The 64,885-nt window shown below is 43.5% G+C and overlaps 1 protein-coding gene across 1 annotated transcript; it reads left to right on the top strand.

The window, feature by feature from the left end:
* Positions 1 to 7,426: 7,426 nt before the first annotated feature.
* On the top strand, positions 7,427 to 9,196 carry ENC1 (ectodermal-neural cortex 1; the record flags this gene model as incomplete). Its single annotated transcript, XM_084278036.1, has 1 exon — positions 7,427 to 9,196. One exon carries the CDS (start codon positions 7,427 to 7,429, stop codon positions 9,194 to 9,196), a length of 1,770 nt encoding a protein of 589 aa, XP_084134162.1.
* Between the last annotated feature and the right edge of the window lie 55,689 nt (positions 9,197 to 64,885).

Here is a 64,885-nt window from a genome sequence, read left to right as displayed (position 1 = left end):
TGTTGTGGTTTGTAAGCGTTTCAGGTGTGGAACTGCAGGCTACAGAGCTACTTCTTCCTCTCTCTCTACTCCCATCAGTAGCATTGCTTTACACAGGACCTATGTGCTGTGTTACACACAGACAGACGGGGCTGTCTGGCTGTGTAGCTGCTTCCCCAACAGATGATGTATAGCTTCATCCAATCATTCTGCCCCGATTAACTTCAACAGGTTCCTTGTTTTATGGAGGACAAGGAAGATAAATACTTCATCTGGTCACCCTTTTACAAGATTACTGCCTCATTCTCTTCATACAGAGTATTGCCCAAATCTGCGTGCTGTGGGCAGCTGTGTAAGTCTTGTACATTGTCCTCTCCTCAGACCTCATTTCTTACTGACCAGTCTCATAGACATGCCCAAAATCAGTTTTACAGTTCAGATGTTGCTGAATGTTAGACTGGGTAACATTATTCTACCACCTCTGGTTTTCTCTCATGATGGTAACAGAAGCCAGTTTAAGTTTAACCTGATATTGTATGAAGTGATACATCCCTGTGTTTTCAGTTGCACAGGATGACATCGTCTGACATTCTGACACCAGACTACAGAAGATTCACCATAATGGAATTAGCTACAAGGGGCCAGGGTTTGGGTAGAATATCTGCAGGTTTCATTGGGGAAAATGGGAGAAGAAAGGATGAAGGCATTTTATGGGAAACGGACTTATAATATGAACAATGTAATGTGCAAGAGAAGTCAAACATTCACACTCCAATCCAAAATCCTCTAGAGCTATGTGACTCAAGTGAACACTGGATTGGACGCATGGTGTCCATGAATACTCCTCGAGTAAGGTCCTTTACAATTTCCAACAGCTCCTCACACCTAAACAGCTTTGAAACACACTTTATTACATACAGATGTCCAGCACTCAGACCTTGCAGTCTGCAATACTTCATGTTGCAATCAAGCAATGTTGTAAAAAGAAATAATCTATGAAACAAATTACTCTTTCACCTGCCCCCTGTTCAGCCGTGCTCTCACAGATTGTATATGCCCCCAGGCTCTCCAGAATTTCGGATGTGTCCTGCTGTAAACTGAGGGTGTGCTTATCTGCAGGCTCTGGAGTCCAGCAAGAGGAATACAAGTAACGCTCTGCAGGTTATTGAATTGCTTGCAGGTTGTTGTTTTGGTTTTGTTTGGGTTGTTCTGGGGTTTTTTTAAGAGGAGAAACTTGGGTGACATTTCTTTGTGAGGAATGAAAGAGTTCTCCTACCCAGCTATGAGTTTCCCGATGGTGGTAATGAAATAATAGTTCTTATCTTCCTTGAAGCCTATTCAGACTAGTATCATCGCTTTTAAATGGTATTAGCCAACGGTAAATTGGGATATGTACAGCATTTAGTACAGTACCCTGTATTGTTCTTGTGGAAAGCTGCAAAGCTCTATTATGTAAACACTTCTATTGCGTCTAAATGTTTGTTTTTGAAACGGGCCTTTTGCACAAGTGCTTTTTTCTCATATTTGGTTAATTGGTAGATAATTAGAGCCAGGCTTAGCTGTGCGCTGCTGCAGCGATCCAGCGTGCAGCCATGAAGCGGCAGCTCTGCGAAGGCCTCGTGGGAGCGCAACCAAAGCGCGGCGCGCCGGAGCTTCCCGCCGCTGCCGGCAGCGCCCCGCGGCCGCGGTGGGGAGCAGCGTGCGGGACAGGTGCTGGGCACCCCGCGATGCCCGGGCCCGGGCTCCCTCGGGCCCTCTCGGCCGCCCGTCGGGCCACCGCGGACGTGCTCCCCAGCGCCTGTTCTGCGCGGATCCTCCCCGAGACGTGCCAAGCGGTCCCCTCCGCGCGGCTCGTCACCCCCGCGCAGTCATGTCGGTGCCCGCCACGCCACGCGCGACCCTTGTTTGGCTGCGGCCGCTGGCAGCCCGGGCGCGGGCAGCCCGGTCCCCCGCAGAACTCGCCCCACGGAGCGCAAGTGCCCTCCCGCCGGCAGCACTCGCCGGCAGGCGCGGGGTGCGTGACGCCGCGGGCGCGCAGCTCGGCAGAGCTCGCAGAGCGGGAAACTGTCCCGCAAACCCCGCGGGGACACCGGGCCCGGCTCGGCTGCGCCCGGCCGGTGCGGGACGCCCGCTGCGCGGCCCGCGGGCAGGGGAGGCCGCCCTGCAGCTGTCAGTGGGGCGGCACGGGGGCACCTTTGCACCTTCCCCACCGCCGGCCGGGACTGCAACCCCTGTGCGAGCGCCGCTCGTGTCCTCCAGCCCCTCCCCCGCCTGTCACTCACCCACTTTGCATAAACGCTCCTCCCGCCCCCCAGAGCATATACCCCCTCTCCGCGCCGCCGCCGGGGCAGAGCTGCGGCCGGCAGTGCCTGCAGCAGTCACCTCCTCTCTTCCATTCCCCGTTCCTACCTCCCGCCCTCCTTTCGCGGCCCGCCTCCCGCCAGCGGCACCACCTCCACCCGGCGCTGCTCTGCTCTCGGCAGTGCAGTCTGCCCGGCCGCCTCTCCGCGGGACCGCTGCGCCGAGCCGGCAGCCGCGCTCCCCTCCCATGCGCGGCGCTGCGCCGCCCGCAGAAGCACACGGACGTCCGCACTCGCCTGGGAGCCGCTGCTGTAAGTCGGTGCCCACCGACCTGTTGCAGCTCCGGTCGCGGTGGGAAGGCGGGCGGGGGGGCCTCCGCTTGCCCTGCGCACGGCGGCGGGGCCGAGCTGGGAAGCTCATGCCGGGCAGAGCTGCCGCATGCTCGGGGCAGGCGAGAGTTCTCTGGGTCTGCGGTGCCTGCAACGCGGCCGACTCCGCGCCCGCGGCGCGCCACGGGGCAGCTCCGGCTGGAGCTGGACTGCCCGGCGCAGCCGGAGCCCGGCCCTCTCCGCGCTGCCCGGAGAGAGCTCCAGGGACCTCCGTGCCTTCTGCGAGCAGCGGGGCGCTGGGCAGCCGGTGGGCAGACATCCGTGGTAGCTATTCAGCGCCTGCGGTGTGCCGCCGTCCTCGGAAGGCGACGGCTTCTGTTGGAAAGGCCCCGCGATGAGCTCTGTCCTCTTCATCGGGGCCTCCGGAGAGCCGGAGCATCCCTCAGCGGGCGTGAGGCAGGTCTGGGGAGAGACCGAACGCCTCGCTGCTCCCGGAGCTGCCGGCGAGGCTGCTCTCCCTGCGCCGGTACAGCAACTTCTGCACGTGGCTGTTCCGCTGTAAAGGAACCCAAATGCGTTTTAACTTCTCGTTATTAGTTTGGGAAGAAAACCGGCAGGTTTATTTTCAGCGACGGAGTTGCCTAGGCGTTATGATGTAGTGAACTGGGAGCGGGGAGGCGGGGGGAGGAATTCAGAGTTCGGTTTCTTTGTCTGCATGTAGTGAGCAGCAGCAGTGCATTCCTAGTAGGAGCAGCGTGTTCTGCTTTCCATCTCGCTGCAGGTCCTGGGAAGCCACCGGGTTTGTGCTGGGGGATTTTAGGTAGCGTCAGGCGTTTGCGCTGCAAAACGGGAGCTGTCGCTCCGGGTTTAGTAGCTAAAAAGTGGTGCTGGTTAAATCGGTGAGATGTTTAGCAGATTTCCTGTCCTTCAGCTGTTTTGCTGATTGTAAACAAAAACGCAGCCACCACCGTGTGACTTCAGAGTTGTGTTACAATGAGCCTGCATCAGGGATGTGCCACTAATTTGAAAATACTTATTGTTTCGTTCGATTTAGGCTGAGACCTGCATGCTGCGGAGCAGTTAAGAAGTAGGGCAGAGAGTCTGTTGCTTAGTCTTAAAGTAGTGTTTATTACTGGGTTGCTGTGACAAGTAGCCTGTTGAAGTGTAATTATAAATCAAAGCCTCGGTTCAACCTCTGTTCCTAGATAAAATCTTTATCTGTAATTTACTGACCACTTCTTGTCTTTTGCATACAAATATTATTTCGAAGGAAAAACTGCCTGAAGCAAGTTGACTATTATTCAAGATGAACATTTGCTCACTGACTGTAAATTACCTCTGCAGAAGTATTTGAGGCTTGCATAATTTCCAGCACCAAGTGGAGAAATCAGAGATGTCATTTATATGTTTTAATATTCTTGTAAGATTCTGGGCTGAGCTAATTGTCAGAAACTGCAGAAGGATGTGTTTACAGAAACACTGCCCGTTGGTGAGTTATGATAATTGCTTGTAAGGGTGTTTGTTTAGCTAGTCCATGTGTGAACTCATCTGAGCAACCACAGTGAAAGAAAAAGATGTACAGATATGTATCTTTGTTCTGTCTGAGGAAATACGTTAGCTTATCTTAAATGTGAATTGGCATACTTTGAATTCTTCGATTCAAATGACATTGAGTTGATAAAGGCAATGCTACTTGAACAGTTAAAGACCAGAACACGTGAAATCTGCAAGTGCTTAGTAAGAAATATCATTGCTCACTGAAAAAACAAGTCTTCCTATTTTAAGTGGGGTGAAATGCAGAGTGCTTTATTCAGTAATTCCTTGAGAGTGGCTCTTACAATGATTTTACATTTTTTTATACAGCGGTGTTGGTTACTATGGCTGTGGGTGGGCTTGGGTAACACACAGTGATCTCTTCCTCCTCTGCATATGGTCCCCTAGCTCACTAGCATCCAACATACGCATAATTGCAGGGTGGGTTTTTTTATGTTTGCTTCTGTTTTGTTGTGGTTATGGGCTCATTCGGAATGATGCTGGGCACGTGGTGCTTGCAGGAGTGCAGAGCCTGCTGTGGATCTCTGTGTTTGCATCCTCTGGTGTGAACTTTACTTACCCTGTTCCTGAACTCTGTGGATGATAAAGGAAAGTTTTCGGTTCAGTGTGAATTCCCCCTATACATGGCGGCAAAGGAGAGGAATTGTCTTAGAGACCCACAGATGCCTAGATTAGGTTGTGGTGTCTATGCATTCACTTGGGATGGAGAGCAAGGGGGGCAAAGAACATCTTCCTATCCTGGTGATTCTGATCAGTGGGTGCTTAGCTCCTGTCTGGCTCCCTGGCAAGGAGACCTTGTAGGAGTAGGTTCTTGGTGTGAGGAAAGCTGATCAGTGGAAATCCAGTGAATGCTTGGTACTGCATCATAATAGCATTACAAAAGGTAGAGTACCTGGAAAAGTTTTAAATGAAAAATTTTTAATGCAAAATTTTAAGGGGAGGTGGGTGGTGTGCTTTGCCAGTAAAAGGTTCACCCATCCATGTCTCCAAAGTGTTTATGTACTAGCATTTGAAGCCCTTTCTGTAATCCTTCAGTTCCGGTGGGTTTCAACCTGTGTACGGTCAGTATAATCTTTTTGACTATAGATTGGGTAATTTTAGTCTGAGATTAGCGCTCAGGATCCTTGAATGCCATCTGAGTCCTTGTTTGCCAGACAGTAGAATTGCATTAAAGGTAATTTAATTTTCCTTGTAGAAGGATTTGTATTGTGAAGATGCACCAGCTTCCCTAAAGTTTAGTGTTTAGTGTTAATGCATTTAATAGATCGGCCTGGGGAGCATTGATAAAGTAACTTTCCAAATTTTTGCATGGTAGAGAAGACAGATACTCTGCCATCTGGCTCTAGTGGGAAGGATTCCTCTCTGTTTTGTAGGATTTGGGATTGAGCACTGTATACTGGGGCTGTGTTGCTTGCTCTTTTCAATCACAGTTAGGTTTCATCAGGAAGTCATGTCCCAGATTAAAGGAAATAGGCTATGGTACTTCTGCAGTAAGGTGTCTCTTTGTTCTTTAATTGATCTCAGTTTTGCGAGGGGGGGGGGGGGGGAAGGAGGGGGGAGGGCAGGGCGGGGAAGGTGTAGCTGCAAATGAAGGGAAAGGTGTATCACAAACTTGCTGTTTCAACTGACAAATCAATTATTCTGAATGCTATCACAGCTAGTGAGGAGGAGGGTACTGGCTATGCTGCAGTTAATTTGCAGGTGGTGTATATTCTATAGACATAAATCAGTTGATCTGAAGTGGAGTCTGCTGCCCAGACTGATCATACATGTGTTTGGTTTTGTTGAAGATTCTGGTCAGACGAATCTAGAAAAATACAGTTACTTTAAAAAAAAAAAAAAGTTATTTTGAGGTTTGTAAAGCTCTTGTGTTATCTTGAAGCATGAAATGTGGGAATAGAATTGTACAGTCCTGCACAGCTTAAGCTTGCTTAGTAGTATGAAAATCTTTCAGTCTGTGAGAAAGGGAAGTACAACCACACTGAGAACCTACACAAGTGGCCCCAGGTCATGCTCTGACTTTGAGCATTGGTTGCTTCCCAAGTAGAATTTTGCCTTGCTCTCTGAATGTGCAGTAAAAGGGGCTCTGGGGATGTGAATATCATAATACATAGGGAAGCTTGGTTCTCTGCTTTCTTCAAGATGCTTCTGCAGTTTGGAGAGAGTGAAGTGAGTTTATGGTAGTGGTCACAGCCATAACTTGCGCTGAGCTCTGCGTGCTTGATCTCCTACTACTTGCACTGTGGCTTGTTGGCCATTAGCTTTATATGGCTGCCAATATTCCTCCCTTTCCTTATACTCCATACTGTTTTGGCTTGAAACTTGGCAGCTGTAGTCATACACAGACCTGCATGTCATGGCAGATAACAGTAACGTTCACCTCCAAACGGGGACCAAACAACATCATGTTTGTTAAGAATAGGGTAGGAGAGGACATGTGTTTAATGTCTCTTTCAGACCTCATAATGAACCAATGGCTTGTGCTCTGAGTACCTGACTCTTGAGGTGGCTTCAGAGGTGATGCCTCCATGACTTCAGTTGACGGTCAAAACACATTTTTCTGCTGAGTCTGCCTTTCTGTATGCTGTGTCACTGTAACAGGCATCCCCTGGCAGAGTCCAAGATGTAATCTCTAATATTCACTTGTCTTTTTTTTTTTTCAAAGATTTTGCAAGTGTAAATTTATGACTGTTGCCAGGCTTTTATTTTAAAGTTCCCTTTTTTTCATTCTCTGCTGTTGCATATGGAATCATTATACCAAAGGGAAGCTTCCTAATGGGATTAGTAGGTTTTGTTCCCTGTGCAGCTTTTGACATTCCTTAGGTATTCTGTCTGGTAGCTCTTCCTGCTATGATTCAGTACAGGAGAATGTTTCAAGCATGTGCATGTGTACATATGTAATGAATCAGCTGGTCTGGGTTGGGGAAGGGTGAGAAAATCGGCCCTCATTCCTTTTCTTTCTCCTCCGACTTACTTGCTTACTGTATTGCTATGAAAGTTGGAGATCAGGTTTCCCAAGACAAACCTGCTGTTGGGCAACAAATTTAGAGTATGTCACTTATGAAACTCATCTTACAAAAAAAAATAAACACATGCTGAATGTAGATGCAATTCTCTGTCCGCTGATCTATAAATTAGGACTTCCCCCCCTCCCCCATCTCACAGTGCATAACAGATACACTTTTTGGTATGTAAAAATATTAGTTAATTGTCTCCTTAATCTTACTATTTTTTTGTTTGTTTGTTTATAGGTGTGAAAGAAAATGTCAGTCAGCATGCATGAAAATCGCAAATCTAGGGCCAGTACTGGCTCCATAAACATATACTTGTTCCACAAGTCATCCTATGCTGATAGTGTCCTTACTCACCTGAACCTTCTGCGCCAGCAGCGTCTCTTTACAGATGTACTTCTCCATGCTGGGAACAGGTCATTCCCTTGCCACAGAGCTGTTCTAGCTGCTTGCAGCCGCTATTTTGAAGCAATGTTCAGTGGAGGGCTGAAGGAGAGCCAGGACAGCGAAGTCAACTTTCATAATTCCATTCACCCAGAAGTCTTGGAGCTTCTTCTGGACTACGCGTATTCCTCCAGGGTTATCATCAATGAGGAGAATGCAGAGTCACTGCTGGAGGCTGGCGACATGCTGGAGTTTCAGGACATTCGGGATGCTTGTGCAGAATTTCTGGAAAAAAACCTTCATCCCACCAACTGTCTCGGCATGCTACTGCTGTCAGATGCTCACCAGTGCACCAAGCTGTATGAACTCTCTTGGAGGATGTGCCTTGGCAACTTCCAGAGTATCAGTAAAAGCGAAGACTTCCTCCAGCTGCCGAAAGACATGGTAGTGCAGCTCCTTTCCAGTGAAGAATTGGAAACTGAAGACGAAAGGCTGGTCTATGAATCTGCTATCAACTGGGTTAACTATGACCTGACTAAGCGTCACTGTTACCTGCCCGAGCTACTGCAGACGGTGAGATTGGCTCTCTTGCCAGCCATATACCTTATGGAGAATGTGGCCATGGAAGAACTGATCACCAAGCAAAGGAAGAGCAAGGAGATTGTAGAAGAATCAATAAGATGCAAGTTAAAGATCTTGCAGAATGATGGAGTGGTCACTAGTTTGTGTGCCAGACCCCGTAAAACTGGCCATTCGCTTTTCCTTTTGGGTGGCCAAACCTTTATGTGTGACAAACTGTACTTGGTAGACCAAAAGGCAAAGGAGATCATTCCAAAGGCTGACATACCAAGTCCACGGAAAGAGTTCAGTGCTTGTGCCATAGGCTGCAAAGTGTATATCACCGGGGGACGAGGGTCAGAAAACGGGGTGTCCAAAGACGTGTGGGTGTATGACACCCTTCACGAGGAGTGGTCAAAGGCTGCTCCCATGCTGGTAGCTAGGTTTGGGCATGGCTCTGCTGAACTTAAGCACTGTTTGTATGTAGTGGGAGGACACACTGCAGCAACTGGTTGCCTTCCAGCTTCCCCTTCAGTATCCTTGAAGCAAGTAGAACAGTATGACCCTGTGACCAACAAATGGACCATGGTTGCTCCGCTGCGGGAGGGAGTAAGCAACGCAGCCGTGGTCAGTGCAAAGCTGAAGCTGTTTGCTTTTGGAGGTACCAGCGTTAGCCATGACAAGCTGCCCAAAGTTCAGTGCTACGATCAGTGTGAAAACAGATGGATGGTACCAGCCACCTGCCCCCAGCCCTGGCGCTACACAGCTGCAGCTGTTCTGGGTAACCAGATTTTTATTATGGGTGGAGATACCGAATTCTCTGCGTGCTCAGCTTATAAATTCAACAGCGAGACATACCAGTGGACTAAGGTGGGAGATGTGACAGCCAAGCGAATGAGCTGCCATGCAGTGGCATCTGGAAACAAATTGTATGTGGTTGGAGGCTACTTTGGTATTCAGAGGTGCAAAACGTTGGATTGCTACGATCCCACCTTAGATGTATGGAACAGCATAACAACTGTGCCCTACTCGTTAATTCCCACGGCATTTGTCAGCACATGGAAGCACCTCCCCTCATAATTGTGCGTATGTTGCAATTACAAATTATCAGGTAAGAAATAGCACCTTTGAATTTCACTGTAATAATGCTTTTCACAAAGCTTTTCAGCAGCGGCTCTGAGGAGGGTGAGTATACTCAATCCAATTTTACAGCTGGAGCAACTGAGACACAGTAAGCAGGGAGCCCTGTCTGCAACAAGGCCGGATGCTGGAAGTAGCCTGCCACATACCTTGCAGCCGTTTATTCTTATGGGACCTTCACCTGCATGATTTAGGTGTTGAAAACCTTATTTTTGCTGAGTGGAAGTGCAGATAACTTGAACATTGAGTCCTGCTCTGTATTTAGATAAAGAGCATCCTAAACAAGGGTTCGCTGATGCTTTCCTGGTGGCAGAAGCCAGGTCACACCATGTATCCAGTAACAGTACCCAAAAAAGATGCTGTAAATACTGATCTGAAGCCTGATAGTGAATTCACTTGAATTTCCAGGCAGATGGCATGCTTTCTCAATGCAGACAGCCCTTGGGGAAATTTGCTGTCTTATGAAAGGTGTTTTACAGGCACTTGAAGCTTAATCTTCCATCTCACCCAGACAGCATGGTTGCACCTGCATGGACTATTGTTGCATTTGCTCCGTTTATATATTTGAAAATACAGATTTTTCAGAATAGCTAGTTATGGTCATATATGTTGGACAAGATATAGTGTTGGGAAGGCATATAATTAATATTGCTGGCAGAAATAATTGCCAGTCTATAGCACACACTGTTCCAAAACAGTTTAATTATACATAATGGGCCAAGCTCTTACCAGGTGCAACTTCAGCATTGTATCTTCTCACAAGCAAGTCTGAATTTTGCCTTGCTTGTTTTGCTTGCTGTGAATTCCTGATTTTTTTAGGAGGATGGGAGAAAAGGTGAATGAACCAACCAACCAACCAAAAAAATCCACATACCTACACATACTATTTTTTAAATCTGGGGTGGGGTTTTTTCATATTGATTACCAACTGTTACTTCAACTGTTACCAATTTTTCCTTATTCCTGTCTTTTCCAGAGTTACATCACTTACAGATACTTTCCATAACTGGGTGTATTTTGAAACAAGTCTGGCAGGCTCCCTGTGGTGTTGTGTTGGTCTTTTTCCCTACTCCCCCATGAGACTTCAGTACAGGATCAGAGTTGCCACCATCCAACCAACCATAGTGGCGTGCTTAACCCTAAATAGTCCAAGCCCTGAGAGTGGTAGTCTCTTTTTGAACAGTGCATAGTGTCACCATGGAGGCCAGGCAGGTTAGAAGGAACAAGGCAAATAAACACAGTTGCAATAACTAAACAAGCTTTGCCTTTGTATCCAAGTTACCTAGAAGTCCAAAGTGATGGCGGTTTTCCCCAAAATAGGAAGAACAGCTTGTGTATAGAGACTTGCCTATGTTCTTCTGTTTGGGACAGGTCATACTTTGCCTTTTGCAGCTGGAGATATTTGCCTGACTCCTGTGGTAAACACGAAACCCAAATGTTTTTGAAGCAGGATAGATAGAAGTATGTACCTAGCCATGTAAGGTAGTTGTGAAATTGCTTTTCTTTGTGGTAGAGTGAGGATTCATCCTGTAGATGTCCTTCAGCTGATTGGGAGCTTTGCTGGAGCAATGAATATGAGGTTGGACCCATGCAAAACAGCAGGTCAGCATGGAAATCTAGTGTGAAATTGGGCTGCGCTGTGCCGTCAGCTGCCTTTGTCTCAAACGGTTGTTTCTTTGGAAGACACTGCCCTCTCTCCTTCCCTTGCTTTGTTTTTTTCCCAGGCTTGCTCTTGGGAAAGCAGGGTGAACCCTTGAGACTTAATCAGATCCTGGATGCTGGGAGTAATCTCACCCCCCAGTAGCCAGCAGGTGGAAGCCCTGGTTTCTGTCCAGTGCCTTCCTCCTAGCTAGGAACAATGTCTTGACATCCTTGGTTAACTTCTATTATTACTGACTTTCGGCGGTTCTCAGTGTTATCAGAGCAGCTGTATTGAATGCCCGGACTCAGATCTGTGCCAAGAAAAATATTGACTTATTCTTCTGAGACTGACTTAATTGTTCTGAAGTTTACAGTACATGAGAGGGAGTGTTTTATTTTGAAGAAAGAAAAAAAAGAAAAGTCCTCAGAATATAACGGTGCAAAAAGCTTTTGTTTGCTCTGCAGTATCTTGTTAAAAGCCATTATTTTATCTTAACTAACACACAAGATAACTAGCTGAAGGCAGCTGTAGTCTGAAATCACTCCAGTGCTTCGTGCTCATCCAGCAAGTAGTTGGCTTTTTTTTTCCTTTCCTTTCTGACTCCTGCTGCTTTGTCAGTGGGTGGGAGGGACAAAAAGGAAATTACTTCTGATTACCCTCTGTTTTCATGGTGCTGTGTGGCCCCAGACTGACAGTTTTTAGGAAGACTTCAGTCTGCTTTGTCCTGTTCCTCAAACTTGGGGCTTTTGAGTAGGTTGGGGATTTTTTCCCCCCCCCCCTTCCATTTCAGAATTTGTTATCATTATTTTTTTCAATGTTTGTCCTGTGACAGAGAACACTGTTTTGGCTTCGGTGTTGATAGCATGTTTCAGTGGGAAGAATGGCACGCTACACCATGAAAAGACAAATCAACACTAAATGCAGAGACTTTTTTTTTAGATATAATGAAGATAGTGTGTTTCAAGCCCACTGTTGCAGAGGCTCGTCGCTCTGGGCTGTTAATGTAGGCTGTGGTGTTTCCTGAGAGTGTCCCTGTTATTCTTGGACATCACAGCTTGAGAGTGATGTGGTATATTAAATTTAACTGTGAGTTCACTGGAACTCCTTTGCATTGTAACTGTGTAGGATTTGCCTCCTAAAACTGTAGCAGTACTGTCAGAAATTGCAGTGATGAGCGGATGATGGTTTGGAAGTGGGCATTTTAATACAGCTTCATATTGGAAAAGCAGAGCACAATCTCAGCACCCAAAGGCTGAATTTCTCATTGAAAAATGAATTTTTGGAAACGATTTTGGATGGAATTATTGATGCATGGAGCATTGCTGTGTGAAAAGAAATGAGACAGACTCCTTCTCTAATGAATAGCAGATATGTTTTAAGTAAGGGGATTATATGTGCCTTTCTATATTGTGAATAAATTCAATTCAGAATTCTTCATGGTGAATGGAGGCATTGGGGTGAGACACCTTCACGTCCCCTTCTGCTTTACTGCAGCCAGGTTTGCCTTGGCTTAAGGATAGAAAAAAAACCTCTTTGCATTAGATGTTCATGTGGGTTTTAGTGAAATAGAAATTGCACAACGTTATGCTCACTTAAAATGAGTCCTCACAGCTTTGAGATTTTGGGGGAACACAGAAATGTTGAAGTATGCAGAGCCCATCATTGGGCTGTATTGGGTTTCAAATGACTGAATTTTATTAAAGAAGCTAAACAGCCTTTCTGGGGTTGGGAGGGTGGCTTGCATAGTAAGGCCAGTAGAACAATAAAGGCAAAATCTGACCAGATATAATTATGTTCTTGACTGGTTTATCTATCAGTAGTTGACTGTCCCACAGGAACACTGAGCTGGTGGGGAAAGCAATCAATTGGATTGTATCCCAAGCATGGCTTTTGAATTTTTCTTTGACATCTAACAAAAACTTTATGGTACATTGTCTCAGCAAACCCCTTTAAGTATTTTCTCTGATCTTTTTTTAATTTTTTCCCCCCACTCTTTCCATACTTTTAGTTTACTCCTTTATTTGGAGAAGAGAATTGGAACCTCGGATCTGGAGAAACGGTTTTAATGAAGAAAAATCGTTCAGCGTCTCTTGCGTTTGAAGAAAATCATCTGCACCTTGTAAATTATCTAACCTAGACATGAAGGAATGGGAGGAAAAAGCCTGTCTTCAGTGCTTCAGCATGTGGTTTAAATATGAATGGACAAACCTATGATCTGGTCCTTGTGCTAGTAATTGTGGATTAATGCCAATATTAATCAGTCCTTCAAAGGAGAAAAAGAAGAGACGGAACTTTTCTGAGCTGTGCAGTACACAGCACTTGATTTCCATGGACTCCACTGTCTGTATGTGAAATTTGAAATGGTTGTCACCTCTCTTTGTGGTGGTTTGAAGTGCCAGCGCCAGCTGTAGGTGCAAGCAGGCCAGGTCTGAAGCGGCGAGATACCGCTGTGAATGAAGATGCAGTGGTGTTGCTGCTGAACTCCGCTGTCGGGAGCGTGCTTGTCCGTAGGCAGTGCCTACAAGCATCTTGTAGATCTTGTGTTGTATTGTCCCGTATGCAGTGAGTGACCTGCTTGATAAGGAACAGCCCAGTAGTAAAGTGTTTTTTTTGCAAGAATGGGGATCAAATGACATGTCGCAAAAGCTCTTTGTTCCCTTTTCCTCCCTGTATTTATAAGTAATTGAGACTGTCCCCCCATACCTGTTATGTTACTTGTTGTAGATATTTATTGTTCAGTGCTTGCATGCTGAAACAATGCCTGCAATTGTCTTCATGTTGCAAGGGCTTGTGTGAATTGTTGTATGTTTTGCACATTTTGTGATTGCTGACTTGCTCTGCTGCACAAAGAAAGAAAACATGGGTAACAGTTGGAGGTGGGAGGGAGTGGTGGCTTCCTGGTCAGAAATGGAAGGTATTACAAGGCAGGATCTTAAATTACACATGTACTTAAAAGAATAAGTCAAGGAGGTCACCTTATCAGGCCACCAGCTCTCCAGGTTGTGTGTGGTGTGTCTTGTAGATGGTGTCCTTGCTACATTTCATTTATTGGTCCCGCCTTTCAATTTCTAATCCGGAAACAGTCAAAATCTCTTGGAGCTCTCTCTTTGTGCAGCTTCCTAATTGCAACACAAATACTGTGGAAGAGCTTCTGGATACCAAGCCCAGATGAAGTCATTGTCCAAAGTTATTTATTTATTTATTGGGTTGGAGGAGGGATACCTACATTCTAGCCACCTTGACCTGAATAAGTGGAGATGGTGATACAAGAATAAAAACAAAAAGAACCTCAAGATAGGTTAGCGATGAAGTCTTCAAACAAAAAAAAAAAAAAAAAAAAAGAGCAGCAACTTTGCACTGACTGGATTGCCTCATCCATCTGGATTTCAGATGATCGTCTGAGTAACCAGGTGTCAAAGACCCAAGTGCTCTAGCAAAATTCTTATGGGGATAGAAATGAATCTTGAGAATAGCCATCAAACTTTGCTGCCTTTTATTTTCTTTAGCCAGGTGTCTTTAAGCACTTGGTTGCTCAGAAGCGTCAGAAACAATCCTGAGAAACCAAAATTTGAATTTTTTTTTTTATTTCTAAGCAAATTTGTTTCTTATGAGTCTGGTCTTGAGACAGAGATGAAGCTACTCTTTTTCTTCTGGATTTCAGAAGCTTATGTTTCACAGGTGCTTTCTTTGCCAGATCCTGTCATGAAGCATGTATTGTATTGTGTTTTTTCCTGAATGTTTCTGGAGCCCAACTTAACTGACACATTCAGTAACATGGCTGATGTGTGCTGCGATAGAAGTAAACAGCCGCATGTGTGCATGCAAAACAAAAATAGTCACAATGGTGATGCTTGCCTTTGTGTGACAGTGATGTAGCTGTATTTGTGAAAGCTTTGTCATCTGAAAGTGTTTACACTGGTCACTGGAAGTTTCTCTGTGCTGCCTTACATTTGACTTGCTGTTTGGAGTAGACCCTTACATTTCAGAAGTAGAGTATTTGGAGTTCTGTGAATACTGAAAGAACATGGATCAATTAGCAAAGGCATTAGCTGTTTTCTAAAGGGTGAGGCCCAGCTAGATGTGAACAGTTATAGTTTCTCTGGTTAAACAGATTTATTGACATGATAGATTTTTTTTTTTTAAGTGTTTAAACCCACAACCTTCCCCTGCCCCCTGCCAAGCATTGATCTTTTTCTCTTAGATGGCTTTTAAGCAATAGAAAAACATCTCTTAGATAGGGTAGGTCTCCTCTCTGTGTCCCTGTACTTGCACAGGTTGTCCTGTGGAACTGAACAGCCATGAACTGCTGTTGTCTGTCACCTTGTGGATCGCTCCTGGGAGTGCAAAGGGAGCCATAAAACCAGGCTTCCTGTACTGCACATCTCCTCTCCCCAGGCGCTGGTGACTGCATGAGGTACCAGGAAGGGAAGAACCAGGTCCCTAGGGGCCCCCTCATTTGAATAAGCACGTATAGGTCTGAGACCTATTTTCCCTGTTAAGCTGACTAGAGGTGAAGCTGTACTGCATCTAACTACTTGGCGTATGAAATCTGTTTTGTAGTGCCATACAACTTCCGAAAGTGGGATGGATTTTTCGCAGCTGTTCCTAAAGTTGTGGTCTGCTTTCAAGTCCTCAGCTAATTCCTGTGTGTAGGCTGAAGGAAGCTGAAGTCAGGGTGGGCCTCTGGCTCTGCAGGGAATACGCCAGGCTCTTGCTCTTTGAATTGATGTGGGAATCCGGGTTAGTTACTTGACCATTCCAGTCCCGCAGAACACCCCACGCTTTGAAGAAAATGCAGGTCACAGGGGAGCACACACAAAAACTCTGGCATAAGACGGGAGGGTTCCTCTCATTTTGTAGGCTGGTTGCTGTAGAAACGTGTAACAAAGGACAGCCTTCCTCTTCTGGTACAATTGTGCAGCCCCCTTTCTCTAGGCCTGACACCTGTCTGAATAAAAGTGATTAGAGCAGAATAATGTTCTCTTTCCTGGCTACTGAAGATGTGGTTCATGTGATAAAAGAAAACTGTGCAAGTGAAGAAGTAAAATTGTCTATGTTCTGTCTTTTTGTTTGCTACTACATCTTAACATTTTGTAAATCTTGTGGGGTTGTTTGTTTTTGTTTGTTTGCTTTCACAATGTGAAACTGAAGGTCAATAAATTATTAGAGATTTTCTCTCCATGGAGTATTTATTTCAAATGTTGTCTCTTCCTCCCCTCCCTCCCCACCCTCCCCACCCCCAAATGCTTTGAATCCCTTATAATGTCCTTTTCATGTCTTCTTAATAAAAGCACATCGACAACATGCAGTTTACTGCTCTGGTTTTAAGCTTCTGCTTCAGTTGCACTTCCCTTCCCTTTGTTCTGTTCTGCTGCTGTTCTGTGATCTCTATCTCAAAGTTCAGCAGTTAAAACTAGGAAGCCTCAAAACATTTAAAACAGGGAGTGCAAGTTTGTTGATGCTTGCAGTATGGTTTAGCTAGTGCCTGATATGTCTTGGAAGTTGAGTTAGGCACCCTGAACCCTTCCTAATTATTCTCGAAGCAAAAAAAATGCTGGCTGTGTGTAAAACATTCCAGTTGTACATAACCCACACGTATAGTCAAAATTCTATCTTTCAGAGCTTGCTTGCATTTTCATGTGTATGCAGTGTGGTTGGTTTTTGGTTGTTGGATTGTTTTGGGGTGTTTTTGGTTTGGTTTTTAAATGCTGTTGGTTTTCTGTTGGCTTAGCCCCTCTCTGGCCTTTAGGTGTTGCTGACTGCTCTCCAGGTCTAAAATAATGATTGGGGGAAGGGGATGGAGGTGGGGGATGGACACGATGGACTCGTGCACACACGCTGGAGGTTCAGCAGCTCAGGTCTTCTGAGTACTGTCACACCTAGAAGATTTTCTTCAAATGTCCCATCTGTTGCTTTGGAGGAAAGGAACAGGAGCTGGTTTTCTTTGCTCAGTTTGTTTCACTTCCTTCGCTTCCCTTTGCTTATACAGCTCTGAAGGATGAAGTTATGCTCGCCCTCTGCCCTGCCTCTGGCCTTCTCTTAGCTGAGGGAAGGCTGAAGGGAGGAATCTTAGCAGTGCATACAAATGCTTGAGGGGTGGGTGTCAGGAGGATGGGGTCAGTCTTTTCTCAGTGGTGCCCAGTGACAGGACAAGAGACAATGGGCATAAACTTGAATATAGGAAGTTCCACCTGAACATGAGGAGGAACTTCCTTACTGTGAGGATGACAGAGCACTGGGACAGGCTGCCCAGAAAGGTTGCAGAGTCTCATCTCTGAAGATACTCAAAACCTGCCGGGACACTGTCCCAGTGCAGCCTGCTCTAGGTGATCCTACTCTGGCTGGGGGTTGGACTAGATGATCTCCAGAGGTCTCTTCCAACCCCTATCATTCTGTGATTCGGTGAAATGAAACTATAGGATGACCAGGGATAATGTAGGACCCTTGCTGAATGAGGAGGGTGTCCTGGTAACGGGGGATGCTGAGTAGGTGGAGATACTGAATGCTGCCTTTGCTTCGGTCTTCACTTCAAAGGCCCCTCGGGACCCACAGATCCTGTATGAAAGTTGGAGTGTTGGGAAAACGAAGATTTTCCCTCTGGTTGAGGTAGGGGAGGTCCAGGAGCAGCTCAAAGGGATTAATGCACACAAATCCATGGGCCCTGATGGGTTTCATCCACGTGTGCTGAGGGAGCTGGCCGAGGTGATTGCTGAGCTGCTCTCTATCATCTTCAACAGGTCATGGAGGACAGGAGAAGTGCCTGAAGACTGGAGGATAACCAATGTCACTCCAGTCTTTAAAAAAGGCAAGAAAGAGGAACCTAGTAACTACAGGCCAGTCAGCCTCACCTCTGTCTCAGGAAAGGTAATGGAACAGCTTGTTCTGGATGCCATCTCCAAGCAATTGGAAGAGAAGAAGCTCATGAGGAGTAGTCAACATGGATTCACCAAGGGGAAATCGTGCTTGACCAATCTCATAGGCTTCTATGATCTCATCACAGGCTGGGTAGATGGAGGCAGAGCAGTTCATGTCATCTACGTTGACTTCAGCAGGGCCTTTGATACTGTCTCCCATGACATCCTGATAGCAAAGCTGAGAAAGCATGGGATAGATGAGTGGATGGTGAGGTGGGTTGAGAATTGGCTGTCAGACTGAGCCCAGAGGGTTGTGATTCAAGGAGCAAAATCTGACTGGAGGCCTGTGACTAGTGGTGTTCCCCAGGGCTCGGTGTTGAGTCCAGTTCTGTTAATATCTTCATTGATGACCTTGATGAGGGAATAGCATCCACCCTCAGCAAGTACCTGATGGTACAAAGCTGGGAGGAGTGGCTGACACGCAGGAACACTGCGCTGCCATCCAGAGAGACCTGGACAGGCTGGAGAGCTGGGCAGGGAGAAACCGATGAAGTTCAACAAAAGCAAGTGTAGAGTCTTGCACCTGGGAAGGAACAACCATTTGTATCAGTACAGGCTGGGGGATGACCTGTTGGAGAAGAGCTCAGTGGAGAAGGACCTGGGGGTCCTGGTTGATGACAGGTTGGCCATGAGCCAGCAGTGTGCCCTGGTGGCTAAGAGAGCCAATGGGATCCTGGGGTGCATCAGGAGGAGTATAGCCAGCAGGTCAAAGGAGGTGATCCTCCCCCTGTACTCTGCCCTGGTCAGGCCCCACCTGGAGTATTGTGTCCAGTTCTGGGCTCCTCAGTTTAAAAAGGACAGGGATCTCCTGGAGAGAGTCCAAAGAAGGACCATGAAGATGATTAGGGGCCTGGAACATCTCCCCTATGAGGATAGGCTGAGTAAGTTGGGACTGTTCAGCATTAAGAAGAGAAGACTAAGGGGGACCTAATTAAAATCTATAATTATCTTAAGCAGGGGATGCAGGGGGAATCAGCCAGCCCCTTTTCAGTGGTCTGTGGAGATAGGACAAGGGGCAATGGCTGCAAGTTGGAGCACAGGAAGTTCCGCACCAACATGCAGAAGAACTTTTTCCCAGTGCGGGTGACAGAGCCCTGGGACAGGCTGCCCAGGGAGGTGGTGGAGTCTCCATCTCTGGAGATATTCAAAACCCGTCTGGACGCCTATCTGAGTGATCTGTCCTAGGGAGCTGCTTTGGCAGGGGGGTTGGACCTGATGATCTCTTGAGGTCCCTTCCAACCCCTACAATTCTATGATTCTATGATCCTATGAATCTGTAGTGCTTGCTTACTCGATAGAAAAAAGCAAGGCAGAAGCAGGAACTATTGCTTTCTGCAATATTTAAGTTTCTTGTAATCTTCTAATAGACCTCTATTAAAATTTCTGCAGCTGTCCTCTGGAAGTCACAGGTTTATTTGGGGGGTTTATTTGCCCAGAAGAGTCAGGCTCAGGTTGTTAAATGATTTCCAGGCCTTGGCACTGCTTGGTTAACCTGTGTTTGAGGCATTTGCAATCAGTCTTGCCTGGGGGTGTGGGACACTTAAACCTTGGAGAATTGTGAAATACGAAGGATACTGGGAGAAATCAGCCTTTCCACAGGAACAGGATAGAGTTAAACCAGTTACAGTGCTCACTGCAAGCTGGACAGTAACCTGGGTGATGACTTTGGGTTTTTTTGTTATTTGGTTGGGTGTTCTGGTTTGGTTTTTTTTATTTGGATTTCACCAGGGCCTGGGCCACTTAGAGCAGCACTGGGCATGAACAGCCTACTGTAGAGTGACTCACTGGCATCATTTTAGGGCATCATGTTACTTACTGGAGGATTTATATCTAGTTCTGGATTCAAACTCCTTTGGTTAGCTCTGCATGTGGAAGACTTCTCATACCAGAGGTCTGATATTTATGGTAACAATCTATGATAGATTTAGATTTTAAAAGCTGATAATCTGTAAAATAGAGGCCTGCAAGGCATTGGTTCTATTTATAAGAAGTACAAACAGTAGATGCCTTGAATTACTAGGAAGGAATCAGTCCATTAGCATAGAGTATGGCTCTATCAAGCATACCTGGGTGAGTCTCAAAGGCTCTGTCTCTACTAGTAAATTGAACATGCCCAGGAACATTCTCTGACACAGGCCAGTTGGCAGGAAACTGCCGTGAGCTCTTTGAACAGCCCCTTGTCTGCACACAAGCTGCTTGGGGTGGTTGCTGGCGTGCTCTGGCTCCTGAACCCTGCCCATGAACCTGCCAGAGCAGTGTGAGTTTGCATGGGCCAGAGACATGCCAGGGCTGCCCAGGCAATTTAGCAGAACTGATGATCATCTTCCAGTGCCTTGGAATTGTCCTGAGTGTGGTTTAATGTATTGCTGTTGTCTCAGCTGGGACGTCTGAGTAAGATCAGGGTTAGGTCCTGGATAACTGGATGGAATTGTCTGACCCAGTATTAGTGACCTAAATGTTGTTGAAGATAGAGGAAGGAATGCTGCTGGTGAGTCGCACAGACCCTGATAAGTGGAAAAGATGGGTCCTGAGTAGGTATTGGATACACAGTGCTTCTACAGGTGCTGTAACACAAAGCTTTTGAAGTGTGGGGAGAAGAGAGCAGGAGTGCGTGTGCGAGTGAAGAATGGCTGGTGTGCCTGAAGGTAGGAGATGGCAGCGCCCTGCAGGCTTTGCAGTGGTGACATGGTGTCTTCTGGTTTCACAACAAGAAAATGGAGCAGAGCTCCCACACAACAGGATAGCTCAAGCGTCTACGTGGGAACACATAGGTGTGCCCATACCTTTGGCTAACAAATACCAAATGAGACAAAGTTCAGTCTCTTTTGTTTTAAAGGCTCAGTTCTCCCCAGCTTTACCAGCACTTCATCACTTTTCGTCCCTTAAGCCTCTGTGAGACCTGTGTGACTGACAGTTTGAAAGGCTGTGCTCTGAAATGGTGGTCTGGCCTATCATCCGTGTACATGTATGCATGTAAACCATACAGGAGCATAAATATAACAGGAAAATTATATATTTCTTCAAATCTTTACATTTGTGTGGGCGTGGCACGAAGCAAAGTACAGGCTCCCTCTGTGGTAACATATGCACATACACAACAGGACCATCTGTCCTCCGTGTCTTTAATGATGGTTGGTGAATGCTGAAGTGTCACTGTTGGTTAGAAACTGTACGTTTAAACATGAGAATTACACTTAAAATGTACATAAGGCATGACTGTGAATTAAAATGAGTGGCTAAATAAATGACATATTTCTTTCACAATCATGTTTAGGCTACGCTTCTGGCCCGACAGTCCTCTGACAGTCTCAGGAAACCAAATTAGACAATGTGTCCTTTTTTTGTGCCTGTGTGTCTAGTTACCCTAGAAACCATCATCTTTATCTCTGAAGTGATGGGAAGCTGTGAAGGAGGCAAAGCCACTGGAATTTCTGCCAGTTCCCTTCCTAATCCTACTCTTACGTTATCAGACATTTAATAAATTACTTAATGCTTGTGTATTAAATGGAGTGCATTTGATATTTTGTAATCATTGTGCAGAATTTGTGGGTCATAGCCTGTTCTCTGATACGGAGGTAAAGTTTATGGTTAATTATGTTATATAATTGCAGCTGTATATTTTTTATAAGCCAGAGTCACAAACACAAACTAAGATTTTACAAATCTGCATATCTTTCCATAAGAGTTCGACATATCACATCACATTTCATTCCAACAACAAACAGGATTGTGAGGGACCCAGACTCAGGCCAGGAAGCTGGGTCAGGGACAATTGTCAAAGCATGCAATGAGAGTCGCAGCAGGGTGTCATCAGTTCTCCGCCACCTCCTCATGGAGCCACTGGGTGCAGTGTGCCAGTCAGTGAGACCTCAGGTTGCTCTGCAAGACAGGCTGTGAAAACTTGTTAATTGGCTTGAGAAAGGGTTAAACTGTTTACAGAGTTGTTGTCTCCCAGGACTAACAGAACTAGGGGGTACTTACCACAAGGCAAACAGAAGCAGCTAGCTTTTTACATCTGGTGAGGGACAATAGATCTTTCAGGCAGACAGTTATCCTTTAGCCAAAGAGTAGTGATAGGAAGCAGGCAGGTTTGGGGAGCTGCTGGTAGTCAAGTATTTGCGCAGACTCAGAATGTTACCCTGCTCCTTCGGACCCTGACCAGTACAGAGAGGTACTGAGGAAAAGAAAGATGTAAGTCAGACTTTTTATCTTAAAGGCAGTAGGATTTCTTTTCTGTTCCAAAAATAGAGACATCTTCTCTTACAAATATATCTTGTGGATGTTGGGAGGAAGGGAGGTGAGAACCTTCTGATGGCATTTGCTTACAAATTGCTGTTGACTGTGGTCCAGAAGCTGTATCCCATGGCCTGCTAATCCTGCAGAGGATGTGCCTTTTTCACATGGCTCACAGCTATTTGCTGTTTGCAACCCTGTTTGGCACAGGCCTGCATCTAGCTGTTTCTGGTTAACTTTGCAAAAGCCCCCCCAAAAGTACTCATGTCATAAGGTAAGATCCAATGTGTTGTGCTAGCTAGTGTTTTGTTAGCACTAAAAGGGTTAGTCATCAGTGCTGATGTATGTCCTCTTCTGTTTAGCTGAAACATGCCTTTCATCTTTGATCCTGCGAATGGGGTTCTGGAACAGTTGGTTGCTGAGGATGCTCTCCCAGTGACCGCCTCGCCCTGTTCATGGGCATCCAACCACCCTCCCTCTCTCACCAGGGGTATTTTATGTCGGGATTTGTTAGCTACTTTGCATTTTCATCAAATCGATTCAAGCTGATAGAAACAGTTTCCTTCTCCCCACCACCCACACAGATGAAAATACCACCACTTTAGTCACAGAGTAGGTATGTCTGTCTTTCCTTGCCTGATGGGATTTTTTTTTGCTGATCTCCTTGTTATGGTCATCTAGTTTGCTTGGTTTTACATATAAAAGTGGAACCTTTTTTCAAGGCATGAGTTGGCACCCACCTGCTTGTGTCCTCCTAGCCACAGCATCACATCGAAGTGGGCTCTGCAGGATGGAGAAAGATTTGCTCAGGTAAAAAACAGCTGCCTGTGAGAGATGGTCGGGGCATACAGCCTGGGTGGCAAGGATGTGGGCATTGATAGCATGAGTGGTGACTGCGGCACCTTGAGAAATACAGGAACTTTCTTCCTGTTTGGAGCAGACCTAACATGAAGCCTCTGAGGTGCTGAAGGAAGAGAGTTTCCTAAGGACCCAGAGGAGATTTTGTGGGGTTTCTTCAATACTCACAATTGCTCAAGTAGCGGGCAGTGCTACACAAAAAAGACATATTTTTCTGTTTCACACTCTTTCTCCATGAAAACATGTTATTTGATTCCAAGTATCTGCACTTTACTCACCTCACAGAGTGCATTTGATTGTTTCTATTTAAAAGTCATTTTATCTGATCCTGTAATAAAATTGATCAGAAGCCTGTGGGTATCTGCAGTCCTTCTGACTTTCAGGAAGGTGTAGGGCATGCTCACCTCAAGCCTTTGCCTTGTTCAGGGTCATGTTGAACTGCTGCTTGTCACTGCTTGCCCAGGATCAAGGACAGAAAAAGAGGAGAAACAGCCTTGCTGTAATTGCTGGTCCCAGTGGACAGATGGCTCAGAACTGAGCACGTGGCTCTGGATCCCAACTGTACTCCGAGGTTCAAGTTTAGACGATGACAAATGCAGACGACAATAAGCTGAGGCATGTTTTCTCACTCCTTGCAGCTCCTTCGGTCCTGGGAGAACATGTAATTTCTTTCACCTGCTCTAGTCAATTTCAAAATAGTAAGAAAGAAAAATATTTATGGTTTTAAAAAAATTTTAAAACTACGATATCAGCTTTGTAAATTCACTAAACTAGGTGGATGTTTAAACAATTGTACATTCAAGCACCATAAGAAGAATATTTTTATTAAAAAGTGTAAGAGTAATTTTTGAAGGGAAAACAATGGATTAATTTTGAACTATAAAACAGATGAAGACATTTTTTCCCTATTTTTGTTGAGCTATGGTGGTTAAAAGCTGGCCTGTAAAATGCTTTAGCTTTCCCTCTGTCATCTCAGAGATGGTCTTTACCCCACAAGCCTGTTTGTGTGTGCTTACCTTCATGCAGCCTGCATGTTGAGTTCAGTGGATTCACTAGGAGACCGTGATGTTAGCATACTCCAGTTGTGGGACTGAGGCCCATGCTAGCAGGAAATGATTTCATGATGGAGTACAGCAGGGGATAGAAAAGTGTTGAGGGATAGCCAAGCTGTTTAATTTTTCTATTGGGGATATCAAAAAGATTGTTCCTGTGGCAAACAGAGATTACCTGCTCCTAAGGGTACTTGAACAACAAAACAGACAGTAAGTGTGATGACTTGGAAAATCCAAATCCTGAGCATATAAACAATACAGTCTGAATTGTTTGAATTTATTTAGCTTTCTTTTCTAGTTATGCTTTATTAGTTTCTATACAGGATAAAAGACGGGAACATAATATGTGTTCACTGTAATTTCCCCTGTCTAAGCATTGGAGTGTGCATTAAAAAAAATTATAGAAAGCTTTCCAGCAAGTTGCCAAGAACTGTATCGGCAGAGAGGGAAGGGCCTTTCTTTTTCTTCTTTGAATAACTACTAACTACTTAGTGATCTTGACAGCCCAGTCTGAGAGTTCACACTATCTGTGAAGAATTCGAAGCAAAAGGCTGAAATTTATTCTTTTCTGTTCTTATGGCCATGACAACTAGAGGTCTGGTGCTGCTGAACACTAGCAGCACCTGTGATGGAGATGTGCTCAGTGAATGTGCTCTTAAAACTGAGCATATCTTGGGATCAGGTGCAGAGACTAGGGCAACCTGCATGGATCAATCCACTTTATAAAGTGCACTAGAGCAGCTCCAAGAAACCCTGCAGCAGGCAAGTCATAACTAACCTTCCTGAGAAGTTTCCTTTGCCCTTCTGCATATGAAAGCATTTCCTTGAGGTCACCTAGGTTGAGCACTGCTTCTCAAGGAAACGCTCTACCTTCACCACATTTATCACCTGAGCCTGCAGCAAGGGACAAAAGATAACCCAGGATCTGCATGCACACAGGACCTGGAGAATTGTGCGTGTAACAACTCTGCAGTTTCATTAGTAAGAAGAGATGAAAATGAATGTCTGTCCAGCATGTTCAAGCATCCACAGTCATCGAATCACAGAACTGCTGAGGTAGGAAAAGGCCCCTGGAGATGATGCAATACAACCTCTGCCCCAGCTCCCAGTAGGGTCAGCCACTGCAGTTGTTCAGGGCCACGTCCAGTCAGGTCTGAATACCTCCAAAAATGGAGATGGCACAGCCTCTTCTGGCAAACTATGCCAGTGTTTTACCACCTGCACAGTAAAATATACTTGCTTATGTTTAAGTGGAATTTCTTATATTTCAGGTTGTGCATATTGCCTTTTGTGCTGTCACTGGGCACTGCTCTGAAGAGTCTGGATATGTCTGCATGCTCTCCCATCAGGTCACTGACTATATCTTTTTAATTCAACTGTGTTTTTAAAATAGACAAATGTTTCTCTTTTTTTAATTCATATGCAGAATTGGTATTACAGTAGAAAATTCATTTTATTGTTTATAGTGAACGTGTATGGTTTGCATAAGCTAGTAGGGGCTAGTTTATGACCCATCTAACCAAGACTAGGTATTAAATTAAAACAAAAATGGTGTATCATAATATAGCTGCTGAATTTAGAGTCTTTGGTGGAACAGGTGGTATCTATTAAGTTACAAACTTGATGTATTGTGTCTTCTTTCACCAGGACTTTTGCTATACGAACCCTGATTATATTAACCACGTATGAGTTTCAGAGATATAGTCTGTTGTTGCTTGTCACTTGAAATATATTTTCAGAATGTAATAAAAGAAGGATCAGACTTTTTATGATAAGGAAGACATCTAGAAATCAGTGTTATTTTAGAGACAAGGTGTATCTTTCCAATGGGCAAGGTAGATAATCTCTGAGGTAGGGGAGTTGGCTAGCAACTACATGAAAATATCTAAGGTTTGGAAGGAAAATATTTATTTGTTATTTGCTGATAGGTGTCCATTTCTGCCAGTAGTTGAGATATAATTCTCTGTGGTTTTTTGTAATGTAGTGCTCACACAAAAAAAAAAAAAAGAAAAGAAAAGAAAAAATGAAATGTGTGTGTGAAACAGAATAGGACAAAGTATAAAACTTGCTAAGAGTGCGTTGTTATGGCGCTGGTGTATTCTAAGCAAAGAAGGTGATCCTGCAAGCTCTAAAATGATGGTTTGAGAGGCTTTGTTAGGAGGAACAAGTTTATTAGCAAGTGAGTAAGTAGTGTATTGTGTTTGACACAGAGAGTAGAAGAGATGGTTTATTCACCAGACCAATAGGTAGAGATGAAATGCAAATCATCAACAAAGGCATCAGGCCTTAAGAAAATAATGATTTCAGGCATAAACATTCCTGCTGCGTTTCAGATCTCTGTATCTATGCCTTGGACTCACTCTCAAAATAACACATACCCACTGTTGTGCAGCTGGAGTGTGGCAGTGATGGGGCTGTTGGGATTTTTAAGATCAAGAGATTATTTTTATTTAATTGTATAGTTGTAGCCAAGTACCTTGTATTTCTGTAAGTATCTGGACTGAAAAACTGCTGCTTAGCTTCCACATGTTATTAGCTAAATCATCAAACCAAAGCCACAAAAACAATTTGGCATGAAAGCAAGACAGGCTGTCAGATAGTTAGCTGCTGGTTTACTGGTAAATTAGAAAGCAGGTTAGTTAACCTGTGGTTTAGATCAGAAAGAAAGAACTAGTTGTTTGTGTTTTGTCTTGACTGTGCTGCTGGCATTTAGTGAATACTTCTAATATGGCTCCTGCTGAACAAAACACCAAACAAAACCAACCACAACAAAAAATGGAACACAAAAACCCTGGAAAAATGTGCAGTTTGCCTTGATTGTGGCCGCTGTTCACAAGTATTCCCTCAGACAGGTCTATGTGACTAAGGAGATACCCAGAACAGGGATAATTTTCTAGTAAACAGCCTTTGTAGATTCAAGGCTCAGACTTATCTTTGTTTCCCACTTCCATGAATTGTAGCCACAAACTTCCACCTATTGTTTTATTAAAAAATAGTTTATTCCAACCAAGAAGTTGAATGTTATTTCTTCAAGATATCCACCATGCTTAAAATAGTCTCTAAGATACTAACTTTTTTCTCTTTGCACTAAAAAATTTGATCACAGTGGTACAGACCATAGCTACAAAGGGATTAATGAACTGTAGAGAGTTGCTAGGTCTATCTGATCAGTGCACATCCAACCTCACAGTCTCTCTGCAGCCTTCTCAACAGGGTGAATTTTCTTCCAAAGATGTTCAGGAACTGGAATCTCTCTGCCTCCAATGGAAAAACCTCCAGCTTGCTGGTGATGTTAAATTTGACATTCAAATTAATTTAAAATTTGGTCTTTGTTAGCTTGAGAAACTTGAAAACCTCTTTTGCTGTTATTTCTCTCCAAAATACATGTGTTTTATGATCTACAGGAATGTCTACACACTGTGAAAATGTAGCATTATGCAAACGTGTGTTCTCTCATCAAGTCTCATTCCTTACTGCAAAGATTCAAGGTCTAACTGTTCTTGACAAAAATCTTAAATGTCCTTGAATTTTCCCCCTCCTAAATTCTACAACGATGGTCTGAAAAACCTTCAAGTCCCTAAACTATGTTTTGTTTTGGCAATGGACACAGAGCATACAAATGACATTCTCTCTTTTTAGGAATGCAGTTGAAGAAAACAAAAAAACTGTATGCAATTTATGACACAAGGTGAGTAACAAAAAGCACTTTAAAAATGCGATTCTTCTCTGTAAATGGAATGCTAACCCTTTGAAATGTTGAAAATTATTGGTAACATTTATTTTAATTTTTTTCCTGTGCCACAAAGTAATCTTTAAATTAAAGCAGAATGACAAACAGTTTAGAACATCATAGCCAAAATTCTGCATCCATCTAATAATGAATCAAGTTTGTTCATTTTTGGTTACGAAGACAAAAAGAGCGGAAGCAACTGGCTGTTCTTAGCACGTAATCTCCTACGAGTAAGAACTCTGTTCCATCTGATGTCAATCATGACTCTATGTATTTTAATCATATGGTCTTATTTCTATCCTACTATTGCCTTTAGATGTTAATTGTAGATCACAAGTGTTGTCTTTCCATGGAGTGGAGTTACTTGAGAAACACCAAGGGATGGCTGAGTGTGGATGGGAACTGAAATTCAGACCTTAAGAGACCCTACCAGGGACTCACAACTACTTAGATGTACACCTAACTTGAAAGGTCACACAGATACATAACCAAACAAAAGCCTAAAGTAGCCTTTTCCTTTTCTTTGGTCCTCTGTTTTAGAGAGTTTTCTGGAGTAGTCTTCACAAACAGCCCCCTCTTTTCCAAGACAGGGAACTTTTCTTTACCTGATGTCTCATGCCTGTTTTTTCTCAATGCTGAAGACATGCCTCATGCTTTGAATAGGCTCATTTTTTGTGACCCATTCATGGTGGAGTAGTGAATAACCTTGGCTGAAGCATGGCTAGTGCTGCTTGACCCTACCTGCTGTCAGCAAGGAATAATTTGGACTATATGTGAGTGCCACAGTGGGACATGACAGGATATGGCAGAGGGGACACTCTGCAACGCTGTTTGCTCTGCCCTGTGAATAATGGGAAGATGAGGTTTTATAGCTTTGCGGCTTTTTTGGCCACCAGAATGTGATGGGGAACTGTGATGTGCTCCATAGGGAAGGTAGGACTTTGTTAGGCACTGTTGAGAAACACACTTTTTGGTAAAATTTGGGATCAAAGCTAGAAGGCTTTTTGTTTCCCAGAGGAGAAAGGTCTGAGAAAGTGGTGGGATGGGGAAACATTCATGAAAGGTGGCCTTTGTCAGCAGCTTTCACCTCCTGATTGATGCTGGGTGTGTGAGTGACTTACACAAACAGAGCAAGCTGCATAGCATTGCACTTCGCTGACTTTAACCACAGCAGGTTTTGCCTTCTCTAGGTTGTGATCAGTTTTTGATCAGTGAATTGAAACAGATCATTCCTGTTGGAAGGTACGCAGCAAAGAGGTAAAACATCTCGTTACCAGAACAGAACTTGCTAATCAATCAATAATGTATATAAATCAGTAGTATTTAGGTGAATGTGGATTTGCCCGCACAGAAAGTATGCCTAGACCTGTTGTAACAGTTAAGCAGAACAGATTAGTGGTTTAATTTACTGGCAAACGTGTAGCCCATGGGTTCTAGTTTGCTCAGCCGTGGGAAAAGGCCAGGTTGTCAGTCCTCCTTCTCGCCGGGGAAGAAGTGACGACAGCTGAAGATTTACTTGTCTGTCACACTTCCCTGCTATGGATGAGAAAGGAGTCCAAAGGGAGGATTAAATAAGCAGAATGACTGAAAGGAGATATGCAGGGAGTGCTGAGAAGGCTGAGGTAGAGCTTTCGAAAGGCTAACCTGGTTGTTAGAGAAAGAAACTTCCCAGCAGACATCACTATGCAGAGGACAGGGAGATCTTCAAGCCAGATAGGAGATTGTGCCTGTTGGAAAAGCAAATGATCATGAGATAGATGGAAAGAGCCAGGAACATGGTAAAGGTCCTTCTGAAGACCAGGAGTGTACTTTTGTGTTAAATTCAGGATTGTGAATGCAACCATCATAGCGACCAGCATCATAAAACTGTCTTTGTCTCTGGAGGTGTTTTATGCAGCCTTTTCTAAAAAAGACTCAGCAAGATTTAAGCATATAAAAAAAAAAAAAAGGCAGCTGATTCAGGTACACAATGCAAGTGGTTAATCATAGAATCACAGAATGTTTTGGATTGGAAGGGACTTTAAAGACCATCTAGTTCCAACCCCCTACCATGGGCCGGGACACCCTCTGCTAGACCAGGTTGCCCAAAGCCACATCCAAACCAGCATTGAACACTGCCAGGGAGTGGGCAGCCACAGCTTCTCTGGGTAACCTCTTCCAGGGCCTCACCACCCTCACAGGTAAGACTTTCTTCCTGATATCTAATCTAAACCTATTTCAGTTTAAGCCCATTACTCCTTGTCTTTTCACTACACCCACTGATTAAGAGTACCTCCCCATCTTTTCTGTAGGCCCCTTTAGGTACTAGAAGGCTGCAATAAGGTCTCCTCAGAACCTTCTCTGCTCCAGGCTGAACAGTCCCAAATCCCTCAGCCTGTCTCCAGAGGCTCCACTCTCCAGCTCATCTTCATGTCCCTTCTCTGGACTTGCTCCACCAGCTCAATGTTCTTCTTATGTTGATGCTTTTGTATCAAATTTTATCCTGGTTTCATGCCTATGTGCTAATCTATTACAGTAGTTCAATGCTGCCTTCACAAATCTATATTGTGGTGTGTGATTCTTGCAGTGCACAGCATTTTGTCAAGTGACCAAGTGCCACAGGTGCAAGGCTGAAGTCTGTGTTGCTTTCCCAGCACTTCCACAGGAAGGTTAGGACTGCATGGGCAGGTGACAGGACTTTTGTGGGAAGGAAGAACTGAGTAACTTAGAAAACTGTGAAATTAACACTCTTTAAATCAAAGACTCATTAAATTGCCTTTCTGCTCAATCCTCAACTTCTGTAATCCAAAGCATAGCAGCCTGTGTGTATATGTGCATGTATAAATACACAGAATCACAGAATCATCAGGTTGTAAAAGAACTTTGAGGTCATCGAGTCCAACTGTACCTGTCCTCTACTAAACCATATCTCTAAGCACCTCATCTACCTGTCTTTTAAATACATCAGGGTCCGTGACTCAACAGACTCCCTGGGCTGCCTGTTACAGTGCCCGACAACCTTTTTCCTAATGTCTGATCTGAACCTCTTCTGGCACAGCTTGAGTCCATTCCCCCCTCCTCCTATCACCTGTCACTTGGGTGTAGAGACCAACACCCACCTCTCTACAACCTCCCTTCAGGTAACTGTAGACGGTGAAAAGGTCTCCCCTATGTCTCCTCTTCTCCAGGCTAAAAATCTGCCTAATCCTGGCTGTGAGGTAAAGAAGTATTATCTAATTGAATATTCTATTATGCAGTAATTTACTGCAAATTTTTATAAGTAAGAATGCTGGAGAACATTTTTTACAAAAAAAAAAAAAAAAAAAAAAAAAGAGAACAGGCTAGCCCCTACGATACACTGTGCTGAGGCCACCACTGTTTCTGTTCATGGCTCAAACTGACAGAAAGTTGTGTGAGAGTAGATACCATTATTCTAAATCTGAAGAATTAAGTCTTCAGATTAGAGTCAGAGTGCAATAGCTGAAGCAGTAACAGCTTACGCTTGGACTGTACTGTTCTGCACATGGTGCTGCTTCTTCGCTCAGGTCTGGAAGAGCCCCACTTCTGCCTGACCGAGCAACACCTGGCAGGTAATTCAGCAGTGGATCTGCAAGAACTAACCTTTAACTGATTCGATGCATTAGCAAAATGTTTTAAGATCTTGTCCTTCGAAAGTCTGATTCTGCATCTTAGTGTTAGCCCAAACGTGCTCCTCTGGCTGAAAACCTAGTGTGTGGTTGCTGAAATGGACCCCAGAAACCAGCTGGTTTCTGGTGTATCTGTTTTGATAAAAGGTCTGTGAGGGGAGGCTCCGTGCCATGCACTAGCAAAGCAGGACAGAGAGTTTTGTGTACATGAGGTAATTTTACTGAGCAATCAGTTTGGCACAGGGAGTCACAGGAGCATGGGCATATAAACTATAATTTGTACTGTCTTACACTGTGATAAAAAGGGGTTATGGTGTGGGATGGAAATAAATCCTGATCCTCCAGAGCCTTAAACAGCATCCAGACTGCCAGACCACCCTTTCTCTGAAAATTAATGAGCTCAATGGCCAGAATGAAGCACACAAAGTTTGTTCAAAGTGAAATAATGTTGATATCTAAAGACAGTGCACACATACTTTTTCCTCAATCAGTCTGACAGCCATAAACTTGTGCCAATATTGCAGATGTGCTAATCTGTCCCTAACTGTTCTTCCCCCTCTCTCATGTATGTCTCTGGACACCTGGAGTAGGCCCAGGGTGCCCTGCAGCGTTGGTAACAGTGACCTGCCTTGCAGACAGTACCTGTGGGTCCTGTGTCCAGGTGCCATAGCCCATCTCACCCCTGCCAGCAGGCCATGGGGCTCAGTTGTGCCCCTAAAGCAGTTAGCAGAAATCCACCTTCCTTCTCATGAAAGGAAACAGTACATTTCAAAACATAGGAATGCATGAGCTAGTGGATAAATGTACATCTTTGCTTTTGGTTAGAGCATAACCAGTAATTTCAGGCTTGCATTCTCACTCCTTTTTTTCTTCTTTATTTTTTATTTTTGATGTCTGTTCTGAAAGGGCTTAAGAAACAGTCTTTAATTAACCAGTAAGTAGAGTCTCTTGCCACTGAGGAGGAGATTTAGAAGATCCCTTTAATTACCGGAACCAGATTTAAGTTTGATTGCAAGTACCAGTTTGCTCCCTGTTTGAGTGAAGTGAGGTGCTGGTAAAGGGTTTCGAAAAGCTTTTGTTTGCATCATCCATCCACTCCATCTGAAGCTGCTGTTACATAAAGGGAGGACTTGTTTAAATCCACAAACCCATGTAGTTCTGTTGTTTGAACTGGAAAGACAGGTGAAATTGGATTCACATGATGGCTCATGAAATTTAAAGCGGTCTTCTCATGGCTGATTTCTCCTTGTTACACAATTAATGTCTCACAGTGTGTCTTCACAATCCAACTGTGCAAGCCAGAAGTTAACCAAGAACGTTGTTTTACTAAATGGATGCTCTGGGTCAAGGTTTATAAGTAGTTCCAAAAAATTCCTAACTCACAACATTTTTTCTAGGACTCCAGATGGTGAGCTGCTTGTCTTGCCTTCCAAGCAAGCACTGAAGGCTGTCAGTGTATTGTTATTTTCCTCCTATGCTCTGGCTCCCCTGGTTAGGTGTATAACATAAAATTATGTTAATCCTCCTCCTCTCAGTGCTCCTCCTTTTTGGAGCTATCTGGTTTAAATTTTGCCTACCTGTTTAGTGTGAAACAAGCCTTCTCTGCCTGACTGCATAAGGAAGTCACAAGTCATTAGCAGCTTATGTTAAAGTACCTGGTGGGAATATGTACTCTGCCTACAATGATATGTTTTTCTAAGGCGGGAAAAAAATGTATTGAATGCTGCAAACTAAGAATGATGACTGAGTTACTGATCTAGCTGTAGGACTTTGCCCTATCCCAAAAATCATTTACTGTTGCCTGGAGAAAGTCCAAACTAGTGTAAAATACTTTCGTTTGAAACATCAGATCCCCCTCCAGCAGCAGCTTCATTGGAGCTGCTTGTTCTCAAAGCCAGAAATTGTTGTTAGAACAGGTTTGACCAGTTACTGGCTTAAATAGTTATATACTAGCTTTGGTTACTAGATTAATCTATGTGGAAAAAAAAACCCTATTGCTCTAGTCACCACCACAGTGCACCAGGATGAACCTTTGCCTCCATTTAAAGTTACTGAGCAGCATTGGTACCTGGAGTTAGCCCAATCACTAAGTTAAGCAGCAGTAGTACCCATGTCACCATCTCTATAAGCATAGGATCGACAAGAGCTGAAGGAGCAGGAGGAAAACGTTGATCTGGAACAGATGTGGAAGAACAGGATGAGGTCCCATGGCTCTTTCTTCAGGAGTTTGTTCACTCTCCTGCTCTTTCTCTCTCTGTTGCTTCAGGGTGCATGTTAGCCAGCTCTGCTTTTGGATGTAATTTCAAAACAGCAAGTAAATAATGAGCTGTGGAGGAGAAGGCTTTCAGCTCTTAGTAATGGCTAAATTATGGAAGGAAAAGAATCGATGGGTATTGTTGGACAGGAAGGGATCAGAGGGGGGCATTCAGTAGTAAATGGTGGGGAACAACACAAACAGAAGTGATCCAGGCCTGCTGGCTTCACATCAGAGCTGAGATTAATGACTGCAGTATCTTTAGCTATTATTAAACACAACAAAAGCAAAATGTAATTTCTTATTGTTGTAATACCATATGTCAGGATATCCCACCCCACACAATGAGATCTGCCTGGTGCATGCAGATGTTCCAATGTGGACCAAAAGATTATTCCTATGCCCCGAGCAAGATGTCTAGTATGGGAAACAAACAAATCAACAGATGTCGGAGTGTAAGGAAACAGTGGAAAGATCAAGCAGAGATATGTTTTAGTGGCTCTGCCATTATCTTGCTGCTGTGGACGAGTTATGGACATCAGGGCTACTGATTCTAAAATGCTTATTCTGAGGCCTAGTGCCACATTTGCAATTCACAGAATCATAGAACCATAGACTATCCTGAGCTGAGAGGACCTATAAGGATCACAGAGTCTAACTCCTGGCTCCGCACAGGACCAAACAAGTCAGAGCATGGGACTGAGTGCATCGTCCAGATGCTTCTTGAACTCAGCCAAGCTGGGTGCTATGACCACTTCCCTGAGGAGCCTGTGCCAGTGCCTCTCAGTAAAGAACCTCTTCCTAATATCCAACCTAAACCTCCCTTTGTCACAGCTTCATGCCATTCCCTCAGCTTCTATCACTGGTCACCAAAGAGAGGAGATCAGCACCTGCCCCTTCACTCCCCCTCATCAGGAAGCCATAGACCATGATGAAGTCTCCCCTCAGCCTCCTTTTCTCCAGACTGAACAAATCAGGAGACTTCAGCCTCACCTGATAAAGCGTCCCCTCCAGACCCTTCATCATCCTTGCTGCCCTCCTCTGGAACTATCCAATATTTTTGTGTCCCTTCTGTACTGCGGCACCCAAAACCATACACAGTACTCGAGGTGAGGCTGAACCAGCACAGTATAGTGCAGGACAATCCCCTCCCTAGACTGTCTGGCCATGCTGTGCTTGATGCACCTCAGGATGTGGTTGGCCTTCCTGGCTGCCTGGGCACACTGCTGGCTCACATTTAATTTGCTGTCACCCAAGACCCCCAACTACCTCTCAGCATGGCTCACTTCCAGCATCTGATCCCCACAGTCTGGATGTGTAGCCAGGGCTGCCCCTTCCCAGGTGCAGAATCCGGCACTTGCCCTTGTTAACTTCATGCAGCTGGTGACCTCCCAGATCTTTCCAGGTACCTCTGCAAGGCCTCTCCATCCTCAGCAGAGTCAACAGCTCCTCCCAATTTGGTGTCATCTGCAAATTCACTTAAGACACCTTCTAGTCCTGAGTCCAGGCTGTTTATGAAAATGTTAAAAAGAACTGGGCCTAAAATGGAGCCCTGGGGAACCCCAGTAGTTACTGGCCACCAGCCAGGTGTAACCCTATTCACTATCACACTCTGGCCCCGACCCAATTCTTTTATTCTCCTTAATAGGACATGATGGCAACGTCCTATTTCCCCTGCTTCTCCAAAATGTGCTCAGCATGGGATGCAGTGAAAGCAGGTCAGAAAATATATCAGCCTCTGATTTTGTCTACCAGTCAGATTGCTGCAATGGTGTTTGTCACTGATGTTATCTCAGAGATCTCTACAATAGGTCTTGACGTTTTAATATGCTATTCCAGGCATCATATCGCAAATGTTAATGTGAACTTTGGTTTCAAAGGAATTATGATCACGTTTTCACTGGAGGAAGAAAAAAGGCTTATAGCTGAAGCTGATTATCTTAGATAAGACAATATTAGGAAGGTTGGTGGCTTAGGTCCAGGGCTCATAATCTGTGGTTAGAATTGACTGAAGGCCGTGGATACTCATATGTGAGCTTAAAATGGATTTCCCGGTGGGTTGGTGCTGCTATTGCATAATCGCATCAGAGTTCTCGAACCATGAGTATGTGAAGAAGTCACTGGAGATAACAGGTTACTCCACATCAGCTGGTCTGCAGGTTCCCACGTCTGCTCCTCCTCCCATGGTAAGGGTGAGGTAGTTTGAAATTGTGTTCCCTTTGATGAAAAATGGATGGACCAGTTTGCATTTGCCAAGTGATATTGTGGGATGAAAATTCCTATGAAGGGGCAGTTTCTGTGGTAAAACATTGCTATTCAGTGGTTACATATTATGTGTCTTTATCCACAGCATCCCCAGGAGTATAAAGCAGAGTGCAGAAAGTTAATGGTTATGGCAGCTACACAGTGTTGCTTTGCTCTCTTATGTGAAGGGATCCATATTAGTGGAACATAAAGTTATTACTGCTTAAGATATATATTCTCCTGGCTAGAGGGAAAACGAGTACTCCCAGGACTAATAATCCAGTTTACTTTGAGAATCCAGTACCTAAAAGAGCTCTGCAAGAAAGCTGAAAAGGGACTGTTTACAAGGGCATAGAGTGACAGCACAAATAGTGATGGCTTTATGCTGAAGGAGGGTAGATTTAGATTAGGTATGAGGAAGAAGTTCTTGACTGTGAGGGTGGAAAGGCCCTGGTACAAGTTGCCAATAAAAACTGTGGCTGTTCACTCCCTGGCAGTGTTCAAGGCCAGGTTGGATGGGGCTTTGGGCAACCTGGCAGAGGGTTGGAACTAGTTGGTCTTTAAGCTCCCTTCCATCCCAAACCATTCTGTTATTCCATTATTCTATGAATCTAATAACAGTAGTCACCATGATGCCTGCTTCTGTCTCATTAGTATATTGGCTGCTAATTGCCTTTAAATATAAACTCTGTATGGAGAAAACCACAAAGAATTCTTCAGCTATTTGAATCTTTTTAAAAATTGCAACTATTTCAGTTTAAAAAAAAAAAGTTCTTGTTCAGCCCTGTCCTAATCATCATCAGGCTAGCTAGATAAGCTATTAGTCTTTCATCCATATAATATGCTTTTAGCCTCAAGCTAAACTGGAGCTGCTCGGTAATGTCAGGAGAACCACACTAAAATAAACATCCACTTCTGATGTAATTTCTCCAAGGCTTTCCTTTGTGTGCAAAATAGTTGAAGTCCAGCTGAAAATTGGGGTAACTTCTTCAGGCAGTGCTTTTCTGTTAGAAAAGGTGATTACAAGGATTATCATTCAATGGGACAAGGCACTGATTCTCTCGTTTCCCCCCAGCCTGGATCAGGACTAATTCTCCTGACTTCAAGGATTTAGTTGCTGTGAGAAGAATGTGGGTGAAAAAGTGCTCATAAAGCTTCAGCAGCATTTTGATGCCGATTAGCACTGTTAAACACAATCTGCTGTTGCCAGCAAGTGACTTTCCAGAATTAGCCAGGGTGCTCTGAGCACAGCAACAATCAAGAGTTCACTTGCACCAGGGACAGGCTTTTAAAGAGATACTTGATAAAATGTATACCCAGGCTTTCCCTGCGTGTCCCGTATTGACTTTTGAAAATCCACTTCTGTTCTCTTTTGCCTATGTATTTCTCAAGCATTGATCTTTATGGTGGAGATTAACATTTCACTTCCTATCTCACTTCCATCCTGTCAAATACAGTTTCAAATAACAGGAGCCACTTGTCTTTTGCGATCAAAGTGATAGAGAGACTTGTGTTCTCAAGCTTTCTTGGCAATGTGTCAAGAAAAAATGGGTAACTGCTTAGATTTTAGGAAGGTCTTCAGACACAGTGGAAGGAATTCATGGAAAACTAAAATCAGACATAGAGAGACTTAGTTTTGCTACAGGCAAACAACAGAGATGCATAGACTGTAGGGTCAGTCATGACTTTATGATCTCATCATTTGACTGGCTATATAATTTAGGCCACAGAATGTCATTCAGTATTTCTTGCAGTGAGAATTACTTGTGCCTTTCATGAGCTTTCCTGATTAGTGATAAATGCTTAGTAATTTATTTAAATTCAATGCCAATCAAATAAAATGCAGAGTAAATTTACCAGTGATTTTCCTGATTTCATATGCTGTGGGGTCAGTGACCTGCAAACCCCTTTATGATCCCTGTGTTGTGAGAAGAACTCAAGGGCTGAAGTCATGGTGCCCTTTGAGTCTCAAGAAAATCTACAGGTCAATAACCTTTTATTTCTGACCTTTTAACTGGCTCTAGTGGGCCATGAAGACCTAAATGCCAGCTCTTTCAGATTCCTGGGAAGCTTCAAGCCTCTTGAATCTAATTCTCTCTGAGAGTTTTGCTCTCATATATTCAGGTCACTGATATTGCAAAAGCAACTCGCAGCCATGTGTGAGGGGGAAGCTTTGGGACATCCAGTGTTGTGCAGCTAGCTCTACATGATGGATTCAGGGCAGTCATGTAGCTCAGGAATTACTCTTCTGCCTTGGAGTAACTCACGGCTATGTCTCACCTAACTGTGTTTCTAGGAAGAGCAGCGATGCAGATTCCTCATGTTTTATCTGGGTGAGGCCAATCAATCCACCAGTCAGAGATGAACTTCTCTCCCACTCTACTGTGTTCTCCATTATAAACTCCATGAATTGCTTTTTAGTCATTTCTATCTTTCCCCTTCTTTGTAAGAATGGCTTGTTTAATTATACTAAATCAGCTCCTCTCCTAACTGTTGTATTAATTCCTATTCCTCAGGCTTCCAAAAACTTCATAAATTGCCTCAGGTACATTTTGAACACAACTTCAAGATATGTTGATTTTGAGGGATGAAGGGTGAAACTCTGTGTTCAACACCATTGATGTGCACACACTCTATTGCTGGAAAGGCCACATGAAAGAATAAATGCTACCCTTCTTTCCCCCATGATAGCAAGGAACAATCTCCACTCCCTCCCTCCCTCCCTCCCTCATGCACATCCATGCTGAACGCTACAATACTGTCATACAGAGTCACATACTTTTATTCTGCTTTTCCCTCCACCATCACTTAAAGCAATTATTATTGTACTGTGGCATAACTGCCTCCTTCCAGAGAAGGGAAGATCCTATGGAATGGTAGCACCCATCTACACCAATTGATCCTAGTGACTTCCCAAGTGAGAGTGTGTGTGATTGGCATACTGGGGCCACCTCAGGGACATCCCTCACGACCAGTCCTACTAGGGACTGAGGCTGTGAGCCTTGTTGAAGTTGCAGCTGAAGATGGCTCTGCAAAGCACAGAGGGGCCAATGCACTGGACACCTTCTTCTCTTTCAAAATAAATATATGTGAGATACTGTGCTGTCACCCCTATAGCCATGAGGTCTTTGCTTAAAATTGAGAAGTTAAATCTCAATCACACATTTAAAAGTTTATGTCCCATTATCTTGGAACTTTATGTTGATATGTGAGTTGATCTGAGTTCTGAAAGATCAGAAAAAGTTATTTTTACCACCTAAGGAGGCTGTGGGATGTCTGCTGTTGGATGTTTTTCTGAACAGGTTAGACAAACATCTGTCAGGAATGGTTTTGGTAAAGCTGAGCTTGCCTTGGGGCAGGGGGGCAGGTGAGGTGACCCCTTGCAGTCTCTTCCAGCCCTATTTTGTTCAACCCAATGTCTCCTTACTGGAATGCAGTCAGTGTCCAGTTTGTGCAGAACAACTGACACGTTCACTGTGGCAGAAAAGCTCAAATTCCTCACTCAAGCATCAGTCAGCTGTATGGGTTTGGGTGCACTGTGAGACTCGGCACTGTGCTGCTCCAGCAGAAGGTTCATTCAGTGTGGTTACTGCCTTCAGTGTAGTCATTCCTGACAGCTCATAGGACAAAAGGCAGTCAGCTTCCCTAGAGCTTTTAGGAGCCTGGGGTCAGAATGACAACTCCACATACTGCAAAACTTCCTCCTGTGGTTATTTGGGGAATTGCTGGTCGTAAAGTTCAAGCAGACCAAGTTTCTAGGGTCACAGTTCTGGGCTTTGGGTCGCTGGAGAATGTAGCAAAGTAACTAGTTCATGTTTTCAGGTTTGGCTATGTGAGTCACCAGTTAGTTTCTAGGGAGTGTTCCAGGGCCATGGGATCCTATAACATCTATGGCCATTCTCTGATGGCCTGTTGCATTACAAGCCTGGAGGAATCTCAGCTATGACAACTGAATACTATCTTTCCTCCCTGTTCTGAACTGGACACATGCTGGTACATGCTGGTGTGGGCAGCAGTCTGTCCTGTGTTGTCCAGACGTGTGGTTGCAGTTCTTCGTCCAACTCTGTGTTTGGTGAATGACAGTATGCTTGCCGTCTTTATCCCCTCCCTCCTTATAGGTGCAAAGAGTATTACACTTAGTTCACATGAGAAGCAAATCTATTTTGTTTTCAGTGCTGGATCTTCTGACTAATACTCTTGAAATAAGCTGGATCTCTTCAAGGGAGCCACACAAGTGTCAAGGTAGAATAATCATTAGGTACCATTTAGTTTTGAATTTTAACATGCCATGATTTGTTATTATTTCTATACAAGTAGGTATATCTTCAGCTGGCCTACCCTGCTGCTTGTGCAGGGAGAGTCTGAACCAAAGCCTGGTGAAATGTACAGCACTCTTTCCATGGACTTTGGTGGGGTGCCAGGAATGTTGCTGCCTGAGACAGACTGCTGCTACAGAGGAAGAAGCCAGGGCCTTAACTTCAAGGGCTTGCACATACAGTCTGAGACTTTATTTGCATGACAAGTTACATGGTATCAGCAAAGTGTTAGGATAAACTTCTGCCACGCTCAGAGAAAGCTTTTACTCAGACTGAGTTGGAGAAGTTTCCTGTCATAAGAAACAGTATTGTAAAATGCTGATCTGTTGAAAAGGAAACTTTCTTGAGAAAGCCTTGCTGAAGTTGTGGCTGGAAAAAGTCTCGCAGAGGACTGGGAGTCCAGGAGAAAGTAACAGAGAACAGGGAGAGTACATATATCTTCTATAGGATCAGACCGAAGGTCCTGTTTTTTGCCAGTATTTGGAGCTAAATACCCATGGAAAGAATTTAAGAGCAGTAGATGTATGCAGTGGTGCCTTTCTTTGCAAATTCCCCATTGAAAGGGAATGGGGAGAGAGTTTGAGCACATTCAAGCCAGACAGCAGCCCTGAGCTCACATGAAGGTCCCAAGTCCAGCCTGAGATCAGGCATAACAAAAGCTGCAGGAGGTGGGTGTGTGCCCTGCTGAGTGTTGCTGGCAGTATGTATGGCAGCTTTAACCTTTCATCAAACATTCGGTCTGATTTAAAAAGAAAACATTTCCCAAAACCATGCAGTCTCCCAGGAAGCAGGATTTGCATTCAGTGGCCAGTTCTGGGCTTGTTCCACCACTGTTGTCAGGTGCTGTCTGCTGGAGTCAGAGGTATCTTTCCCACTCTGGTGGCAGGGAATTTTGTACAGCACTGCTGGCTCCACCATATCCCTCTTTGTCTTTCCATCAGATCATCAGATAAGTTTCTTCCTCATTGCTCTTGGGTGTGGTGGTACCATATCAAAAGAGACTATTAGCGCCTTTGATACAAAGGCAGTGTGATCTACCCGGGCAAGAAAACAGTACCTATTAATAATGGGCAAATGTTAAGAGCAACATCTCTCAAAGTCTGGGCAAATGAGTCGCACCACTCTTTGATAAGTGGGAACATACTTAGGACTGGGAAATCCGGATTTCTCTCCCAAGGTCTGAGGCAAGTCCATTTCCACTGCGACCTACCTCTTGGTGCTGGCACACCAAACTGTTCCCCATTTCAGGGTTTGGTCCCTTCCCCAGGGATGTAGAGAAGGCATTTTATTGGCCTGATGACCTATGCTGGGTGAGGCAGAAAGAAACCAAAGGCTTGGGAATATAGCATTTCTGTGAAACTATAGCCACATCATTTTACTTCCGTGGGCTACATTTCTGAAATCTTTGAGTATATATTTTCCTCATTTACACTTTTGTGCTACACTTTTTACAACTGAAAGACACAACAAGAAAAAAACTATCCCTTTTCCATTCTCAGTAGCAATTTTTAGTATTTTTTAATTTGTTTTTTGCTAACTTGCACTAAAATCTGATGTGTATTCAGCAGTAGAAAACAGTTTGGAGTGCAAAACCGAAAAGTGGTATGTTACTAATCATAAAGCAGCATGGATCAATATGTCTTTGATTTCTAGCTGGCTTTAGAGTGACACATTGAAACACAATATTGATGGACCTGCAGTTAATGATTTATAGTCTCCAAGTGCATTTTTTTTCTCGATATCAAATGATACAATAAACAACCATAATGGGAAAAGCTACAGTCAAAGGTATCCTTGACATATTTCTGCACATGGTTCTCTTCTTGATAAAACACATTTATTACCCAGGAGATTTCTCCCTAGCTCCAGAAATGTAATATGCGGGTTTAACATAAAGTGACAGGCAAAGTGTCATGAGGAGTACTCAGGCTCAGCTACACAAGAGAAGCCATGAGAAATGCACGCTCCTGTGTGAGAGATCTCAACGTGTGACCCACATGTTCACACTGTAAGGATGACTTGTCAGAGCACTGCAGGTCCAGAGGGAGCAGGGCAGGGTCAAAACAGGGTGGAGAGAGCTGATGCTGGAGCATGGCACTTTGGTGGTTTAATATGACAAGGTTAGGAATTTAACCCCAAGTCTCACAAATTGTATTTGCAAAATTGGGTCCAAAAGACAGCATGAATAGAATATACATGAAAAAGGGTGATGTGGGATAGGGGAAAAAGAAATTATTTGCTACAGTCTCTGAGCCGTGGTTCCTGTCTTCTTCAGTTGCAGTGACTAAGGAGATTACTGTACCCCTCCCCATCCACTCTCCTGCCAACAGGTACCACATGGCACAGCCTTAATGTCTAAATTAAGCTACTGTCCACTCGGGTTCAACTTGTTGGGCAATCTGTGTGATCTCCTGACTCTTCTACAGTGATAAGTTTTGTGTGAGGACTCACAGAGAGTAGGGATTTTAACCCATCTCAACTACTGCTATTGATACGAGCAGGAAATGCAAATAAAACCTCAACACCCTCAGGCTGCCAAAAAAAGGATAAAGCTACCCTTTTTCTAACCAGAAAGACAAATAATTCTATCATTTTCCTAATGGCTTCAAGTAAGCAAGCAACATTGGCACACTGGAGCTCCATACACTTCTGAACTGTCTATTTTATTCTGCATGGGTAAACTTGAGAGAATTCCAATGCAAATTACTGACTTACACACGCTCCTGCAAGACTCATGCTAGAGAGTCACCAGAAGTGACTCTGAATAACAAAATACTGCTAGCATTGTTGCAGAAAGCCAGTATGTTTAACAGTGCCCTTTCTTCCAAATTACCTGGAATAGTTTAATATGCCACCCTGAAAATTTATTTTTAGAGACAAAGATAGCACCTTGTCATTATCTGTGGAATGCAGGAAGCACAATGACTAATCCTTTAGTCAGTCATTCTTCTACAAATTCTTCAAACCTGTAACAATTTCCCATTATGTCATTCTTACTAAGACAGATGTGGCTGAGAGATAAGCCTTGGGGAAGAGGGTAAGGGTGTAGAACAATCTAAATGCCCAGAGTAATCTATAGACATTGCCTCTTACTCACAGTTTTTCTGATTTGTAATAATGGATCACATGCATTAGATCCCATATCCTTAAGACGTCAGGAATGAAAGAAATGAAAATGTCATTTGTTGTGTATCCTGGTGAGTTATATACTTTTAAGTGGATTCCACTGCTCAGTGAAACAAGTTTTCTTTGACAGATTGCTCTGCTACTGTATTTGATTCCATTTCCCACTGAATAGCGCCAAATGAAATCTGTTATGCTTTAAATTGTAGTATGACTTTCTCCAGCACTATCCTCATATCAATCAACCCAAGCATTTTTTTCAGCTAGAGGCTTAAAAATTAAATTAATATAGCCCCCATATTTCAATCAGTTACAGGCCAAACTCTAGGCAAGTACCCTTCTGGTCTTCATGAGCACCAACAAGGAGAAACCAGGAAATAAGATATAAAACAATCTCAGCATGGCTACCCGACTTTCCCATGTATCGCAGAGATTGCTGTTTCATCCTACCTTCAAAATAAAAACCTACTCTCTGGAGGAACTTGTAAATTGCTGGAGCTTGTTTGTTCTCTTCAGGTTTGTTTGTGCATCTTTTTGGAGAAAGTTCAGACAATTTTACTAGTAGAAAACCACATGAAACCTTCTCCTTTTCAGAGCACCCAGCCTGATGACTTCTTGCGACGCAGAAGTGACTGTACAAGGAAAGGGTTGGTTTTGGCTTCTGTCTTTGTTCACACTGGGAAATGGATAGAGCAGAGCCATGAGGTGAATGTAGCATGGCTGTAGCTGCAGATTTCCTTAGTGCACAACAGGAACGAAACCTGAGGGAGACAGGTAAATCTGAAGTTACTGGCTGATGCAATATGAAAGGGTCAATCAAAAGTGCAGAGCTAAGGAGGTAATATTTTCTCAGGCTTGGGTGAACTCTAATTGCTGCAGCTCACCAGGCTAATCCTGGGGAGGAACATCCTATAACTCACAGGAGTGCTCTCTGCTTGTCCTCTGACTTCTAGTGACCCATGGTGTATCCAGACTGGGCCTCCCTCCCTCTCCTGGGCTATATAAGAAGAGCTACACAAGGCTGTCTTACTCATGTTAGTGATTATCTGGATCCCCTGAGAGAAGGAAGTATCTGTTAATATGAGCATACAATTGCAAAAAAGGACACTAGAGAGAGTTTTCTCATATGCAGAATCAATATTACTGCATTTGGGCTACTCAGAGTAGAATTGGAAGTTTCATGTAATGGTATTTATTCTTACAAAACTAGCCCAAAAGTCAATTCACAAGCCTACTGAAACAAGTGATTAAAAATCTCTTCCATTTTGTAACAATCACATTGAAGATCTTAGTTTTTTTCCTGTGGTGGAACACTTAATTTATGATTTCAAAGTATCTTTAAATAGCTAAGGTAGAAGAAAAGAGCTTTGGTGATTTTTTGAAAGCCATCTTTCTTTAAAAGGCATTTCTCCTCACCCTTTGTCCATTACACAGTTCACAATTTTTTAATCTATGGAATATTGTAAAGCTGCCACTAGGATCTTTAAAAATGTTTCGTGCAAGGGGCTTATCTGCTCAGCAGTCATTCCCTTCAGGCATGTTTCTTTCTTGGTACTCTTTCCATTATCATATATTTTTATTTTACTGTATCTTGCTCCTTCAGTGTTAGTATAAGGATTGCTTGCTTTGGAATGGACCCCTGGCTATCTGTTATTCAGAGTGTGTTGATGTAAAACTTATGTTACATGGGTCCTTTGTTCCTCTTCTGGCCCTGTCACTTCATTGTCTGTTGAGTAAAATTATTTCCTTAATATTTGTTTTATCCACACAACTGCTTCCCCTGAAACCTCCTTGGAAGAACTTCTCTCTCTATTGTTTCCTACTATGCTTTATTGTTTAAACATGAGCATCTTCTTTTCTTGTATTGAACCACTAAATGCCTTGTATCTTGAGATACTCTTTCTTGTTTGTGGAGATCTGTGTGTAAGCAGGCAGGCTCATGCATTAACCCGTAATAATCTTGGTTCTACAAAACCTAATTGGGAACCAATTGTTGACAACAATTGTGCTCTGGCATTTATATCACTGCGCTATCTGAGCTCCTTCTAATGTCAAAGAAATCTGTTGGAATGTCCCTATCAATTCCTGCCACAACAGAGGAGTTCTACTGCGTGTTTTTTTACATTAGTAAAGGTGGGGTTTTTTGTTGGTTTTGTTTTGCTTGTTTCTTTCAGTGCAGTGTTTTTGTGCTTGTAACTCATATACTACCCAGCAATAAATACGTGATTCAGCAGAATTATGGGTTATGAAACTAAAAGAAAGGGATTCTTACCTCTAATGAAAATGTCTCTCCATTTTTCTGATAGACAATTATTTTACCTTTAACAACGCAAGTCCTGAAACACATGGGTGCTCTGCACAGAAAACCCCTGTTTGAGAGTGATTCCGTCTAGAATGCTGCTCTGTTTAATTGTTTTGTCTTTATCTTGTCTGTCACACACATTTTTGGTCACATAACTTGTGTTCAGAACAGAGTCTGAGGAAGAGCAAACTGTTTTTCATAACTGGGTTATAACCCAGCCTAATAGACTCAATAGAATCAATATGAGTTCTGCCACTGATTCCCAAGAACTAACTGAGGAGGTAATGTAGCCAATCAAAATATAACTCCTCTCTTATACCATCTGTAAAGAATGACAGAAAATGTTTCATTCTCTTTCTATATATTTTGCTATCTCTGGTAATCAGATCAAGAGATCAGAGTACACATGAAGTAACTAACTCGTGTGGACTCTGCAATCCCCACAGCCCTTTGCTGGCCCATGTTCTTAACTTGCATCCTTTGCTCTCCTAGAAAACGTGAAGTTACCTGGAGACAACCAGAGCATCCTGTCCAGAATTAGGAGAATTAGTGGATGTAGTCAGAGGCAGCCCATTGTCTGGTTGCACTGAAGTTGAACAATTTGTGCCTTTCAACTCTTTTTTTCGTTGGCACTGGACATGACTATTACGTGTGGGGTAAACTGGAGCACTCATATGGGATCTCCATATTTCTGGGTTGTAGCCCCAGGTGTGAACATAAACAAGGGCACTGTGCCACCAGAGGCTGGTGCCGGTATTGCACATGCTCCACACTTGGTTGTGCAAGCACCGTAAATCTGATGTGTTTAGCGGTGGGATTTCTGTGTGCGCTCAAGTGCATTGTGTAACACATCTGCTAAAAGCCCAATGCCTTGTGGTCTACATATACAAACTGTATGTTCAAATGGATTTAGAAACTTAGAGTGCTTTGTGTTGGAAGGGACCTCAAAGATCAACTAGTTCCAACATCCCTGCCACGGGCAGGGACATCTTCACCAGACCAGGTTGCCCAAAGCCCCATCTAAGCTGGCCTAGAACACTGCCAGAAAGGGGGCAGCCACAGCTCCTCTGGGTGACCTCTTCCAGGGCCTCACCACCCTCACAGGAAATCATTTCATGTCACGTGGGACTTCAGAGCATTGGCATGAGTAAGGACTGCTGTTCTGGGCTGTTCTGTGCGGAGGAACATGCAGTGGTTCTGGTCAGAGGCACTGTACCTGGTTAGTTTTCAACCTGGTTTAGGTTGCCATTAGCCAATTCTGAATTCATCTGGTGATATCACTGAATGGCTTTTTTGTCCTGTTGGTACAATTTCAAACACAGATGTTATCTATCACCTGATCGTGACTTTGTAGTACAGCTTGGAGGAAGGTGTAAAAGCCCTTTGTCCCAAAAAGCCAGTATTCAAACTACATGCTTGGCAATGGTAGTCTGGAAAAAGCTGGATCATCTCCTCTCTTATCAAACAGATTTCCTAAGAACTGATCTGATCTGAGGCCTCTAGCAGTAGTTAAACTGATTACTCTGCGATCTCATACATGTTTGTGTAGCTGTGCTGGCTCATGTTATGGATATGGGAGGGGTGATACTTGGCAGGAAGGCAGATAAGAAGAATCTTTCCCATCTGAGGATGTTGTTCCATGTGTTTTCTTCAGAAACAAAGTCAGCTTAAGAAATCTCTTTTCCTTCTCAGCCACTCATTCATTCATTCATTCATTCTTTCCAACCCTCCTCTGCAGACATCACTGGTGTTGATAGAATTGCTCATGGGACATGCTGAAAACCAGGTTGCAGACAGGAGTGCATGGCATGACTGAGAGCGTGCATGCCTGTGGCATAACAGAGAAATGGGCAGCACATGGGAGGGGCTAATGAGAACTTCTAAACCAGGTTTGCCAAGAAGAAAATGCGTTATGAACTACATCCTTCAGTGTTAATAATATAGCCCATTCCCATGTCTACGTGGCTGTGTGAGCCATGAAAGATGACATCTTTGTCCAAGAAGTGCACAGTATACAATAGACAGATTGTGAGTGGGCAAGAGAAATGAAGATGAGCATGGACCTGGAGAATATGACAACACAGAACACTGACTAGCTATCTCTTTGCTTGGTATGGCTAGAGCTTCGGATTTAAGTGTGGGGAAAAAAAATCCACAGATTACTTGGAAGGAATTTGATTCACTAGAAAGCCATGTCTGGTGTCTTGTCCGTACATAGAGAGTATGGCAGAAGGATTGAAAAGAGTCAGTGAATTGGCGTGATTGGAGGGCAAAGAAAGCTGTTGTGGTCAACCAGGCAGCACTAACTAGTCCATATGAGACTAGTTGTATGGCAAGTGTTGTACTGAAGACCATCATTATCCCAAAATATTTGCATGGTTAAGATGTGAGACCAGTCCAGAAGTGATGGGCCATGGAGGGCCCTGAAGATGAAAAGTTTAAAGAGAACTGTGCATTGATTGCTAATCCCAGTAACAAAGTATTTAATGGATTCACTTTAAATGCTCCCTGTTCTGAGAGTTCACGTGCAAACCTTTTAGGTGTGAGAGTGCTCTCCTCTGAGACTACTGTCGGTGGCATATTGGGCAATAGTCTCTCCCGCTTACTCAGAGTTTGGCAGGTAACTTTTTCTCATGGATGCCTGAGCTATTTTTAGATAGTGCACCTGGCACCTTTCGAAAGGGCCAATAATGAGCTAGGAATGCTCATCTCCAGTGTGCGTATTTGTTCCTTCTTCAAGGCAAGCAAAACTGTCAGGGATCAACAGAGCGATTTATGAGCCTCCTGGAAGTGGGGGTTTCCCCAGCATTGTTCTCACCAGGGACGGTGTAGGAAGGGACACGCTCTCCCCTTGCATGAGCCCTGAAGGGAAGACTTTTGCAGATAGTGACTATGGGAACCAGTTCTTTAGTACTTGCCTGTCAAATATTCAATATCCCCTCTGGAATGCACCTGCGTATGGTTCCTGGGGATTTAGAAGTGCAGAAGATGATAACAGGAAATAAAAAAGCCACCTTATTTTGGCAAGTGCAGCATGAATTCACCTCTAGGGAAATGGGGGGTGTGGAGTAAGGGGGCATGGGGGGGTGCCCCCTGCATGTTTTATATAAAGTTTTGAATCAAGACTTCTGTCAACAGTTGGAAAAAGGGCTCACTCCCTATTCTCACTGAATGGCTTTCTTCTTCATCAGAAATTCACTCAAAGGAAGCACACACACAGATTTCCAGTTGAGCACATGATGGCAAAGCCTATTTCCCATTTCAGGCATTCGTATATTTGTAAACCGAATGTTTGGTAGGACTTCATTGGATTGTTAACTAAGCTATTTTGATGATTGCAATCCTCAGCAGGAGATTAGGCTCTCACTGTGTTTGATGTTGTACAAGAACACGATGAAAAGCCAGTCCTCTCCCCAAAAAGCGTACAGGCTCTGGACATTAGATAGCCAACAGAGGCATACAGACGAACAAATAAGCACAACGGAGATCTTGTGGAAACACAGCCAGAATGAGAGATGGGGATGTGTCCCGTCTGCATCCTAATCGCCAGGTTGAGGTTTTTGTTTGCATCTTGACAAGGAGGACTTCACCAAAGAAGATGAAGAAGGACCTATGTGGCTGTGCATGGGACACAAAGCAAGGACACCAGACGAGAGTGAGAAGGTGGTGGTTATAAAGCTGCAGTCAGGGTATAAGGGTGTTATGGGGAGGTAACATGGGAGAGGGATGCTGATGCCTGTTCTTCAGGATCTGATCCCACTTTTATGCAAACAGCTGGCAAAACTCCCAGTGAGCTGAACAGGACCCAATGAGAACAGCAGAAGCCTGGGGACCAGATGCCATCCTTGAAGCTGTTTGTTGGACCTGCCAGGCATCTGGTAGACAACATGTCACATTAGCTGCCTGAAAGGCAGCAGCTGGCAAGCTTGTTGGTACACACCTTGTTCCCATTCCTGAATTCCTGGGTGGTCGGATCTATTGTGACATACATACCAGATAGTGCCTGGGTGGCTCCACATGAGCTACAGTGCATGCAACACTTCTCCTTGGCAAATGCTGTGGAACAGGGGTTGGGGTTGTAGGAGGGAAGTGGGGAAGGACCTTGAAGATGCACAGAAGACAGAGGCTGTCACTGCAGGAAGCAGGAGATGTGGAAAAGAACCGAGGGGGTTATGGTGTAGTCTAGGTAGGGAAACTGAGGGATCCAGGGATGCCATAGTGTGGATGTAGGAGAGGTAGGCTGTCTGTAGCCTGATTGTGACCTATATTTGAGATCTATACTATTGTGTAGGAAAATGCAGTAAGCCAAGGACATTGTAACAAAGGGGGAAAAGACATGGGCAAGATGTGTATAAAAGTATGGGGAGGTGGTGATGAAGGTTATGAGAAGAGCACTATGGAATGTAGGAGATATGGAAGGGAAAGCATGCATTATGGAAAGGATCACATGTTGAGAAGTAAGGCCCTTTGTGGACTACTCCTTACCTTGAATTGGTGATTCTTCAAGTATTGTCCATACAGACTATATCCACCTTGCACTAGATGCTGCCTCTAGAATAAAGTAGGGTTTCTTTCCTTATCTTGAAATAATGATATGCAGACTGATAGCCACAGCACAAGTCATGGACTTTCAGGGAATGGATAAAGTTTGTCAGTTAGAACTAATCAAAATATAATTTGATTTTCAAAAGTTTGTTTGAATTTACCACAGTCATGCAGGCCTCCTATCCCAACTCCATCCTTTTCATTTATGCTTTATCAGAAACACTGAATTCCCATTCTGGCAGATGGAAGTACCAGAACTCTTCAGAGAGCCTATCCTTCCTTACAGATTTCCAGCTGCAGATATAAGATTCCTGTGCACACCTCTCTGAAAGCACGAACACTAGATTTTTTTTTTTTTTAATATTTAGTAATTTCAGTTATGTTAGTACTTTTTGAGGGAGAGATGCTTCTCACTCGAGAAACCGATCAGTGACTGTAAGATCACAGAATAGTTTTACAAGATACCTGCCATTGATGTCTAAGTGACACATGGTGCAACTGCACTGCAAGGAATTCGAAAAGATTATCACCACCTTCATCGCTAATTACATCCTTGTTTATTGCCAACTTGATTCAGTGTTGACTTTGAATATGAAACATCAGTAACTAAAGCTATGGTTAAGAAAAATGGTTTCCTACAAAGAAGCATCTGTGCTGGTTAAGATTAAAAGTTGTGCAAAGAAGGGTGAGAAGAGAGTCCTCTTCAAGTGTGTGTTTGATGCTGAACAGACCCCACACAATGATTGTGTTCTCACAACCTTTCTAAGTGATTCTAAACTACTGTTTACTCTCTTTGAGCCTCAGTTTCCTGACTTAAATTCCCACCTCTGTCCACGTCCTGCCAGGATGAACCTACTGAAACCTGTGAAGTTCCTTACTATGCTACAGGCAGACATAAAACCTTTGGATTATTTTTTTATCAAGTAGGGTAAATCAGGCAAAGCTGATGATGAAGCATTGCTACCAGAAGCCCTGCTCTTCAGCAAAGAAAACCCTTGGTCCCAAGCCCTAGACATGACTGAAATTCAGCGTGGAACTTTGGCAGAGTTATAACAGCAGGAACTCTACATCACTCTACCACTCCAGGTAATCAGGTAATTTTAATCCCTCTCCTTGCATGTTCGTGCTGTAATATGAGCTGCAGGCTTCAAGCACATACAGTGAAGTATCCAGGTGAGAAAAAAAAAACGCCATGGCTGACTTTTTGCAGATAAACTTAACTTGCAAGGGGATGTTTATGTAAAATACAGTAGAAACCTGTTCTCCCAGTTAAGAGTTGCACTTTGAAATCAAAGGTGCTAAACTTTGGCTTGTCATCTGTCATAGGAAGATTTTTTTCTCTTTTTTTTTAATACCCAGGCACACTACTAAACCTACATAATCCTCAAATATAACTTTTAAGTGTGATCTATGAACATGATCAGATTTATTGTATCAAGTTGGTGTTGTAAAGCCCCCTGTTCTACTACATAGGTGGGGCTGTAAATATCCTAAGAATAGCAGAACTGGGATGACATTGCGTAGCTTCTTCTAAAACCTTTGTTTATTTCAAAGCCAATGAGAAGAAATATCAGCAACCCCACCCCCTAAAGCAAAAACACCAACAACCATCACGTAAGAAAATCCCATGTAATGTTTAGTTATCTAATGGCAATCGATTAAAAAAAAAAGCAACAAACCAACAAAAAAAGAGAAACAAAAAAAGAAAAGCTGAGCACAAAGCAGCCTGTTGGAACCAGGAAAAGAAGGCACAGATTCAAGTTTTAACTGTGAGAACAAACAAATATGTTTTCAGAGTGACTGTCAGTTTCCCCAGATGTGAAACACATAAGCTCTAAATTGTAAAATCACTGGAAATCAGATGGATCTTTTGCCCCTTCCCCTTGCTCACAGGGGGCATTGTGATGAAATGAGAATCCTGCAGATATTTCACAAAATAAATTTATCAGCACCTCAGACCATGGCCTGCAGCTGCCAGAGGCCTGGATTGTATTCAGGAGACTATAGGAAGTCATGCAAAACAAACATGAAAAAAGGGAAAACAAAGGTTTTCCCAACTGAAACCCTTCTAGTGCTGTTTTCATTTCATGGCTGCCATCTTGCTATAACCCTGGGGTAGGAGCTTGCAATGAAGTGTGCGTGCATGTGTGCAGCAACTAGCTAAGGTCTTTATGGACAGGAAAGCATAACTAAGCGCTGCTGGTTTGGATGTGTAGAGCACCACACGGCACACGGGTCTGTCTTGCTTCTCTAGAGTACAGAGAAGAAAGTGAGGCCTTGCATGGGGGAAGGAGAGACATTTTGGGGAGAGAGGCTCCTCCACTTGTGGCTAGGAGAGGACAGCTGTCTGTGGGAAGGCTGCACGGGCCTTCAGGAATGTTCTTTGCAGGGATATAGCCTGACAGTGATTGTGCCGCAGCAAATCTACAGCCCTTATCCAGGAAGCAGGAGTTCAGTCAGGGTTCAAGAGTTGTCCTCGGTCAGCTAGGGCTCTCCTGGCATTTTCAACAGGGCTTTTGAAGTATTTAACTCTGAAGTGCTCTAAACACAGGAAGAGGACAAGAGGAAACCTCACCTCGGGAGAGTTGGTCAGTCGGAAGGGCTGGCTGAGCAGAAGTAAACAAAAATATTCCTATTGCCTGTGAGAATATCAAACAGGAAAGTAGGAGGGAGAGCTGGCAGTTTGCTCATTGCAGAGTCTGCTGAAAAGTCCCTAGGAGGTCGGAAGAGTGTGGTGGGATGTTGGTGTCCTATGCCGTTTCCATGTTTATCTTTTGAGTAATCTTTTGTCGAGCAGCCCACTCCTCTGCACTCCAGGAATATGCAAGCTGAGTACTGAAATTGCAGTTCTGTCTGGTCCTTTTCTCGTTGCACTGAGAAACAGCCTGAGGGCCTGACAAAATCAGTTCCAGTGTCTTCACTCAAATACTCAAACATGTCATTTCTATTTGGTTTGTTGTTTCTTTGTTTGGGTTTTTTTTATTTTTTTTTTAATTTTGAGAGATGGATAGAGTGTATCTGACTGTGACCAGAATTCAGTGGTTATACGAAAAGCAAGGACCCTGTTTGTGTAAGGCAAAAAGCAAACAAGCCTGATTTTCCATTGGGTAATGCCACAGACGTGTTTGCACACCGAGCACTTAAAAGCACACCGTGTTCCCTATAGACAAATAAAACGTGCCGCCCCGCCTCGAGCAGTAGGGTCTGTAGTTGGGTTTTTCTGCTGGGAAGGTGTTTTCTGTCAGGACTTTGTTATCAAAACAACCCATTTAGCAATAATAATAATTAAAAAAAAAGCAAAAAACAAAACAAAACAAAACCAAACAAAGAAAAAAAAAGCCTCTCGAAACCCCAACACCCGCAGTTCAGGATGATGAGCCATTTTCATTAGTTTGAGCTGTTTAAGCTTAAATTTCTTGGACTGCTGAGCGGGGAGATGGATCCAAAACCGAAACAGAATAATGCTTCTCCCCGGCTCTGTGAAGCCTCTGCCGAGGCCAAAGGTTTGAGTGAACGCATTATGTGAAGAAACAGCTTTCATCTCGTACAGAGGCTCTATTGTGCTTCAGAAGGAGTTTCGGAGTCATCTGAATTTTTACTTCTTACCCACGAGCACGCGGCCTCAGACGGCTCGTTGTGAAGCTGGCAGCCTGTAATCGCCTCGGGTCGCGACAGAACCGCTCCTCCGCCATGGGTGGATGCTTGGGGTTTTTTCCCCTAGATGGTAACGTGAGCCGGAAAACGAGAAGCCTGCAGAAAAGGTTATCGGATCTAGTGCACTTTTACTGGGATGAGGAGGAAATACAGCGGCGGTAAACAAATACAAGAACCTATTGTGACTGCGGCTTAGAATCACCAGGAGACCAATTAACACCTTTTTGTTAGGATTAACCATTATGATGTTTGCAGCAAGAGCCTTAAATTGGTACTTTCTTGTAGTTCAAAGTGCGACTACGCTGCAGTTACATGGGAAGTGGAGATCAAAGCTCCCAGAACAAATAATTACACGAAGGTAAATTCCATCTGATGTAGGAAGCGGCAGAAGCCTCCGAAGAATAGCAAACAGTCTGGCAGGGAGCAGCCCGTAGCAGCGTGAGCAACACAAAAGGCAGGCTTTCAAAGGCAGGAACGCCTCTCCCCCCACCCCTCCCCCCCACAAAAAAAAAAAACCGATGGAGTGAACCGGCCGCCCTGAAAACCGTGTCGTTGTACGGAGCTGCTCTTTGCTGTGTCAGCAGCTCCCGTTATGAAGCTTTTATTTTCCCGAGGTTCGTCACTCAGCTGAACCGGTGCTAATACGTAGTGTGGAGAGCCTGTGTGGGGTCTCTGTGCCGGGCTGGGAATTTTAAAGGTAATTAAGGAGGAAAAAGCCCATTGTGCTATATTTGGTGACTATTATTTTCCTGGCGTCGGTCCTGCGCCCAGGAGAGGAGGTTGGAGGGTGGGAATAATGGAATTCCCCCTCGTTGCCTCCGTGTTCTTCTTGAGGCCCTTCGGTGGTAGTTTGCCAGTGACAAACCCGCGTTTAAATAAATAGTTCTGGAATTAATTGAAGGCGAAGCTTTGATGTAGCGTGCGCCTAGATGATATTGTCTCTAATTGAGACGTTGAGCCTAAAGTAGAGGGGACTTTCTTTTCCTTACCTAAAGTACCAAAAAAAAAAAAAAAAAAAGGGAAAAAGAAAGGCTCCAGGCCATTGGTAGGTGGTTACAGTGTTTTAGGGATTTTGTGAATTTATTTCTCTATTTTTGCTGAAAAGCAATGGGTAAATGACGGCAGAGGAAGCCGTAGGTTCTCGTTGCTTCAGAGATTAATGGGTGATGCAAAGAGAAAAAACTTCCCAAGCTAAGAAGACAGAAGCAAAATTTAAAAAAAAAAACCCAAAAAACCAAAAAAACCAAAACCAAACCAAAATAACAACACAAAAACAAATCCCTCTATTGTTTCCATTTTGGCACTTACAAAGCTTAATATTTCTTTGGTATTTATTTCCCCCTCACCCCCAGCTTGAAAGGTGCCAAAATGCACCTTCAAATAAGGGTTAAAACGAAGGAAAATACATAATGCAAACAACAACAAAAAGTGTCCTGTTTGGTGTATGAATGAAAATTATACAGCACAAATGTATCTTGTCCTGAAAATGAAATAAATTATTAAGATCTCTATAAATGACACTGCAATTACTCTCCTTCTAATTAGAAGCTGGGAACATTTAATTCCATAAGCAGCCTCCTCCTTATTCTCTTAGGTTATAAAAGATCTATTTCTTCAAAGGCTGGGCGTCACAAAATAATAAGCTAACACTTCAGTGTGGGGTTGACTCACCTGTTTTCTCTCAGCTTGTGCTCAGCTGGCCACCTGTATTCCCGTCAGTCTCCTGAGGCAGATAAAATATTTGTCACACAATTAAATATTTACTGCATCCTGGGGATGTTCTGGGTGAGATCTGCACCGGGTTAGGAGAAGATATGTGTTAGTTGAGCTGGTCCAAAAAGCTGCACTCAAAGCCTGAACACAGCTTGATTGAGCTTCTTTTCAGTTTAATTTAACATGACAGGAATTAATATAAGTACAAGGATGTACAGTGTGTTTTCAATGATAAGACGTTTGAAGCCATTTAATTAATCTAGTTTAAATAACATGCTAGGGCATGCTAGCTATGATACTGTGACTTTTTTTTTCTTTTAATATGTTGGTTTAAAGAAAAGGATTAGGCCAAGATATTTTTCATCCCGTCTCATGGGCAATGCAGGGATTAGCTGCCACATTCTTGGTCTACAAGCAAGTAGCAGACCCCACTGATTTTACACATATAGCACCCATGTGGGGACAAGAGAGGCAAAAATATTTCTAGATAAGTTCCCCTTCCTCCTCATCCCCTTGCCACGTTTGCCTAATGGAAGAATCTACTAGGATATTGACTGGCAAGTTGGTGTTCATCAAAGTAATTGAAGTTTTACAATAAAATGAACTTTTTTCAGGCAGTTGACCCTTTGTTTGCCTCCTAGAGGTATGGGAATGCTGGGAGGCCTGTTGTGGGCCTGGGTGTGTGCCCCCAGCCCTCCAGGTTCAGGCTTCCTGAGCCCAGGGGATGCACAGGGCTGCTGCTGCTGCTGAGTGAAAGACCTGTGCTTCTGCATGAGTGATGGTGTGTGCCCAAGTCCCTCTCCTAGGGAAGAACGGAGGTTTTGTTTCTTGCGTGGCCCCAGGGTATCTACAGTGGGGTGTGTGAGTGCTGCGAGCCAGCCCCTGCAGCCCTTCCACCCTGTCAAGCCCCTTCTTTAGGCACTGCAGCAGCACGGCCCTTTCAAACCCAGCCTGTACTACCTGCCTCCTGCCTGAAAGGAGCTCGTGATGCTCATGAGGTGAAGACTAGTGGAACTTTGGCATGCCCGTAATAAAGCTCTTGAGGTTTGGGTTGTTTTTTTTTTTTTTCTGTGAGAGCAAGCCAAACAAATGAGACCATTTGATTCACTAACCAAGGGACACTTCTCAGTGTCCAGTCCAAGAGTCAGTGGGTCACCACTGGGACATGCTCTCTGTCCTTGGGAGCCAGCATAATAGCTGTGGCCTTGAGTCATCTCTCCCTGAAGCTGGGGGAGCCCCAGGGGGAAGGTGGATGTGCCTTTCTCTCTTCCCTGCATGCACGGCTGTTTTGTAACTCGGCAAACTTTGGGCTGACCCTGGGCACCTTGCTAGCTCCCACGTTTGTTTTCACAACAGTGTGAGCAACGGGCTCTATTTAACTTATGAATTTCCTGGCTTTTGTCAGTTTGCCTTACAGCCATAAACCTGGTTGAATGCATTTCTTTCCATATTTAATATTAATGCTGGAAGTGCTACTTACAATAGCTGTCTTCTAATGAGTGGGAAAGAGCGTAAAGCCTTTCTGAAGCGGGGAACATAAAGTGTGTGGAATCAGTAACAGGCATGGGGGCTGTTGGCAGAGGATCACTTATAATAAATGATCTTTTTAGTTTTACTCATTAAGAGGTCAGTTCCACAGAAAAGAACACTTCTTATTCTTTTAGATGTTCTTATCACAGAAAGAGCTATTCTTTTATTGATCGTCTTGTGGAGGCAGAAAGGGAATTATTTGTATCAAAGGTGCATGTCTTAAAAGACCATTTAAAAATAAAGAGTATGTTTGTTGGAACATGTAAAGGGATAACTCTTGCTTGGTTCACTTTGATAAATCTGACTGCAGCATCTCTTGATGGCTCTTTTTTCATTCTTTTCTTTTCTTCTTTTCTTTTCTTCCCCCCCCCCCCCCCCCTCTGAGATTTGGGTATAAGAACTTGCAATCCCCTTGGAAGTTAATGGGAAGTTTCTTCTTACACAAGTTGGGCAAAATTCATGCCTCACTTGAAACCAGTAACATTAATCACTGGGTATCACTTCCCAGCAGTGCATTATCACAGAACTCAAGCTGCATTTTATATGCAGTAGGTGAGACAAACTTTCCTTATCTCTTATTCTGCAACCATTCTGTTCTGTTACAAATGTGGTTGTCAAGGGATTAAAAAAGTTTAAGGAAGCAGTCAGAAAAATAATGAATACGGCATTAGGAACATGCTGAAAGAACACAACAAAGAATGTCTCCAAATTATGGTTTTTCAGAATAAGTACTTAATGCCACAGCTGCTGAGACCTTCCTGTGTACTTCTAAACCAGGTCTTTGTGTGTTCTATCAATCATTGTGCATTCGCTTCTTTATTCATAGAGGAAGCACCATGCATTAGAATTGCTTTCTGTGCAGTTCTTCTATCTTGTGATTGAACTAGCCCACTTGTAAAAATTTTTCTTCCCCCCCCCCTTTTCTAATTTTTCAATAGGAGAACATTCCTTCTGGCCTTTGCTGAGATGGATTTCATGGAGCTGCTTTACAGAGAAGTGATTTTTCCCTTCTCCTTCCAGTGAACCAGGAGAGGTTGCCTCATAAGCTTGGAGAAAGACCCTGCTGCATCTGGCTTAGTTTGTGCTGTGCAGTGACTTGTCTTAGTGCAGCCATCCAACTCCCTGGTCTTCTCTGGGGTTGTCATGTGTTGTGCAAATCCAAGTCGTGTTTTCATCTCTCACAGACAGTCCTTACATTATTTTACAATTTAATGACTACTAATCTGGAACAGTAAATGATAAACAGAGCCCACATGGCATTTCCTAATGCTCTGCTTTTGCCGTTATTGGTACTTGATTGTTTCAGCACAGCTGTAATTCCGGGTTATTTAGGCCATCAGCCATCCTCAGGGGTGAGGAGGGGTACCAGGCTGAACAGCCCCTGCCAGGGAATATAGTGCCTGGGAGCTGGCCGAGCCGGTTTCCTGGAGGAGGAAGGTTTTGTTCTCCCAAGCAGACATCCTGACACTTTGTGGATGGCTGGCAGGGCGGGGAGCTGACACAGGGAGCTGACACTGCCTGCAGAGATTGTGCTCAAACCCTGGAGATAGAAATTGTCATTTGCTTGTTAGCCTCCTGCTGTCTGGCTCTATTTCCCTTTGTTTTGAGCTAAAGGCTCCCTTTCCCTCTCTCAGCTCTTAAAGTTTTCTCCTTAAGAACAAAATAAGGGGGTTCTCCGCGGAAGAAAAGGGCTTTTTGGACAATGGGTAGAGTTACAAAGGAGTGAATGACAGGCTTCGTCTGTCTGACAAGCAGCTGGAGTGAGGAGCCTTTGAGGGTGCAAATAGAAATCATTGTGCTGGGTGTTTGTGGAGTTACTTATTCATTAGATCCCTTTTCATTAAGTTAATGAACTTATGCAGCCTGGTCCTGCTTCTAATTTATTTGGTGTCATTCACAGTTCTGTGGAGTTTGGGACAGATCACTGGATTTCTAAACTAATCCCACTCAGGCCACTGAATTTTAGTTGCATACTAGTACTTGGCTGGGATGAATTTCTTTCAGGGTTCATTTCAGAAAGGCATTCAGGCTTGATTCAAAAGCATGGGGAGAGGAGAATCTGCCCTTCCTGCTTGTCCCAGAGGTTGGCAAACCACTTTGTTAGATTACTATGAGTATATCTGGCTTTATCATTTACTTATTACTTCTTGCTGTGGCTTTCCCAAGTGAGATAAAAAAGTGGTTTAGCATCCAGCACAACTCACTCTATTAGGGTCATTTACAATTGTGGGTGGGGTTTTTTCTTACTACTTTTGTGATTCTTTGCTGCCTTTCCTCCAGTTTTCCAACATCCCCTTTAAGCAGAGAAGAAGACAGGTATTGCTCCGAGCAGTACTTCATTCTCAAAGAAAATAGCTGCTGCTTCTTAAAAATATATATATATATTTACTAGCCCTTGTTTGTAGGATTGCTCTTGTTAACTCTTAAGTTCAGCCAAACCTAATCCTATTTTTTTTGCAAGTTTGTGCATCTGGCATTCAAGATTACCTCTGTGCAGAAAGGTGGGGGTTCGAACACCCTTTGTGTACCTATCCCAATTGCTTCCTGTTGAACTAGGGAGTGTCAGAGGTCAGAGGATGGAGAGTTAAACAAGAAGACAAAATAAGACTTATTTTCTCCAATTTCACAGAGAAATAAACTGGGTTTCAACATTCAGTTTTCATATTACTGCAACAACAGGGATGCTTAAATACCTCTGCACAAAAGGCTTATGTGATTGCGAAGTGCTGTTAATTTAAAGAAGGCAGAAATTCTGTTGCCCTTATGAGTCTTATTTTCTCTAGGGCTCAGACATGTTCACCTATGTGTTTCTACTTGGTCCCAGAAGAGAAACCACTTAGGGCCACTGAGGTTTTGTACCCACTGGGAAGTGCTACTGATCACACACTTGGATGGTTACATTTCTGTAGTCATACAGATTTAAGGAGTAGTTCCCTCTGTTCCAACAATTACCGATATTACTGGAGGGATATTATATTTGTAAAGTAATATAAACTAAAATGAGGAAAAAAAAGTATAAGAATAAGGTTGTCCAGCAGGAGACTGCATCAGGTCTGTATTGAAATCCATTTTAGACATGTTTCCAATGTAGACAAGCCAACTGAAAGCTACTGCAAAACAGTCTTCAGAGCTTATCATCAGTTCTTTGTTCTATTTTCTTAACATTTCTCCAAACATAGAGAAACACAACAAAATACTCACTTTGGATTTGGAGGAAACACAAAAGTGTCTGTGAAATAATGCAGCAGTAATGCTATCAATCTGGTTTTGATAGCAATTGTCTCAGCATACTGTGTATAAGGTTTTCTTAGTACCTTAAATGTACAAACTGAAAATGAAGTATTTAGGGTCCTCTACTTTGTCAAGTCAATTGATCCATTACCTGAACTGAGAAGGTTTTGATTCCCTTTGTGTCCCAAAGAGAATGATTATAAAGTGTAGATGATAGAGGGGATATAGCATCTGAAGGTATGGCATGTACAAAGCCTCTGCTGGCCAGGGAAGAGTCACCAGAACCCACTAAATGTGGTGTGAATACAGCTCAGCTGAGGGCAAATTGAGATGGGGGATTGGCCACCCTCTCCCTGCTGGTGGGAGAAACTGGTGCTGAGGCATCCTGTGGTTTACTAGGACCTGTCTGTGACCACACAGTCTTGGAGCACTGGAATCTTGTTTGCAATATGTTGGTTGTTGGTGCTGTGAGATAAGAGTTTCCAGTTATGAAATGCCTTGCAAGGTATGGGTGTGGTGGGCAACTGGGTTGAAACTTGAGTGTTACAGGTTACCTAATATGAGAGCTACTGAAGGAGAAGGACTTCTTCATAGTTATGTCCGTCTTGTCCATGTCCTTTCTGTCCTCACTTTGTTTTTGTCTATTACCTCCCCTGTCAATTGGTTTAATTCACTCATCCTGCAAAACATGAGCTTAGTCATCCCTCACCTATCCCAGAAAGAATAATGAAAACAGTTTTCCTTTGGTTAGCAATGTGATTCAGCTTAGGAAGGACCCTGACATGTGCTGAAGAAGAGGGAACCAGTGGACATAAGCAGGAGGGAGGAGAAAGAAAGTGGGGTGACAGATGTTGCTGAGATTCACTCAGCTGGAATAGCTGCTTGAGAGTCCTGATGTGTGCTTCTGGGAAGCGTATGTACAAAGCAAAAGGGCAGGATCCCACTCTGATTTCAGTTACATTTCATTCAGAAGTTGGAATGTGGAAAGTCTCAGCCAGAGACCTGCCTCTATGGACAAGGTTGCTGGTGGGTTTGCATAGGAGGAATACTGAAGTAAGGTGACTAAATCCATGGAAACACAGCGGGACTTTGTGAAGGCTGAGCTTACTGAATATAGGTACCTGAATGCTCTTTTCAGATGCACAATGGAGGTCATGAGTCTCTAGAAGAACCTAGGCTGATAGGTTCTGCTGAGCCCTTGCGTATGGCTAATACATTGTCTCTGTGGAGTTTTAACTTTGCTAAAAACATACTGCTCCTTTAATAACAAGTATGGCTGAGTACCTTTAAAATATTTTAAAATGTAATTATAGGATCACTCCTAACGTCTAGATGTACTGAGATATTTGGTGTTGGAAGACCCAGCATCCACATTACGTACATCTTGTGACTGATCTGTGTATGTATCAGTTTGTGTGTGTGTATGTATACACATATTTTACACTTTCAAGAAGCTCCAGTCTGGTCCTGTGAGCTGAAAGTCCACTGGTGCTTAAAGAGTACTAGGTGTGCTCTCAGAGTGTATCCTCTCATTTAGTTTCATCCAAAATGAACCCAGTTTTACACCCCAACACCACCTGCAAATCAAAATGCTGGTAGTAGAGACTATCATGGGATCGGTTTTAGACGTGTGTCTCTCATCCAAAGTAAAATGCTTATGTGGCTGCTCTCTTCTTTTCTTGATGGTTATGTAGCTTTAAAAACAAGCATCAGAGTATGTGTTTAAAATAAAACTGCTTTCTTTTCCTGATGACTTACAATGCCATATTTTGGAGATGGCTAGGAGCAGTGGCTCTGTTTTGCAAAGTGTGTACATCATGGCAGTGGATGATTAATATTTGCTCCATCAAACTTCAGGCAGTGTTTGGGATTTGTTGTAGTACATGGTAAGTAAACACATGTAAGAAGGTCTCCAGGCTTGGATCCCACAGATAAACTAGACTGAGCAGGGGCAAAATTGAGTTTTTTCATCACTTTAAATACAAGGAATTGAAACAGAGAAAGAACTTCACTCAAGCCAGTTCGGAAGCCTGAAGCAAAGCTGGTGAGTTCTCTTCAGAATCCAGATCAGTTGTGCTGTTACTGTGCAATATTTTGTATTGGTCTTAACTGCACAATACCAGACAGAACACAGTGGGATTCTTTGCCATGACTCGAATCACAGGATGGGCTGGCTGATGAGCCAGGAGTCAAAAGGGAGTCCTATTTATAGTCATTACAAGCAAACTTTTAAAGTCCTCAAAGAAGAAAATGAGGGCATCACAGGAGAATTTGAGTCTGTTACAGTTGGGGTGCGGGCTGCTCATTCTTGCTTACAGCTCTCTGGACCTCGCTGCTTGTACAGCAGATACATTTGGATCTGCAATTTTCATACAAGCCTCATTTAAATTTTTTTTTTTTTTTTAGAACAAAAATATCTAAAGAATACAATGATGCAATTTGTTTATCACCTTGGCATGAACAGGTAGCTTTGCAGGGTCTAGTTTTTCTGCAGTATAACATACTGCTGTTGTCTTCAGGGTATCCCATAAATTCACCATCATTGGCATTAGTGCAGCTGACTGAGCTTAATTTTGTTATTTTGCATTCTAATTCTAAGTGCTACACTGTTTTCTCTTCTCTCAGGCTGACATTAATCACTTCAGGAAACACTTTGCTCCGTAGCCGGAGGCCCTCAGTCTTGGAAGTGTGCAGCCAGTAGTGATCTGATAAGCCTAGTGCTGAAAGTACTTTGTGAAAAGAGATTTAATTTATCTTGAATATTAGGTAACAAGCTGTCAAGATTTCTTTTCCTTTTTAATACATCATTTCTATACAAGTTTAGATATCAGACAGAACAAATATCCAGACCAGGAAAATGAAAAGGTGCAGTTGAATAAGACACACTACTGAACTCTGACTTTTTTTGCCTGGAAAATGCAACGGAAATCTTACATAATTAGGTTACAATGTTTGGCTCACACCATCTAGTTTGTATATCAAATCATCCAAACAATGCATTAATATGTGACTTCTATAATTTGAAGTTCTGTGAGCCTGCATAATGCCAGAACAAAACTCAGCTGTTAGTAATGATATCAAAACAGGGTAAAGATGGGGGTTTATTTGTTTTTTTTTTTTAATATAAGGAAAGAAGGAGGGGAGGGAGAGAAGGGAGGGAGGGAGTAAAGGAGGGAGGAAGAGAAGGGAAGGGAGGGAAGGAGGAAGGGAAGAGGAAGGGAAGGGAGAAGGGAGGGAGGACGAAGAAAGGGAAAGGGAAGGGAAAGGGAGGGGAAGGGAAGGGAAGAGGAGGGGAGGAGAAAGGAATGAGGAAAGGAAAGGGAAAAGGAGAAAAATGCGAAGTAGCATGGCTTGAATTCAAGCATGGATTCAATACACATAAAACTAAGACCCAAGGGAAAATGAAGTGGAAAACAGATTACAAAAGAGTCAAAAATCACAAACAGCCTGTGCTAACCAGGCATATGAAAACTTATGAAGTTTGATGATTTGTGTTCTCAAACCTGTAAGCTATCTAAAAAGTCTCAGACTTTGAGGTAGTAGCTAGTTGTTTAAGGAGTTCCAGATCAGGCACCTGAATCTCTGGTTCTTTTCATTTAAATAATCAACCCCTGTTTTGTTTTTAATTCACATTTACATTAAATGTACTCATTGGCAGATACCTGACTCATTTCTGGATCCCTGTCCTTGCCCAACAGAACTCATATTGCGTATGGAATGACTGTTGTGTGACTCAACCTATAGGAGTGGGGAGCTCAGAGCTATAATCCTGCCTTAGTCAGAGGTGTTCCCATGAAGCCTAGTTTCATTAATTAACTAGACAAGTCTTTAAATGGGATTAATTACGTGGGTCGAACTTCTAAAGCTTGCTGGATGTGAGAAATAATAGGGTGGGTTATGGGAAAAGCATTGGTGGGCAGTAGTTTAGGATGCTCATGAACCTTTCACTGGGCTATAAAGCAACTAGCATTTGAGAAATGTTAACATAGTACTGTGCAGCTCCCTGTGTGTCCCAGTTTATCAGTAAACAGGGTGGCTTCTTCTAGCCTTTATTTTCTGCCTGGAACCTTGAGCATGATATTTGTGTATCAGTAGGAATAGTAAGAAACATACTCATTATGGAATTGGCAGTGACATAGGTGGAAATAATGAAAATATAAATATAAGGCAGAAAAGTACAGCTATATGGTGTACTTTCAAAACAAAACTTGAACTTGAGGTCTGTGGAAGGGATGAATGTGGTGGACATTGTACTTCTTCATTAACAGAAGATATTCTACAGAAGTTATTCCACAAATAACTTCTATATTATTCTGGATTTATTTACTGGAAATTCATTCTAAAAGGCATTTGGACGATCAAGTCACCTCATTAAGGCAAACATAAATCACAGAGTGTTAATAAGTGTCTTCAGGGTGTATAACACCTCTTGTAGCATGTTATCAAATTTATTCTACTCTACCGAATCCCTGTGGTGTCCTATCCTCAACTTGCATTATAGCATTTTGCTGGTTGTTGTTCAGTTAGTATTGGTTTCCTGTTTTGACTGTGCTGATGCATAAATTGTGACTCAAGAGGGGCACTAATCAAACAGCATCACAAATCTGATCAGTCTTATTTAGACTTTCTGTTGTAGGTTTGCATCAGCTACTGTTCAGTCCT

Source organism: Gallinula chloropus (genome assembly GCF_964237585.1).
Source record: "Gallinula chloropus genome assembly, chromosome: Z".
Taxonomy (NCBI): Eukaryota; Metazoa; Chordata; class Aves; order Gruiformes; family Rallidae; genus Gallinula; species Gallinula chloropus.
The sequence above is the reverse complement of the archived record's forward strand: the minus strand, read 5'-3'. Positions and strand labels throughout refer to the sequence as shown.